The sequence below is a fragment of the Astatotilapia calliptera genome, chromosome 22 (genome assembly GCF_964374335.1).
Source record: "Astatotilapia calliptera chromosome 22, fAstCal68.1, whole genome shotgun sequence".
In the NCBI taxonomy this organism is placed as follows: domain Eukaryota; kingdom Metazoa; phylum Chordata; class Actinopteri; order Cichliformes; family Cichlidae; genus Astatotilapia; species Astatotilapia calliptera.
In genome coordinates this window covers 20,222,735-20,294,406 of record NC_137442.1, presented here as the reverse complement: position 1 = coordinate 20,294,406, position 71,672 = coordinate 20,222,735, and the positions used below count along the sequence as shown (strand labels likewise).

Sequence of the window (71,672 nt, the reverse complement as noted above, 5' to 3'; positions counted from 1 at the left end):
GAGGACCTATGATACGGTGATACTTTTGGTAAACAACCATTTGACTAACATGTGTGTCTCACCTGGGCCCTGTTTCAGAAAGCCGGTTTAGTGCAAACTCTGAGTAAGTATACCCTGAGTTAACGAAAACTCTGGGTTTTCGGATTCACAAAGCGAGTTTAGATTAATTCTGAGTGAGTTACTATGACGACACACTCCGTGAAGCTAACCTGCCCCCTAGCAGGTTTACTTCAACTAACCCTGACGTTCTCCGCCTCTTTGTCGGAAACCTGACTGTAGGAAGTGTCAGACATGGCGTGTCCCTTCCTTGAAGAGCCAGTAGATGTTGAAGCCCAAATTCTCCGCAGAGCTCTCCGGAGAGTGATTAGAGCGCGTTTGGACATTTTATCATTTCCTGATGATTTCCTGTGTGAACGTTACCGTTTTTCAGCACAATCTATAAGTTATTTGGATAACATCCTCAGGCCTAATATTGCTCATGTGACACATCGCGGACATCCTCTCAGTTCTGTACATATTATTTGTATCGCACTTCGGTTTTTTTGCAAACGGGAGCTTTCTGTATAATATCGGTGACGCTGAGCACGTTTCCAAGGCTACCGTCTGTCGGGCAGTCAGGAATGTTACAGTTGCACTGAAACGTCTCCTGCACTCGTCTGTGGTGTTCCCCGGTCATAGACCCACAAGATTCATCAAAGAGGGATTCCACAAAATTGCAGGTAGCAGGATGAACAAAACTTAATTCATGATGTGGTGATACTTGAACTACTACTTAAATTTTACATTTATTCTCACGGTTCCCAGGCGTGATTGGCTGTATAGATGGCACTCACATTCCAATCATTGCTCCTTCAGTAAATGAAGGAGACTATGTGAACAGGAAGTCCGTCCACAGCATTAATGTACAGGTACATAGTTCCCTGTAGCATTTCAAACTAACAAATTATTTCATCATAGTAATGGATGCTAATTTGCGTTCTCTGCACTGTGAAGATCATATATGATGCTGCCAACATTATCACAAATGTGGAAGCCAAGTGGCCAGGCTCTGTGAGTGGTGGTGGTGGAGGACCCCCACCTGTTTTTCGGGCCTCCGCTTTTTTTCTAGTGGCCATAACGGGTCACATTTGAGTATACAGAGTAAGCAAATATTTACTTGTAATGTGCTCAGATAATTTCAATAAGTGCTTACAGAAAGAAAATTAATGTAGCCTCTAACTGCAATTGATTTACATCGGACAAACAGACCAAGCACTATGGCTCATAATACAATTACACCTTACCTGTTTGGACTATGTTTTTATACTTCATTTTTACTTGCTGCCAGGGACGTTTGGGGCTTGTTGGGTTGCACCTGCGCTCACATCACATCACAAAATAAAATGTATAAAATAACAAATAAAATAACATATGATAAAATAACGTGTTAAATGGGTGGAAATCCCTCGATCAATGTTTAAATTAACACTCACGCATTGACTCTGTCGGCTATGTTTTGCCATGCATGCTCCCTTTCTTTTGCAGCTGAGTATGGGGCGCCGTTTGTAAACTGAAACATGCCGAAATTAACAGCAACATTTTTCCACATTTAGCTCTAAATCTTACAAAAACATGTTTTTTCGAGTCATTTTTTACAACATTTAGTAAAATATTTGTAACTTTTCATATTTAAAACAGGATTTTAAATGTTAAATCTAAATGCTAAATGTTAAATCTAAATGTTAAATGTTAAATCTAAATGCTAAATGTTAAATGTAAATATTATATTTAAATGTAAATGTTAAATGTTAAATGTAAATATTATATTTAAATGTAAATGTTAAATGTAAATATTATATATAAATCTAAATGTTAAATGTTAAATCTAAATATTATATATAAATCTAAATGTTAAATGTTAAATCTAAATATTATATATAAATCTAAATGTTAAATGTTAAATCTAAATGTTAAATGTTAAATCTAAATGTTATATATAAATCTAAATGTTAAATGTTAAATCTAAATGTTACGGGAAACTAAATATTTAGCTAATATGCAAATTTATTGTACGGGTCAACGGAAATACCAAAATAAAAGCTTCAAGAAAACCTCCCGCGCTAAAGTGTGCCGGTCGCGGTCAGGTTCTGTGTTTGCGCTCCTCTTACGGTCACTTTTGACTGCCATGAGCTGCTTCGACTATTCCCTACCAGCATGTCCAGCGATTTAGCTGAAAACATTGGAAGAGCCGTTTTGTCGGCCATCCAACGATTCAGCGGTAATGCACCCTCGACCTCACAAACGCCGCAGCACTTGGTAAGTTTATTGTATAGCATTTTGGACGGGTTGATAGCAGTGTTAGCAAAACTAGCAAAGCTAAATTACTTAGCTAGTCCTCAATTATTTCATTTGGTAGGCAGCAGACAGAGATCGAACATCATACAACTCTATTTATTTATTTGGTAGGTAGGTAACAGTCGTTCTTGATGTAAATGTTTCCTTAGGAATCCAGCAATGCACCTGGACCAAGTAGACCTGCCGTCTCCACTGGGATACCATACTGCTCGGTAGGCCTTCTTACACATATCATTTAGCTGACTAATTTCTGTTTTTTCTTTGGTGTAATATGTCACCTTAAATTAAATCCTGTCAAAGTAATGATTCTGATTCTACATACATTTCATCTTCTTAGGGGTCCATCACTAGCAGTGTCACATCACCACCAACAACATTCACAAGTTTTACGTCATATTTTATTACTGTTTTTGCTCTGAAGTGTCTTTTGATTGCTCACTTTCATATTTTAAAACTATTGATAAAATATTACTCTAGCTAATCTGTCACAGTACAATTGCCTCAAATTACCCATCTTTTGTTATAGAATTGTGCTCATTGAGATTTTCTGTGCCGTGTTCTAGGATGGTTACCAAGGAAGGCTTCAGATTTCCAAAGAGGAATTGGAAAATGTTCTTTCCCTGAAAACATCTTTTACTGAAGCTGCATCTATCCTTTCCATCTCCAGGCCCACTCTGTATAAGTTACTGCAAGACTATAATATCTCAGAGTCAAAATTCAATGTAATCAGTGACCATGAGTTAGATCAGATAGTGTCCCAGATAAAAACTGAACATCCAAATGTTGGAGAAGTGATGCTGATGGGTCATCTGCGTTCCAAAAACATAGTGGTTCAAAGATGGCGCGTAAGAAAGTCACTGCGGAGGGTGGACTCTGCTGGTGTTCTATCCAGGAGAAGAACTGCAGTTGCTCGGCGAGTATATTCTGTGCCTCATCCAAATTTCATATGGCACATAGATGGAAATCACAAACTGATTCGTTGGAAGTTTGTTGTTCATGGTGCAATAGATGGATACAGCAGGATGTTGATGTTTCTTCAGTGCTCCAGCAATAATCGAGCTGAGACTGTGAAAGCCCTCTTTACTGCAGCTGTTGGACAATTTGGCAGACCCCTGCATATCAGGACTGATCACGGAGGAGAGAATGCTCAGATTTGGGAGGACATGCGAGCAAGCAGGGGTGAAAGCTCTGTCTTAATGGGAAGTTCTGTGCACAACCAGAGGATTGAGCGTTTCAACCGAGACTTAAACAACAACTGTAGCCGCATTTATGCACCTATATTTTATGAATTGGAATCACTTGGTATCCTAGACTTAGAAAATGCAACAGACCTATTTTGCCTTCATTATGTGTTTCTACCACGAATCAACCGCACTTTGAAGGAATTCAAAGCTGGATATAACAATCACTCTGTTTCCACTGAAGGTAATAGAACTCCCATCCAGCTTTTTGCCTGCGGAACTCATGTGTCTCATCGTCACAACCCAGAACTTTCTACAGCAGAGGTCTCCATACCCTCCTTGTCAAACTCTGAAAGTAGGTTTGTCCCATTAAATGACAGCGATTTACAAGAGCTATATACAAGCATTCACCCTTTTGAAGAAGACAACAATAATGGTAAAACATTGTTTCAACGAACACAGCAGTATATTTTTAACAAACTTGTAAATGTGTGACCTCAACCACAGGATACCAGCGATGTTCTAAAGAGTGATGACACTTAATATTCTTAAATGCTGTACAGCAAATGCAGTTTTTGTACTACTGCAGAAGCCCCTCCCCTCTAGCAGTGATGCCTCCTGCCACATAAGGACTCAGAGTTAATGACTGACAGTGACTCATAGGCTATTCAGAAGGCTACAACCACTTTTAGTTTATGGGTAAAACCAGTTATTCAGATTGAAGTAAAGATCAAATTCACACTGTAATACAGTATAACAGTGAAAATTATCAACACGGAACAGTCAGTCTTTAAATCAATTCACAAGATTATCTACAGTATTGTTTTAATCATTGTAAAGTTGCAATAGTCTTAATAAATGTTGCTGTTAGATGTCTAAGTAATCCTGGCTTGTTCTACAAAGCATGTTTAGTATACTCTGTGCATAAACTGTTTTGAAGTGTCCTTGTTTAAAAAAGAAAAGCTTAATAAAATTGTATTACACCAGTGACTTTATTGATTTGTCGTTGAAAATACAGAGTTAGCATTTTTATAAATCTATTGAAGCTTTGAAAATTATTACATTTCAACATTAAATGCAGTCAGAATTTATTTCAACTATCTTGTATGAAGCAAAGTTACTTGAAACTACAATTAATGAACAGGATTAGAGTTAACAAACCCACCATTTTAATTTCACTTTTTTTGGAACATGTTTAGATGGTGCTGAATAAAGCTCCATTCATGAGTGCTACTAAGAAGCAGTAATGAAAAGCATCATCATCAGCCATTGTTGTTTCATTCACAAAAAGCTGAAGCTCATTTGCACATGTGTGTGCAATCGGGAGATGTTTGCTTTCATCGTGAATGAATGTTATTTTAGGAGCTGGTTGAAAACCTATGGCTGGAACCTTGCTGCTCCCGGTGGCAAAAGCCAAGATGTGACCAGGCCTCAAAGCCTTCACAAATGCCTCTTCATCCTTGGTAAGAGTCCTTTCTCCAAGTGAGTCTCTCAGCTCTTCATCTAAAAACAAAGAAAAACCACCGTTAACCTGGGGACACTAAAATAGTTAAAGCTTGAGCTAACAACTAAATGATGGCTAATGTTTTTATAAAAAATACAGAGGTTCTGTCTTTGCCTTGCTTGTCAGTTGTAAGCTATCATACATCTTTATTCCTGTTTTGTGTGCGCGCATGTGACATAAAAAGACAAAGTTTTACTTTAGTGTCCCGAATTGTTTCATGGCCAGACTACATTATGTGAATTTCTGCTTACTTTCGACACACTGGAGAAATTCCCGAAATTTGACCACCATCAGCTCCTCTCTAACTCTTCTGTTGCTCCCAAGGACAGAATAGCTTGGCCTGAGAACCCCAGCAATTAAACTGGCTGTCAGATCTTTGTCCTCCCCCGATAGGTCAAGCAGAACACGCAAACTGGGGTTCTCTCTCAGGAGTGATAAAATCTAGACAGAAAAGTTTAAATAATGGTTAAATTCCAGTTTTAAATATAAAAAGTAGCTCACTCTAAATGATTATAAAATAATGACCAATTGATACAGAAAAAAAATATAAATCTCACTCCATAGTAGGACAAGCCATCAGTTAGTTGATCAAAACAGCTTTGCCGTTGCAGAACTGCAAGGTATAGAGCTGCATTTTTCACAAACAGATCTTTATTGGCCATGGTGACTGTGAGTGGAAGACCTTCAACTTGATATCGCCATGAGTCGCAGCAGCTGACTGCTTCCTCCAAATCATGTTGAGTTGTTGCATTTACAACCTAAATATTTAAGAAAAACACTTTAAATGTTTGTTTTTTACCAGTGTACACAAATACTGCAGATGGTTCATTTTAATTGGACTCGAAACGTTTTTGTTTTGGTTTATTTGGCTGTATTTCACCAATATTTTTTTTTTTTTTAACAAAAAGGAAACAAATTGAAAATATAATACATGGAATTGCCTCTAATAACCAAAAGTGTATTTATTATATATTATAAAAGAAGACCAGAAGACTTGTGAATATAGGAAATATTACAATATTCTTGTTATAATATTGCAATTCACCTTTTTCAGATTCTCTCTTAACTCAGGGTCACCTATATCATCCGGTGTTAGGTGTACTTGAAGAATGTCTCCTGACACAATGTAGTCTACTACATGTGGAGAGAGAAAGGCAGGTGCTTCTCCACCTTGCACTATTATCGTGGACAACATCCTGCCAATGGTTCGATATACTCCATTTTGCAAGTGTAGGATGTTAAATTTCAGTGTGCATCCATTTGGTGTAGCTGAAAAATAACACACAAAAAAGTATATTCTGTACAGACCCCAAACTGATATCTTGAGATTGACAGACAAAAATGTATTACTTTTTTTTTTTTTTTTACTGTTTCAGACACACAGAACATAACAGATTTATTATCTGTAGTCATTTATTAACTTGTTAATGTTCTGTCAAACAATGTTCAGATCAGGTGGTTGTTGCGTTTGTAACATTATAAAAACGAGTGTCGTCAACAAGCCTTTAGGCCTTGAGTAAGTAAGTTAGTTAGACTGTGAAATCCTATTACCTTCAAAAGCACCACTGTCCTGAAAGATGGCCTTCACCAGTAAACGGAAAAACTCCCGCCTTGGCCCCCCAAGGTCAGCAGCATCTTCCTCTGTATCATGTTCATCGCTTGCAAATGTGACATAAAGCATCTCACAGCTTTCTGCAAACTTGGGTCTCTTGAACTGACGCAAAGCAGTCGACCACACATTGGCTCGACTGATATGGAGTTGTCTTGTTCCTGGTGTAATGACTTTCTCACTATGAGCTCTAAGAAGACCTTCAATTTCTTCTTTGCTGAGCTTCTTAAAAGACCTATATAAAAAAGGGACAATGACAAACAGATCTTGGGGAAAAATGGAAATTTGCTGTACATTTGACTCAAGTGCACAGAGTTACAACATATAATTATGTTGTGATAGTCCATATTAAATTAGTCAGAAATGAGCAATTACCTTTGTAATTGTGTAACTGCAAAAAAATGATGCAAGTAAAGATGCAAATAAAATATTCAATTATCAAAGGTTACTTTCAAATCTTACCTTGAAATATGAACTTCACTCTGTCTATCAGACTCTTCTAGGAGGCTACGCTGAATTGCCTCTTCAAGAGCTTCATCTTCCTCCAGAAAAATAGGGCTAAGTAGATAAGAGATATTAGAAATCATAAAACATGTCAGCCTTGAAGAATTTCTCACACTACATCATTAAAAAAAAAAAAAAAAAATTAAATGTAAATCCTAAAGTTGCAGTCATTCAGCAAAAAAAACCCCAAACATGCAAATTGGAAACTTGCATCAAAACAATATCCTAAACAACATCTAAAATGAAGGATTTCTTTAACCCCTAGACAACAGCTTACACAAATTCTGCCACATTATATGGAAACATCTGCTGTCCCTCTGCCTGTCCCTCATTTTCACTCTCTTGAATGCAGCTCTCTGTTTCCTGATGCTTGGCCTCACTTTCACCTGGTGTTGTAGACAACGCATGATGCACTGAACAAAGGAAAGAAGGTCAGCATGACTTGCTTCATAATGTTAACAGCCTTTATATATCCTTATATTAGTTTAAGTGAAAGTTGGGCACATATTCCTCCTTGGCTGTAATCACCTGTGATAATTCGTAAACATTAAAATGGTAAATGGACTGTATTTGTATAGCACTTTTACTAGTCCCCCCTAAGGACCCCAAAGCGCTTTACACACCCAGTCATCCACCCATTCACACACTGGTGAAGGCAAGCTACAGTTGTAGCCACAGCTGCCCTGGGGCAGACTGACAGAGGCGAGGCTGCCATATCGCGCCATCGGCCCTTCTGGCCAACACCAGTAGGCGGTAGGTGAAGTGTCTTGCCCAAGGACACAACGACCGAGACTGTCCGAGCCGGGGCTCGAACCGGCAACCTTCCGATTACAAGGCAAACTCCCAACTCTTGAGCCACGATCGCCCCAATCGGACAAATTAACGATGCTCTCATCAAACAAACCCCCCAGGAATTATTACGCACTGCAGTAACAAAATCTAACTGGTCATCGAGCTTAGAACCTCACTAGGTTTTCATTCACATCACATACCTCGTCTTCTCCGGCAGACTGGACTTTCAAAGTCACTATCAGACAGCTCTTCTGGTTCCTCCTGAGGGAAAAGAAAGCATGTTCTACATAAAATCAAATACAGTTGCACCAAATCACTGGTAACACAGAGGCACATGGCTGCACTAAAAACTGTTTACACCTGCTGAAACTGCAATATTAATTAATACAATTAATAAAATTATGTTAAGGGAACAGACTCACTTTTTAGACAATAAATATTTCTGCACTGCAATATAAAATGTTTACCTGTGCAGGTTTTTGTATCCCTGCCATTATATAGAGGCAGGTGGTGGAACAAATCGAGCCAACTTCTTGGCCACCCCAAAGAAAACTGCTAGAAACATTTGGTTTCATTAGTCGTTTACATCCTCTAATTGTACTCAAATACTCAAAAGGGAATGTCTGGCCAGTTGACAGTGCAAATGTTCTTCTGAAGATTGCTGCTATTTCTTCTCTAAGTTGTGCTTCAGACCAGTCAGATGTAAAGGAGATCTTCCCAATAAGGCCATCTTGTGCTAGTTTTGCTCGTGAATCTCCTCTCGGTATGAGAAACGTTGATGTTGAAGACAAGGGCAAGCACACAACATCTTTTGTATAGTGTTTGCAGGTCTTGTTTTTTCTCACAAAATGTGAGCGCGTAGCATGAGCTTGAGGAACTGATGGAAGAGGAACCTGAAATGAATTCAAACACAGATACAGATAGACACCTATGCATTACAATACATCCGTAAGGTTTCTGTTATCTGTTCATTAAAAACAAACAAACAAACTGTAGACTCAGACCATCTTACTATTGTCTACCCATTACACAGAAAACTGAACCTTTTGTATCTTGTAGATTAGCATTTGGTGATTGTTGGTCAAGTTGGTGATTCAGTTCCCAGGTGCTCTAATCTAGAGCTCCCAATGAGTTTATCCGACTATGACTGTGTGCGAATGTTGGACAGAAAAAGTGCTTGTATTAATCTGTGCATGTGAATGGGTAAATGAGATCTGTTGTATAAAGTGCTTTGAGCACTCAATTAGAGTAGCAAAGGCCTGCAATTAGGTCAGTGTGTATTTGGACCCTAACAAGTTTTATTTTGTTGCCCGTTTACTGAAACATATTCCAATCAAAATTATATCATGGACATGATGTGCAGACTAAGCTTTAATTTAGGGTATCCATATTAAAATGATGATGTCATTACCAATTAAGCAGATAAAAGGCCTGGAATTGATTTGAGACGTAGTGTTTGCATTTTGAAAATTTTACTGTGAACAGACAACATGCGGTCAAAGAGAACATAACAGAAAAAAGAAAATTAAGAAATTAATACAGCCACTACAGTGACCATCAAAACGATGAAAAATATTGACGTAAAATTTATTTTGCGACACCACAGAACAAATGATAGCGTATAATATGAAATGATAGATGTTTTCATATCGTCATATCGAACAGCCCTAATACAGAGGGTTCACTGCAAGGTGCAAGCCACTCATAAGCCTCAAGAATAGAAAGGCTAGAATGGACTTAACAAAAAAAAAAAAAAAAAAAAAAAAAAACATCTAGTAAAAGCCAGCTAAATTTTGGAAAAACATTCTTTGGACAGATAAAACCAAGATCAACCTCTACCAGAATGATGGCAAGAAAAAAGTATGGAGAAGGGTGGAACGACTCATGATCCAAAGCATACCACATCATCTGTAAAACATGGCAGAGGCAGTGTGATGGTTTGGGCGTGCATGGCTGCCAGTGGCACTGGTAGTGTTTACTGAATATGTGACACGGGACTGAAGCAGCTGAATGTGTTCAGAGACATACTTGTCTGCTTAAGTCCAGCTAAAAGTAGTCACATTGATTGGGCAGCATTTAATAATAAAGATGGAAGATGACCCAAAACATACAGTCCAAGCACCCCATGACTTTAATAAAGTAAAGAAATAGAATATTCTTGAATGGCCAAGTCAGTCACTGGATTTTAACCCAATTGAGCATACATTTCAGTTGTTGAAGACTAAATTTAGGACAGAAAGGCCCACAAACAAACAGCAACTGAAAGCCAATGCAGTAAAGGCCTGGCAGAGCCTTAGTAAGGAGGAATGCCAGCATCTGGTGGTGTCCATGACTTCAAGACTTCAGGCTGTCATTGCCAACAAAGGGTTTTGAATAAAGTAATAGAAATTATCATTTTATTTTCAGTTATTTAATTTGTCTAATTACTTTAGAGCCTCTGAAATGATAGGATTGTGTTTACAAATTAATTTTTCCCTCTCACATTTTTATGCATTCATTTAGTCCAACCCACTGAATTAAAACTTAAAGTCTGCACTTCAACTGCATTGGAGTAGTTTCATTTTTAATTCATTCTGGTAATGTACAGAAGCAACATTAGAAAATGTGTCTGTATCCAACTACTTATGAACCTGACTGTATATCAAAACCAGTCAGCTAAGATAAGATAACATACCTTTATTAGTCCCACAAGGGGAAATTTCATGATAAATGAATTAAATGATATGTGTAAGAAGGCCTACCGAGCAGTATGGTATCCCAGTGGAGACGGCAGGTCTACTTGGTCCAGGTGCATTGCTGGATTCCTAAGGAAACATTTACATCAAGAACGACTGTTACCTACCTACCAAATAAATAAATAGAGTTGTATGATGTTCGATCTCTGTCTGCTGCCTACCAAATGAAATAATTGAGGACTAGCTAAGTAATTTAGCTTTGCTAGTTTTGCTAACACTGCTATCAACCCGTCCAAAATGCTATACAATAAACTTACCAAGTGCTGCGGCGTTTGTGAGGTCGAGGGTGCATTACCGCTGAATCGTTGGATGGCCGACAAAACGGCTCTTCCAATGTTTTCAGCTAAATCGCTGGACATGCTGGTAGGGAATAGTCGAAGCAGCTCATGGCAGTCAAAAGTGACCGTAAGAGGAGCGCAAACACAGAACCTGACCGCGACCGGCACACTTTAGCGCGGGAGGTTTTCTTGAAGCTTTTATTTTGGTATTTCCGTTGACCCGTACAATAAATTTGCATATTAGCTAAATATTTAGTTTCCCGTAACATTTAGATTTAACATTTAACATTTAGATTTATATATAACATTTAGATTTAACATTTAACATTTAGATTTAACATTTAACATTTAGATTTATATATAATATTTAGATTTAACATTTAACATTTAGATTTATATATAATATTTAGATTTAACATTTAACATTTAGATTTATATATAACATTTAGATTTAACATTTAACATTTAGATTTATATATAATATTTACATTTAACATTTAACATTTACATTTAAATATAATATTTACATTTAACATTTAACATTTACATTTAAATATAATATTTACATTTAACATTTAGCATTTAGATTTAACATTTAACATTTAGATTTAACATTTAGCATTTAGATTTAACATTTAAAATCCTGTTTTAAATATGAAAAGTTACAAATATTTTAGTAAATGTTGTAAAAAATGACTCGAAAAAACATGTTTTTGTAAGATTTAGAGCTAAATGTGGAAAAATGTTGCTGTTAATTTCGGCATGTTTCAGTTTACAAACGGCGCCCCATAGCTGAGGCTGTGTTACTTTTTTTCTGCAAAATTTGCATGTTATCGGCATATACTGCCATCAGAATTTCGGCCTCAAGCGCTGTAAAATACATTGACCGCGCCTTCTTTCCCTCCGTCTCCATGGTGACTCGCTTAATCTGTGCTCCACTAATCAGGGCTTTATGTATCCTCGTGCGCGCGCTTAATTTGGGGTTAAAGCAACTCCGCGTTGACTGAACTACTTGTTATCAGCCTTTCTGAAACCGAATATTCCGAGTTGGACAGTTCGGGGTTACTCAACCCTGAGTATCGTTTTTCATTCTGAGTTTTCTAAACCGGCTTCCTGAAATAGGGCCCTGCTCTTGTTCATCTCTGTTCTGTCCTCATTCTCCTCTCTCTCCCTCTCTGCTCCTCTCTCTCCCTCTTTGTGCTGACAATCATCAAATATACAGTTGAAACCAGATAATTACACACTCTTCAGATCAAAACACAAACACTTTTTTAATTGTAACATCAAATCAGACTAAATGTTTATTTTTTTAGATTGATAAATATAAAAAACATATTTGTTAACTTTAAGAGTAAAGAGAGAAACTATCTGTATTTCTTAATTGTAAATGGCACCAAATTGTATTCAAAATTGAGCCACACTTATGGAGCTCCACAGTTCTTTTCCTGGTGTTTTGGTTGACATCTCTTGATTTTCCCATTTCAAAGAAACAGGCTCTGTGTTTTGCCTTATATGCATCCACAGCTGTGCCACCAATTTACTCACATGGACTCTACTGACCTATCACAAGCTTCTTCAGGTCAGAATGGAATCGTCTGGAGTTTTCTTATTAATTAACAATAAACTTAGTGTACATGTACTCCTAAATTTGATGAAAGTGATAAAAAATAGACAGCTCTGTCTCTCTTTATTCTGACATTTAACTAATTCAAAAGATATTTCAATATTTATTTATCCAAAACAAGTTTACTCTAAATTGATGTTGCACAGTAAAAAAATGTTTTTGTGTTTTCCATAAAGTGTATGTAAATATCTGGTTTAAACTGTGAATATACTGCTGTGTATTGAAGTTCCTCTTGTTTTGCATAGAAAAATACTGAACAACATACAAAGCATAATATATAAAATACTACCAGAGTTTTTTTCTTTGAAAGAAGCCCCTTATGTCCATTCTTGTATATCAGTGCATTACTGAAACCGGTTTATTTAGCCGTGGAGGGAAACAACTGAAAATATGAAATAAACACACATGTAAGCTAAGACTCTCTAAAGCAGGGGTGTCAAACTCAAATACACAGTGGGCCAAAATTCAAAACTAGAACAAGGTCGCAGGCTAAAATTAATATTTATTGAAAAATATCTTCCTCCAGATTTAAGAATGAATCTCTTCTTATGGACTCAAACAAGTTTTGCTGAAAAACTGAATGTGGAACAAGCAAAGCTTAATACTAAACAATGTATATATTAGCTGTATAATACCAGTAGGCCAGCTCTAATAGTAATTTGGTATGGCTTCGCGGGCCAAATGTAATTAGGCTGCGGGCCAAATTTGGCCCGCGGGCTAGAGTTTGACACCTATGCTCTAAAGAAACAGCATTGTTGTTGTTCGGCTTTTCATTTCGCCATTTGTTGATTCACTTGAAGAACAAGTAACGTAATATGGGTCAAGTGATCAGTTTGATATCAATCTTTCGTGATACACCGTCATATTTACATTATTTGTACAGTAGGAATGATTTGTTTTGGTACCTGGTCAAACTTCAGTTCTCCTTGCCTAGCTCCGTTTCTCCAACAGCTCACTAGTAGCAGGAGCTGCCCCGCCCCGCTTAGTGTCTGAGCTCGGATCATACCAATATTAGGGGGGATTTACGCACAGTCGTAAATTCCCACAGTGTGCACTATGTGCTTCGAATATTGTGTGTAGTTTTTTTGCTTTATACAGTTGTCAGCCAGGCATCTAACTATGAAAAGATTACACTCCAAAAGACCCCGGGCTTCTGAAAAAACAACCCGGTCTTAAGCCCAGTAAGCCACCCCCCCGCTCCGCCACTTGTGTCAGTAGTATTTGGTGACCTGCACAGCGGACTCCATTCCTCCAATCAAACATGCACAAAGAGAAAAGGTGAGAGAGGCTGTCAGCTCGGGAGTGCAGAAGGAGAGCATGACCTTCAGTAGCTTCAAGTGTTAAAGGATCTTTTAATTCCACATTAACGAGTTCATGACGTTTTGAGATTTAAAAAACAAACAAACATGCATGTTTCTTTTTTAAATGACATAAAACTTAACAGAGAATTGCTTTTTAACGCTATATTTTAAAAGTAAACTGGGCCATAGTTAGCAAAGGGTAGAAGCCGACACAGTTAAGCATCAAAAGGAAAATATGATCATCTACTTAATCTGAAGTGTTAACAGATCCCCTTCTGGAGATTATTTATAGTCCCAAAGTCAAATATGAAATTTTGTCAATCAAGGCAAAAGTTGAAATACACAGAGAACAAAGTGGCTCTTATGATGTTTATTAGCAGGTCTTTATCATAACTCTATGATTTAGGAGAAACCATCTAGTATGGGAAGAAAAAAATCCATATTATAATCCTACAATAATTGTTTTTGTATCACAGTATCTGATGAAACAAAAAACATCAGAAACATAAAAAAACATATTCTTGGAGTGTTTAACTAAAAGGTGCTAAAATGACAAAAAACACAAATAAAGCCCAAAGTAAATAAAGAAAAGATTAGCCAAACTACAGGACAGTTACCAAGTTGTAGCGTCACTTCACTGCCATCAGAAGGAGACTAAGAAGGAGCACCCAGAGCCAGACTGAACAAGAAGAGGAGCAAGATCATGTTGGAGCTTTAAGTCTCAAAGTGTTATAAGGAGCTGATGAAGCTTCTTTGTACAGGATTCCTGCAGAGAGTTCATGCTGCTTTCTTTTATAGCTGCCTGAGAGGGTTCTTAGTAGTAATACGATGGCACCTATCCAAGATGGCGGCCAACTGAACGATGGCACCTATCCAAGATGGCGGCCAACCAAACCGGTTTGAGAACCGGTTTGACCGGTTTCGTGCGTGTGCGCATGCGCGTTCAGTAATTCGATGGCACTAGTCCAAGATGGCGGCCAGCCAAACCGATTTGACCAGTTTCGTGTGTGTGTGCGCATGCGTGTTCAGGTGTTGAAATACCACAGGGTATCAGAGGGGTTATATGAGTTTATGTGTTTTTAACGGGGTTTTAATTTAATCAAACCATAGGGTTTTTAATTAAACTATTTTTTCACTTAGGTGTATCGCAACATTCAGTTATGCATGTGTTCTTAAAAGCAATTCTTTGTTTCTTGTTTCATTCTTGGCGGAGTGGAAGCTGTTTTGGTTCACAGTGCGCCTTAACAAAGAGGGTGTGCTCTAGTCAAAAGTGTTGGTAATAGTGTTTTAATCACACTAATTTTCTAAATCTGACAATGTCTCAGCTTGCAGTGAGGCATGCATTTTATTTTATAAATGGCACAAATGGGAATTTCTTCTGAATGGGTGATGTCAGCATGTTCACAAGCGTTTCATTTAATCAAACCCCTAGTTTTAATTTAACTAGTTTTTACACATCTACTGGGGTTTCTTTCCAGGGTTGATGCGATCATTTTATTTAAAAATCGGGATTTCGGAATGTTGAACTAAGAGTGAGACAAAGCCAGCCAGCTAGTTTTTAACACAGTAAATGTTACAAATAGCATTCAGTCCTTTAGAAAATAAATGCTATAAGCAGCCAGTATCGCTCTTTTCATCAGCCCTTTAGAAAATAAACGCTACAGTGATACTTCTAAAACCAGTCGCCCAGACCCGCTCCAACTTTTCAACAGCTGGCTAATTGTTTGAATTTGTTCAGGATTGTAAAAGCCCACTGCGGGTATCACTTAGTTGTTGAGAGTACCATGCGAACAAGGGCCCAACCTATTGTTTAAAGTGGCCAGTATTGGCTCTTTTTGTAATTCCTCGACAAGGTAAATGGGGCAGTTGGTACCAGTCGGGTGGTGACCCAGCCTATTGTCTGAAGTATCGGCTCCTTTGTAATTCCTTGAGAAGACAAAAGCCCTGTAGGGTCTCATTTAAATTGATTGGAGACATCTTGTTTCATTCTTGGCGGAGTGGAAGCTGTTTTGGTTCACAGTGCGCCTTAACAAAGAGGGTGTGCTCTAGTCAAAAGTGTTGGTAATAGTGTTTTAATCACACTAATTTTCTAAATCTGACAATGTCTCAGCTTGCGGTGAGGCATGCATTTTATTTTATAAACGGCACAAATGGGAATTTCTTCTGAATGGGTGATGTCAGCATGTTCACAAGCGTTTCATTTAATCAAACCCCTAGTTTTAATTTAACTAGTTTTTACACATCTACTGGGGTTTCTTTCCAGGGTTGATGCGATTATTTTATTTAAAAACGGATCAAACGGGCCATTTCTTCTGTAAGGGGTTTCATGGTTTCAGAGTAGTTTTTAACACAACAGATAGTCGCAAATAACATTCAGCCCTTTAGAAAATAAACGCTACAGTGATACTTCTAAAACACGCTGCACACAATGTCACCTTTTCCCCCAAAGCAGCCAGTATCGCTCTTTTCAAACTAATCGTCTTTTAAATACACTCATTTTGTGATTCTGGTGTCACACCATGCACCGATGCAAGCATTTTATTTATTTAAAAACGGATCAAACGGGCCATTTCTTCTGTAAGTGGTTTCATGGTTTCAGAGTAGTTTTTAACACAGTAAATGTTACAAATAGCATTCAGTCCTTTAGAAAATAAATGCTATAAGCAGCCAGTATCGCTCTTTTCATCAGCCCTTTAGAAAATAAACGCTACAGTGATACTTCTAAAACCAGTCGCCCAGACCCGCTCCAACTTTTCAACAGCTGGCTAATTGTTTGAATTTGTTCAGGATTGTAAAAGCCCACCGCTGGGTATCACTTAGTTGTTGATAGTACCATGCGAACAAGGGTCCAGCCTATTGTTTAAAGTGGCCAGTATTGGCTCTTTTTGTAATTCCTCGACAAGGTAAATGGGGGCAGGTGATACCAGTCGGGTGGGGACCCCGCCTATTGTCTGAAGTATCGGCTCCTTTGTAATTCCTTGAGAAGACAAAAGCCCTGTAGGGCCTCATTTAAATTGATTGGAGACATACCTTTCTTTTTGGAAACACCCACCCTATATAAAAAACACGCTCAGAGCCCGATACCCTGAGCCATTTACGCCTCAAGATTCGCTGCAGAGCACACCATTTTCTTTGCGATCATCAACACTAACATCGTTCTTTATAACATGGACATCGTAAACGGTAAGTAAAACAAAACCTATTATTGGATTTTTAAAAAGTGTTATGTTAACATATTATAGGATATTCAAACTATCTTTTTTTCCTAAAACAAAAGCTTAATTTTTAGGAGTTCGGGAGAACGGCCCAGGACCCTTTTCTTTAGAAACGGGCGCTTTTACAGCTGGAACTAGTTCTCTAACAGGCACAAGGTGTGTACAGCATTACTGGATTTTTAAACGTATGTATGTTTTAAACTAGCGATTGTTTTAAATTATGTAATAACGTTTTTGTTTGTTCCAGGGTTAACAAACTGAGCAGGAAAACATTCAGACACCGCTACCACAGAGCCCTACCTTACATCAGGTGTGTATACAACGGGATGTATAGTTGTGTATTTTTTTTTAAAGGGGTTTAAACAATTACAAATGTTCTAAACTGACCGTTTTACACCTACAGAGCCACGCCAGAGAACCGGGTGTGTGGAGAAGCAGGACCATCCCGAATAACGCACACTACAAGGTAAGCATAGGCATATATAAATTAGATAAAAAGAGATAGAGAGGGAGACACGCTTATTCAGTTTGAAATGGGTACATGTATAATATGTTTTAACACATGTCTATCTATCTTCACAGACTGCAGAACAGCACCCCTCCTCATAATGATCAGGACACCATACGATTCCAGACGTTTTTGGAATGTTTAAGCAGTATCGACCTCCCAGAACAACAAAAACCTGGAGCTTTGTGCAACAGTGGAGAGTCAGAACCGATCTTCATCAGCGAACCTGCAACACCCCCGAGTGAGTGGCTACCACGCGATTTCTCTGATGTTTTTGAGTACAGCATGTCAGATTTTGATCTAGTTCATATACCCACCACCCCAGAATGTGTCAGAAATAGCGTTGATTCACACATAGATTTCGAAGAAGACGGCATAACAGACTCTCAAATATCAGCGGCGTATGATGCTTACATAAAGCTTCCAGACGCTCAGCCTGCTGAACAAAGTCATATAGCTTCAATAGCTGATAAATTATGTTTGATTGAAGCTAGACTCAATCAATACCACCAAGAAGCACAGGTACAAAGGCAACAGTTTACCAAACTCATAAACAAAGTGTGTAGTACATTAGACAACATCTGCAGCAAAATTTCAAGTCCCTGACTTTTAAAATCCAGACCATGGACCCTCCAAATAAATTATTTAAACATAATAACGGAACCTCCACTCCTGTTAGATGTTTTGACTTAGAGACTTTTATGCAGTGGGCTGAAGAAACAGATAAAAAATTAGACGATATTATAGCTAGACTTAATAGGGTGCCTGCATCAGCCTCATCCGATACACATCCTTGTCAGACTGTTCCTACGTCTGCTATTGCTGATGGGGCTATTGTTGCTAATAATAGTGATAGTACAGCTGGTGTTGCTCGGGCCGTTGCTGTTACTGATGCTAACCATATAGCTTGTGCTGCTGGTGATTTTGCGTCTGATGCACAATCTAGCCGGGTCACCTCTGCTGCAGCTACTGCAGTTGTTATTGAGCCCGTTGTGCAGTCTGGGTCCGGCAGCCGCTCTCAGTCACACATTAGAGAGATACCTAATTTTAATGCTCGCGAATTGCGTGAACGCCTTGATTTTAGGGGTATAAGTCTCGATCATCCAGAACAAGTGCCGGCGCGAGTGCGCGAGTGCTTAGCCAATGTGATAGACAGAGCTGTGGCGGGATCCCAACAGGGCAGTGTTCTAAACGTGGTCCTGCGTGGCCCCTCGCTGGCTTCAGATGTTCAGGCTGTTTTAAACGCTGATGATCGGTATGATCCGGAGCTGTTTCTCGATCAAATTGCACAAGTTATGCAGAGTAATGATGAATCTATCGGTGATGATGAATTAGAGTTTATTGTCACGGTAGCTCAGAACAGTAGTGGCGGGTCTCGCTTAAGACTGGCGCACATACCTTATGATGAGATTCTCTCAAAGAAAGGCAGACATTTATACACACCAAACAACACAAACAACAATTTGTGCTTCTCCCTATGCATAGCACATTCATTAAACTCATCATCCTCTGAGCATGAAAAACTTGCTACAGCTAAACAGATGCATGCTGAAGTAGGTCTATGCGACACACAGCAAGTATCATTCTCTGATGTCGGTAAATTTGAGAAGCACTTCAACATTAAGATTGTAATCTATTACCACACAGAAGGGCGTAAACGCCTGGAATGTTTTTACACACATGAAGAGCCAAACCCTAACACGTTGATGATGTATCTCCATAATCAACATTACCACCTGATTTTAAACCCGACCGCTTTTTTGGGGGGATCCTATGTGTGTAATTTCTGTTACAGTATATATAATACACCATTACAGCACAGCTGTAAACATAGATGTAACACATGTTACACACTCTGTCAACATCACAGGGGACCCACAGTGAAATGCAGCGACTGTAACCGCATCTGCAAATCACAACACTGTTACCAACAACACAAATTACCTGAATTAAAACACAACATGATCCCCTGTGATAATATGAAACATTGCATGCACTGTGGCACCACATATAGAGAATCCAAGAAATTGCCACACAAATGTGCGCAGCCTAGATGCGAGCACTGCCGCGAACCTAAATTAGCAGGAGACTCCGACCATCAGTGTTTCATACAGCCTGTTGAAAAACAGAAGCCTAACGATAAATACATTTTATATGATTTTGAGACGCGGTACCACAACGGTAAACACGAGGCTAACTTTGTGTGTGCGTCTGATCTGAAGGGCAATAAGTTCACATTTAATACATTAAAGTGTGTGGAGGCGTTTGTGCAGCATTACAGACGCCCAAGGTTTCGTGGGTACACTTTCATAGCACATAATGCATCTGGCTTTGATAACTACATACTCCTCGAGTACTTTGTCAGACAGAGCATAACACCTAGTGTCATAATGAGCGGCAGCCGTGTGATTTTAATGCATGACAGGGACTATGACCAGCGGTGGATTGATTCGTTCAGCTTTTTGCCCATGGGCCTTGCCAAAATACCCTCTGCTTTAGGTTTTCAAGACCTGCAGAAGGGCCATTTCCCACACAGGTTTAATACGAGGGATAATGAGCGTTATGTGGGCCCGTACCCAGACCCCTCCTTCTACGGCTATGAGCACATGTCTGAAAGCGATAAGGTGCGATTCATGGAATGGTACCAGGTTGCCTCACAGAATCCCTTTGATTTTCAGGCTGAACTCAGGCGTTACTGTGTTAACGATGTTGATGTCCTGCGTAAAGCATGCATCATTTATCGTGACACGCTACTGGGTTGTACTCAAGTTGATCCATTCATGTATACCACCCTGGCTGCATTTAGTATGGGTGTGTATAAAACGCTGTTTCTGCCTAGAGACGCGCTCGCTCTCACGTATGAAGGGGCATACGTTGAGCAGAACAAGACGTTTTCTAACGTCTCTATTGAATGGCTTCAATATGTGTCCCACACCACCAACAAAGTGGTAAAACATGCTCTCAGAGGAGGCGAACAGAGGGTTGGACCGTATTTTGTGGACGGTTTTGACCCCACAAGTAATACAGCTTATGAATTTGCAGGATGTTTTCACCACGGTTGTGTTAAATGCTACCCCGAGAGTGAAGTTAATCCTGTCAGCAAAGCATCCTATGGACTGCTGCATCGCATGTTTTGTGACAAAGTTGATGCACTGAGATCACAACACAGTGTGAGCGTAATAGTGATGTGGGAGTGTGAATGGGCTGCCTTGAAGCAGACAGACCCTGCAGTTGTGGCTTTCATGCATACGTACAGAAAGCCAGAACGCCTGAATCCCCGAGACGCCCTTTTTGGCGGTCGCACAAATGCTCTAAAGCTGTACCACAAGACTGCTTGTGATGAAAAAATATTTTACTACGACTTCACCAGTCTCTATCCCACAGTGCAGTCTAAAAAAGACTATCCTGTAGGACACCCTCAAGTCATTTACACCAACTTTGACAAGCTAGAAAATTATTTCGGCTTTGTTAAATGCACAGTGCTCCCACCTAAGGGTCTTTTTCACCCCGTCCTACCCTACAGATGCCATGGAAAACTGATGTTTCCACTCTGCAGCATGTGTGCTGAAGACCAGAACCAGCATACTGCATGCGGGCACAGTGACAGTGAGCGGGTGTTGAAAGGCACATGGGTCTCATTTGAGCTTGAAAAAGCTGTTGAGAAGGGATACAGGGTTCTTGCTGTTGATGAGGTGTGGCATTTCCCCAATAAGACCGACACATTGTTTAAAGACTATGTGAAAGCCTTCCTAAAACTCAAACAGGAGGCCTCGGGGTATCCTGAACATGTGAACACACCTGACGAACAGCAGAAGTACATAGACGAGTATTATGAGAAGGAGGGAATAATGCTAGACCCATCCAAGATTTGTGTAAATAAAGCTGTTCGTAACTGTAACAAGCTGTTGTTAAACTCGTTATGGGGTCGTTTCAGCATGAGGTCAAACATGGCATCATCTGAGCTCATTACAGACCCTTCCAGATTTAGCCAGCTAATGTTTAGCGACCAGTACGACGTGCGTCAGTTTTGTTTCATCTCTGACGACGTCGCAATGGTGCAGTGGCGCCACGCTGATGGTAGAGCTTCCCGTGTGAAGGACGTTAATGTCTTTGTCGGGGCCATGACCACTGCACACGCCAGACTCATGCTGTATGATTTGCTAGACAACTTGCAGCAGCGCGTGCTGTATTGTGACACGGACAGTGTCATTTTCACGGCACGCCCTGGCGAGTGGATGCCTCCTCTAGGACCGTTTCTGGGGGATCTCACAAGTGAATTAGATTGTGGAGAGGATGGTGTGGAGGATTACATAGCGGAATTTGTTTCCGGTGGGCCAAAATGTTATGCGTATCACACATCGCTGGGCAAGACCCAGGTCAAATGTAAAGGCGTCACACTGAATGCATTAAACTCGAAAGTTGTCACCCACGACTCCTTGAAAGGTTTAGTCCGCAAGTTTGTAGCCAATCAGACATCAGACGCACACCTAGTTGCTGTGTCTGATAGCATCAGACGCGATAAAAAGAAGCTTCATTTGAAGAATGAAACCATTGTGAAAAAAGTTAAAGTTGTTTACAATAAGCGCCGTGTGCTCCCAGACTTCACAACCCTTCCTTATGGATTTTAAATTAGAACAGGGGTTTGACGCCCGGTTGCAGCATCCGTTCAGCATGGTGGTCAGCGGTCCCAGTAACTGTGGCAAGACTTTTTTTGTTAAAAACATAATTGAAAACTCTTCCAGGATTATATCATGCAGCATTGATAACATTGTGTATATATACTCATGCTGGCAGACACTATATGACCAGCTTCTTAAGATAAGAAACATAAACTTTGTTAACGGTATACCCGAATCTCTTGCTGATGACACCCTTCTGCCTGCAGAAAAGAACAATTTGTTAATTATAGACGATGTGATGAACGATGCAGCTAACAATTTAGAAGTACAAAATGTGTTCACAAAGTATGTGCATCATAGGAATTTGAGTTGTATATATCTAGTTCAGAATTTGTTTATTCAGGGAAAATCCAGTAGAACCATTTCCTTGAACACTAATTACCTAATATTGTTTAAAAATCCGAGAGATAAATATCAGGTTATGCTTTTAGCCAGGCAAATGTTTCCGGGTAATACTAAATATTTTATAGAAGCGTTTAATGATGCCACATCGACAACATACGGGTATCTTTTAATAGACTATAAAGCTAAGACCCCGGACTATTTAAGACTCAGAACAAATTTACTGTCAGACCGTCCGGTTGTTTACATTCCAAAACAAAAATCAGCAAAGAGGTGAGAGGATGTCATCACGCATGCGGAGGAATCTGTCTCTGTTGGAGATGATATACAGGGCTCCTCCTACTCTACGCAGAGTTATTATTAGTAATTCAAACTTAGATTTTATCAATGCATTGTGTGAGATAGCCTTTAATGTATTGCATGGTAACATTCCACTGACCAATCAGCAGTACAAACAGCTAAAAAAGAAAAAAACAATAATCAGACTGATTGCAGACAAAAAAATAAAATCTTTGAAAAAGAGAAAGACAATCAACCAATCTGGAGGGTTTTTACTGCCGTTATTAGGGGCTGCAATCCCTTTCATAACCAGTCTGATAGCAAACAGGTGAAAATGGAACATGTGCAAAAGATGTTTTTGGTACCCCAACACCAGTTGGACTTAATAAAGCAACAGCAGCAGCAGCAGCAAACAGGCACCATCAGACAACAGTCTCAGAACGAGTTGGACAAGGAGATGTTACAAGTGTTACAAGATTCTGACATAGATGTGTATGAGAAGGCTAAAAAATACAGCGATATTCTCCAAAGATACCTCACCCTTGTGAGACAAGGTGCCCGTGAAAAGAATGTACTGTCTTTATCATTACCTGAACAATTTAACAGGGATGTGCAACCCCAGTCGGCGGACACATTGCCTGTTCATGGTGATGCCGGGGTGCGGGATCTTGTTGCGGAGAATGTTTTAACACACATACCTAAAAGGAGTAGGAGGAATGCAGAACTTATTCTATCAGCGGTGAACCGTTCGCCACACTTGATCTCTTACAATGACAAAGGCGAAATTGTTGTTGATAAACAAACCATCCCTGGTTCACACATTTATGATCTAATTAAAGCCGTCACAACCACACACACACCTTCTGAGGGTTTGAGACCTATCGGTTGGACAGAGTTTTTAAAAGCTTTCTCAGATTTAAACATACCGTTATCAGCCATATCTAACACAGGCATACGTAAGACCGTCGCCTTGTATAAAACCGATCACACACTGTCTGAAGACCGTGGTTTTTTAAAACACACACCAAAAAAGAACACCCCCGGTGGACCGCTGCGACATAGTACACTAAAAAAAATAAAGAATAAAAAAAACAAAATAAAGGGGGGTCCTGTAGAGTGGTTGGATTTTTGAATTCAGGTTTTTTTTCTTATTGCAGAAATTGTTTTTCTGCTAAAAATATTTGCTGTTTGGTGTTTTTCTACTGTTGTGTTTTTTTTTCACTTATTGCTGCTAAATTGTTTTGTTTTATTTTCTTTTATTACTGTTAAATATTTTATGTCTTTTATTACTGGTTAATGTTTGATTTCTTTTATGTTTAAACAAAGTATGTTATGAATCTATATATATATACGAGATTTGATAATAAATACCATTGACTCGATTAAATCATGCTCTCATGTTGTTTTTATTATTATTCTCATTAGTACATATCAGTATCCACATTGCACACACACATAATCACTGCATACAGCAACAGGTTGTATGTTGTTGACAAATCGACACACCATAGCATCATTACAAATTAAATCAGACCCATACATGTTAAGCAGGCGGGCATAAGATACACCATTTTGCATATGATATAAAAAAAATACACAATGTTGACCGCATGTGATGGAGAAGTCGTTCTGCACTTGTTTTCCTGAATATAAAACAGTGGAGCCGTTTTTTAGAAGAAACATCTTTATTGCTGGGGGAAAACTGTCTAACGAGTGACCAAAACTATCAAAAAAATAACCGCGTCTGTCTCTCGAAATATAAACAGCAAGCCAATGTTCCCCTGGCATCGTAGAAGGGTGGGTGTTTACAATACACATAGCAGGGAGTCTTTGAAGCCGTTCAGTGGTTAGTTGATCATAGGCTAACACGCCTAGGAAATGTGTGTTTTTATTGATAATGCCGCCGACCACGGCTGATAGTTCTATAGTGTTCATGACCGTTTTTGTCTCAATAGTAGTCCAAGAGCACCTGTCTCATGTTAGATATTTCAATGACTGAATCAAATACAGAATAACACAAGAGGTTCACTGTACGGGGTAGTGGATTTCTGAAACGGGTTTCCAATCTCACGTTCCCAGTTTTAATTAACGACACATTCCCTGAATGTCCTTCGTCAGCTTCCAGATTGAAACAGAATAAAGTGTAGCCGTTACCAAAGTCGTCACGTGTTATGGCCAACGATCTGTCCTTTAAATGTCTCCCTGTGGTTTGTATTCAGCATGCATCTGTTTAGCTGTAGCAAGTTTTTCATGCTCAGAGGATGATGAGTTTAATGAATGTGCTATGCATAGGGAGAAGCACAAATTGTTGTTTGTGTTGTTTGGTGTGTATAAATGTCTGCCTTTCTTTGAGAGAATCTCATCATAAGGTATGTGCGCCAGTCTTAAGCGAGACCCGCCACTACTGTTCTGAGCTACCGTGACAATAAACTCTAATTCATCATCACCGATAGATTCATCATTACTCTGCATAACTTGTGCAATTTGATCGAGAAACAGCTCCGGATCATACCGATCATCAGCGTTTAAAACAGCCTGAACATCTGAAGCCAGCGAGGGGCCACGCAGGACCACGTTTAGAACACTGCCCTGTTGGGATCCCGCCACAGCTCTGTCTATCACATTGGCTAAGCACTCGCGCACTCGCGCCGGCACTTGTTCTGGATGATCGAGACTTATACCCCTAAAATCAAGGCGTTCACGCAATTCGCGAGCATTAAAATTAGGTATCTCTCTAATGTGTGACTGAGAGCGGCCCAGACTGCACAACGGGCTCAATAACAACTGCAGTAGCTGCAGCAGAGGTGACCCGGCTAGATTGTGCATCAGACGCAAAATCACCAGCAGCACAAGCTATATGGTTAGCATCAGTAACAGCAACGGCCCGAGCAACACCAGCTGTACTATCACTATTATTAGCAACAATAGCCCCATCAGCAATAGCAGACGTAGGAACAGTCTGACAAGGATGTGTATCGGATGAGGCTGATGCAGGCACCCTATTAAGTCTAGCTATAATATCGTCTAATTTTTTATCTGTTTCTTCAGCCCACTGCATAAAAGTCTCTAAGTCAAAACATCTAACAGGAGTGGAGGTTCCGTTATTATGTTTAAATAATTTATTTGGAGGGTCCATGGTCTGGATTTTAAAAGTCAGGGACTTGAAATTTTGCTGCAGATGTTGTCTAATGTACTACACACTTTGTTTATGAGTTTGGTAAACTGTTGCCTTTGTACCTGTGCTTCTTGGTGGTATTGATTGAGTCTAGCTTCAATCAAACATAATTTATCAGCTATTGAAGCTATATGACTTTGTTCAGCAGGCTGAGCGTCTGGAAGCTTTATGTAAGCATCATACGCCGCTGATATTTGAGAGTCTGTTATGCCGTCTTCTTCGAAATCTATGTGTGAATCAACGCTATTTCTGACACATTCTGGGGTGGTGGGTATATGAACTAGATCAAAATCTGACATGCTGTACTCAAAAACATCAGAGAAATCGCGTGGTAGCCACTCACTCGGGGGTGTTGCAGGTTCGCTGATGAAGATCGGTTCTGACTCTCCACTGTTGCACAAAGCTCCAGGTTTTTGTTGTTCTGGGAGGTCGATACTGCTTAAACATTCCAAAAACGTCTGGAATCGTATGGTGTCCTGATCATTATGAGGAGGGGTGCTGTTCTGCAGTCTGTGAAGATAGATAGACATGTGTTAAAACATATTATACATGTACCCATTTCAAACTGAATAAGCGTGTCTCCCTCTCTATCTCTTTTTATCTAATTTATATATGCCTATGCTTACCTTGTAGTGTGCGTTATTCGGGATGGTCCTGCTTCTCCACACACCCGGTTCTCTGGCGTGGCTCTGTAGGTGTAAAACGGTCAGTTTAGAACATTTGTAATTGTTTAAACCCCTTTAAAAAAAAATACACAACTATACATCCCGTTGTATACACACCTGATGTAAGGTAGGGCTCTGTGGTAGCGGTGTCTGAATGTTTTCCTGCTCAGTTTGTTAACCCTGGAACAAACAAAAACGTTATTACATAATTTAAAACAATCGCTAGTTTAAAACATACATACGTTTAAAAATCCAGTAATGCTGTACACACCTTGTGCCTGTTAGAGAACTAGTTCCAGCTGTAAAAGCGCCCGTTTCTAAAGAAAAGGGTCCTGGGCCGTTCTCCCGAACTCCTAAAAATTAAGCTTTTGTTTTAGGAAAAAAAGATAGTTTGAATATCCTATAATATGTTAACATAACACTTTTTAAAAATCCAATAATAGGTTTTGTTTTACTTACCGTTTACGATGTCCATGTTATAAAGAACGATGTTAGTGTTGATGATCGCAAAGAAAATGGTGTGCTCTGCAGCGAATCTTGAGGCGTAAATGGCTCAGGGTATCGGGCTCTGAGCGTGTTTTTTATATAGGGTGGGTGTTTCCAAAAAGAAAGGTATGTCTCCAATCAATTTAAATGAGGCCCTACAGGGCTTTTGTCTTCTCAAGGAATTACAAAGGAGCCGATACTTCAGACAATAGGCGGGGTCCCCACCCGACTGGTATCACCTGCCCCCATTTACCTTGTCGAGGAATTACAAAAAGAGCCAATACTGGCCACTTTAAACAATAGGCTGGACCCTTGTTCGCATGGTACTATCAACAACTAAGTGATACCCAGCGGTGGGCTTTTACAATCCTGAACAAATTCAAACAATTAGCCAGCTGTTGAAAAGTTGGAGCGGGTCTGGGCGACTGGTTTTAGAAGTATCACTGTAGCGTTTATTTTCTAAAGGGCTGATGAAAAGAGCGATACTGGCTGCTTATAGCATTTATTTTCTAAAGGACTGAATGCTATTTGTAACATTTACTGTGTTAAAAACTACTCTGAAACCATGAAACCACTTACAGAAGAAATGGCCCGTTTGATCCGTTTTTAAATAAATAAAATGCTTGCATCGGTGCATGGTGTGACACCAGAATCACAAAATGAGTGTATTTAAAAGACGATTAGTTTGAAAAGAGCGATACTGGCTGCTTTGGGGGAAAAGGTGACATTGTGTGCAGCGTGTTTTAGAAGTATCACTGTAGCGTTTATTTTCTAAAGGGCTGAATGTTATTTGCGACTATCTGTTGTGTTAAAAACTACTCTGAAACCATGAAACCCCTTACAGAAGAAATGGCCCGTTTGATCCGTTTTTAAATAAAATAATCGCATCAACCCTGGAAAGAAACCCCAGTAGATGTGTAAAAACTAGTTAAATTAAAACTAGGGGTTTGATTAAATGAAACGCTTGTGAACATGCTGACATCACCCATTCAGAAGAAATTCCCATTTGTGCCGTTTATAAAATAAAATGCATGCCTCACCGCAAGCTGAGACATTGTCAGATTTAGAAAATTAGTGTGATTAAAACACTATTACCAACACTTTTGACTAGAGCACACCCTCTTTGTTAAGGCGCACTGTGAACCAAAACAGCTTCCACTCCGCCAAGAATGAAACAAGATGTCTCCAATCAATTTAAATGAGACCCTACAGGGCTTTTGTCTTCTCAAGGAATTACAAAGGAGCCGATACTTCAGACAATAGGCTGGGTCACCACCCGACTGGTACCAACTGCCCCATTTACCTTGTCGAGGAATTACAAAAAGAGCCAATACTGGCCACTTTAAACAATAGGTTGGGCCCTTGTTCGCATGGTACTCTCAACAACTAAGTGATACCCGCAGTGGGCTTTTACAATCCTGAACAAATTCAAACAATTAGCCAGCTGTTGAAAAGTTGGAGCGGGTCTGGGCGACTGGTTTTAGAAGTATCACTGTAGCGTTTATTTTCTAAAGGGCTGATGAAAAGAGCGATACTGGCTGCTTATAGCATTTATTTTCTAAAGGACTGAATGCTATTTGTAACATTTACTGTGTTAAAAACTAGCTGGCTGGCTTTGTCTCACTCTTAGTTCAACATTCCGAAATCCCGATTTTTAAATAAAATGATCGCATCAACCCTGGAAAGAAACCCCAGTAGATGTGTAAAAACTAGTTAAATTAAAACTAGGGGTTTGATTAAATGAAACGCTTGTGAACATGCTGACATCACCCATTCAGAAGAAATTCCCATTTGTGCCATTTATAAAATAAAATGCATGCCTCACTGCAAGCTGAGACATTGTCAGATTTAGAAAATTAGTGTGATTAAAACACTATTACCAACACTTTTGACTAGAGCACACCCTCTTTGTTAAGGCGCACTGTGAACCAAAACAGCTTCCACTCCGCCAAGAATGAAACAAGAAACAAAGAATTGCTTTTAAGAACACATGCATAACTGAATGTTGCGATACACCTAAGTGAAAAAATAGTTTAATTAAAAACCCTATGGTTTGATTAAATTAAAACCCCGTTAAAAACACATAAACTCATATAACCCCTCTGATACCCTGTGGTATTTCAACACCTGAACACGCATGCGCACACACACACGAAACTGGTCAAATCGGTTTGGCTGGCCGCCATCTTGGACTAGTGCCATCGAATTACTGAACGCGCATGCGCACACGCACGAAACCGGTCAAACCGGTTCTCAAACCGGTTTGGTTGGCCGCCATCTTGGATAGGTGCCATCGTTCAGTTGGCCGCCATCTTGGATAGGTGCCATCGTATTACTACTGTTCTTTTACTGCTGGTGTGACATCAATGGCCAAACTGACCAGAACTCTCCACTGTAAACAACATTAAACACAAGCCAGAAAAGACCATTGAATTCCAACGAATACCGACACGTGACTGTGACTGTTTTTACTGTCCAATTATATTCTATTGTGTCATAAAATGCATTGATTAAGTAAACAGACAGGTCAGAGCTTTTACAGGAAGAGAAAAGAAGAGACTCCCGAGCTGCTTTAGTAAACAGAGAGACAACAAACTCTCTCCATGCAAGAGGATTTCTTTCTTTTTTGCGTCGATGCTTGGAAGATAACTCTGACAGCAGGGGGTCTGAGATTTCAAAGGCATCTGAAGTCTTTATTTTTCCCTAAGAATCAGTAAGAAATGTAAATTCTATAGAAATACACATACAGCTTATTTACTTGATTTTTATCCTATTGGATGCAAACAGCTATTTTACTTTTCTGTAATTTATTAATATCTGATCCTGACAGGACACATATTGCTACTGTCTGACCTTGTACCAAATTTGGAAGAGCCTACAAGCTGAAGTGTTTTTATTCACTTGTTCTGAGCCCATTAAAAACCACCAAGGCTGCAGCTGAAGGGATAAATCTAACAAATTTTTCACCCCCAAACCTACAGTGACAGGTTTTGGGGTGCTTCAGAAAACTTCATTTTGCAATAAGTAATATGTACAGTATATACAAAAACAACTATTCTAGACCTTATAGATAAACAAACTTTATCACACATTACACAGCCAAACACTCTGCCTGTTTGGAAGCTGGAAGTTGGAGGGGCCATGCTGGTCTTGATGGGTTCCAATTTATAGCCAGCCCCAAACAAATTTTACATCATGGGCCACATACAGCCCACTTTGATCTTAAGTGGGCCAGACCAGTGAAACTCCCCTTTCTGTCACTGTAAAGAAGTTACTTTTTTTTTTTTTTTTTTACTGTTTTTCTACATGAAAAGAAAAGGCTGCTGTGACAAAGAAAGAACCCTGTTAGCACAACTCTTTGGACATAAATTGTAAAAAATAAACATGTATAAAATTAAGTTTTGGGAGCTCATTAAATAAAATAAAAAAATGCATAAATCAAATAAACTAAAAATTATGGTAGCACCGAAGAATCACAGTGTAAGTAATTTCAATGTCATGAACATCATTTTCTGAAGTTTACCTGCTAATCTTTCCATTTAGGAAGCATAAATATTGTGAGTCCATTTCACATGCTTTGGTGCAAATGACACTGACAACTGGCCAAAGATTATCAAAAAGGGAGTGATTTTACAAACTGTTGCTCTCTCCTTGTCCCTTCTCACGGATTTTCTCTAGTTTTGCTTTTTTTTAGTGTCCTTATCACTACTGGTAGCATAAACAAATGCTACAAGCACATTCATGTTGCAAAAGGCACACCAGTTTGTGTACATTCTCTTTGTTTCCATACAGTAGGTGAGTGGTCCTGTTTCAACAGGTGTTATAGTCAACATACTGGGAGGAAAGCAGGTGGTGTTTTATCCATAGTTAACTGATTAAAGTTCCCAGAGATTAACACAAGCACCTCGGGATTCTGCAACAGTGGAGTGGATGACATTACTCACAGTCTCTGAGTCAGATTGGAGGAATGTAAACAATTACAACAATATTCAATTCAATTTCAATTCAATTTTACTTGTATAGTGCCAAATCACAGCCACAGTCACCTCAGGGCACTTTATGTCACTGAGGAAGCCAAGAGAGAGGTACAACAGTGTGTGTGAATTCTCTGGGAAATAATAGGGACACTGATTTACAGCCAGAAAGTCAGTGTTTGCACACCCAAACATGCTGTTGCAAGAAGGTCTGCTGTGAGTCCCAGGCACAGTCTCAAGAGTGTGTAGAAGATACCAGGAGAAAGGCTGTTACCTGAGAAGAGCATCAACACACCATCAACAACCTTTATTTTCCTGATGAAAACAAGATGATAACTTAAATAAAACCTAATGCACGAGGAACAAATCTATGATGAAATGTACTGACACTTTAATAAACAATAAAATAAAAATAAAAAGAACTAATCTCCTTGTGCAGTAAGGTTAGATGTGCACATTTAATCTGCTGCTGTTAAAGCAGAAGGGAGGGAAGATTTAAAGTCAATGTTTGGTATGACTTCAGTCTTCTGGAAAGGTTCTCCAGATTTCCTAAAGAACATTCAAAGCTAATTTTTTTAGGTGTTAACTTTACAGATGGCTGTAGACACTCATTGTTGCACCTCTCTCTTGGCCTCTTCAGTGATATGCTTCTGTGTTGTTTTCTTTTTAGAATGAAGCCAAACAATAAATCTTGATAAGATTGAGTTATTTCTGGTAATGACAAAGATACAAGTGGATTTTACCCATTTGCATACTGATTAAACTTGTAAAGGATCGCTGTGTGGCAGGCAGGAGATTGGACAAAAAAATGGAAGACACACAACACATGGGAAATACAGCTTTATTTGGTGACTCAAGGAAAAGATACAAACCTAAACACAGAGAGGGACACAAGGGAAGACACAGCATGAAGGAGGATGCAACACTGACACAGAGAAACACAGGGCTTAAATACACTGGGGAATAACGAGGGGAATGAGACACGGGAGGAGAGCACAGCTGAGACAAATCAGACATGACGAGACAAGGAAGCAAAGCAGAATACACTTACATGAGACACAAACCTTCAAAGTAAAACAGGAAGTACACAGAGACAGCCTGGAGGGAGAAAGAGAACATGGGGGAGCACATGACGGGATGAGGAAACACAGAACTCATGGAGTGGGAACAAAGCACAATACTCACATCACTATATCCACTTAGACACACAGAGGGAGACGGGGAGGTCATCTACGCAGAGGGAAACCTATTAAATACACAGGAAACTAAACAGAGAAAACAGGAAACCTAAGAACACTGGACACTATGGAATAAACTAAGATACAAAGAGAACCTTAAACATCAAACATAATACAAAAGACACAAGGAACTCAAAATGCTGGGTCGAGAGACCCAGGATTCTGACAAAACTGGGGTAACTGCCATAGCTGGACTGGCCATCGGGCATACCGGGCATTTGCCCCGTGGGCCGATGGTGATTTTTCGTTTTTATGGGCTGATGGGTTTTGTTTTTTTTGTTTTTTTTTTGTTTTTTTTACCGTAACGGTATAAACACTGAAAGGTGGTGGATTGGCCAGATGCTGGGAGATGTGTAAAAATAACTCAATTGTTTGGTGGTGGCTATTGTGGAGCTTCCACAGATTCAGTAACATTAGCAAGTGGTGGAGGCCAGCAGATGCAACACGCTGGCAGGTGGATGATGGAAAGGCGGGAGGAGCAGAGACCCGAGGCGGTGAACTGAACTTCAGGTAAGAAGTTATGACCTGCAGTCTATCTGGGTCAGATATAAACCAAGTTTAGGTGGAGTTTATTTTCGTTATGCTGACTTTTTACAGTCAGTTACAATAACTTGTACTGTGTACTAACTAGCATGACAGAGTTTCTATACAGCTGGGCGGGTGCTTTGATGTTACTGATGTTGAACTTGTTTTATCTTATTTTGTTCATAAGGTTAGTTAGTAGAGTTGCCAACCATCCCGTAAAAAACGGAATCGTCTCGTATTCAGAGAAAATATTGCGCGTTTGGTATTGAGGTGAAAAGGAACCCAGTTTGTCCTGTACTTCAGCTACAATGAAAAAGACACAAAGCTGGAGTTATTCTGTGTCTTTGCTGCACAGCTGCCTCTTCTTCATTCATTCTCCCCCCTCCCTCTCCTGTTTCTGCTTCAATCATGAAACTGATCAATGATCAGCTGATCGGCTTTTCTCTCTTGTTTGTTTATCGCCCACTTTGCGCCAGAACGGGGAAACCGGCGGATGTCGCGCTAAACAACAGCTGCACGTTTAAGCTTAATCAGCTGTTGTTAGAATTTATTTAATATTAATTTCTAGTATCAGCTGATGTTTGCTGGAGCCACAGCTGTAAAGCTACTGGTCATGATGTCTGGATATGTGGTGAGAGGGAAACATGAAGATGAAACCAGGAGATGTCCTTACTGGATCATCAGAGCTGAACAGGTGATGGAGAAACAGGTTTACCTTTTAGGTGACATGAATGAGTTGAAGGGAAGTTATGAACTGTTTCTGAGAGACAAATAACACCAGGATCCTTTTTTTATGTAGCTGACAGCTGGTAACTGTGCAGGGGCGGGTCTAGCAAAGTTTTGCCAGGGGCCAGGTAGGGCATTAACAGGGAGAGGGGGGCACAAGGAAATACTTTTCTTTCTTATTCTCATTTAAAATATCTCGCTTTTAACAAATAATTATCTGAATCTTACGTTTTCATCTGATGTAAAATGTATAGAAATCCATTATTGTACATAGTAATTTTTTTAGGGTCCCATCATAATTTCTTCAGAAGTAGCTAAGTACTGTATATGATGCCAGTATTTTCCCACATTTTCTAGATACTGTACCAGTACTGGGTGTAAAATGCCATCAAAAAGTCAATTAGTTTTATTCTTTCTCACCTGTCTTTCTATCTCCTTTCACTTTTTAAAGGTTGCCATGTTAGAAAAAATATTTTGTCCTGCCATGCTGTTTATTGATGTGGCAAATGAATGGTTTATGAAAATATATCTAAATCTGTCATCAGTAATCAGTAATGATCATGTCTCACCTCTAGTCTTCTCTGTCTTAATTTCAGGTTTTCACCATGTGTAGATAGTTCAGGAGGTTAACTCGACCAAGCAGTCTACTTTCGGGTACTGTTTAGAATACCACAATAGGAGGATGGTGTAGGTTTAAGTTTAAGATACATATATACCAACAAGACAGTGTACATCACTGTGACAACAGCGTTTGTTTTCATTCAAAGGATTTATGGTTTTTCCTATAATACCTGGTGGGCCGGTCTCTAGTCAAAATGCCTGGGCCGATTTTTTGTGCAGTCCAGCCCTGGTAACTGCTGTCGCAGGGCATGTGCTTACATGTTTTGTCACATGCCTCGCAACCCCAGAGACACACAGTGGATTTACTGATTATGAATTTTCATTATAACTTTTCATTCCTTTTAATTTAGAGCAGTGTTAATAACTTATGTACCAACAAAAGTCTTTGCGATGAGTAAATATCCCCTTGCCAGATGCCAATTGTTGATTCCAGATTCATGAAAATCAAGTTTCTAGAAATTTTGTGACTTTTGCAAAAACGCATAAAGACAGACAGCATAAACAGTGAAGGTTTACATGTACAGTTCAGTTTCTAAGGGCAGTTTATCCGTGTTGCACAAACAGAAGGTAAATTGAGAGAACACTGCTGATCATTCCACTTATTTAAGTCACCGATACTGTGAACACAGTGTTCAGTTTTTCCTCCAAGTCCGTTGTTTGGCTCACCAGCATTCCAGTGGGTGAAACTCACTGCACAACCATCAGACCACATCCATCTGCCTTCTTTATGGAGGTCACTCAGTCCAATCCAGGTGTATCGCTGAGCATGGTCAAAGTTCTTAATTAATGATTTAACAAACTCCTCTTCCTCCTGGCTGTAGATAGACACCAGGTTGGCTCGCTGTGACACACAGTAGAGCTCTGCATCAGCCCAGCTCATGTGTGTGGCCACATATTTGTAGCAGCGGCCATTGAAACTGTACCAGAACGGGGGACAGCTTCCACGCAGTAGTTTAACTCTGTGGTCATCTGAAGAAGACACAGCTGTCAGAACTTAATGAAAAACAATCAATAACTGTTTTTGTCAGTATAGCTGAATTTTTTTTTTTTTTTTGATGTACCCACTAAAGAATATGAGAAAAGCACATCTGCATAGTTGACAGTGAAAGTTAAAACGTGGAGATAAGTAAGTTGCTTTTTTATGTTTACAAGCAGGTCTTTATCATAACTCTACAGTATAGTAGGACCCATCTGACATGGAGAAAAAATATATGTTACAATGAAACACCAAGAATTTTGAATTGCTGACTGCTGAAACAGACACAGATGAAAATTTTAGTGTTTGACTAAAATCAAACTAAAGCCAGAAATAAAAAATCAAATTCCAAACACTTGAAGAAATGTTGTTTGTTTTTTGATGTATAATTTATATTTATTGTATCATAAAGGCGTCGTCAGCACAATGACTAATCAAACAGGACAGGTCAGAGCTCTAACAGGTAAAAACTCCTGAACTCCTGAAAGGTAGAAGCTAACACAGTTAAGCATCAAAAGGAAAATATGATTTCCATCCACTTAACCTGAAGTGTTGACAGATGGAGATTATTTATAGTGACAAAGTCAAAGATGAAAGTTGAAATACACAGAGAGCAAAGTGGCTCTTGTGTTTATTAGCAGGTCTTTATCATAACTCTATGATTTAGGAGAAACCATCTGGTATGGGAAGAAAAAAAATCCATATTATAATCCTGCAATAATCATTTTTGTATCACAGTATCTGCTGAAACAAAAAACATCAGAAACATAAAAAAACATATTCTTGGAGTGTTTAACTAAAAGGTGCTAAAATTACAAAAAAAACATAAATAAAGGTCAAAGTAAATAAAGAAAAGATTAGCCAGAGTACAGGACAGTTACCACATTGTAGCGTCACTTCATTGCCATCAGAAGGAGACTCAGAAGGAGCACCCAGAGCCAGACTGAACAAGAAGAGGAGCAAGATCATGTTGGAGCTTTAAGTCTCAAAGTGTGATGAGGAGCTGCTGAAGCTTCTTTGTACAGGATTCCTGCAGAGAGTTAAAGCTGCTTTCTTTTATAGCTGCCTGAGAGGGTGTTTTCACTGATCAATGTGATATCATTGGCCAAATGGAACAAAACTTTCCACTGTAAACATCACTAACACCGGGCAGTAAAGACCATCAGATTCTAAGAAAATTAATAATTGCTAAACAGCCACGTCCTCCTGGCAGACTCAGAGGAATGTGACTGTTTTTGCTGTAATTCTGCATTTATGATGTGATCAAAGGCCTTTTCAGCATAATGATTAAACAAACAGGAAAGCTTGTAGTAACAGAATGATAATAAACAAAGACAGAACAAATTCTCAACATTAAAGAGGACTCAGCACCCAGAGTCGCCCAAACAAGAAGAGGAGCAAGATCATGTTGGAGCTTTAAGTCTCAAAGATGATGAGGAGCTGCTGAAGCTTCTTCCTACAGGATGTTCAGATTCCTGCAGAGAGTTGGAGCTGCTTTCTTTTATAGCTGCCTGAGAGGGTGTTTTCACTGCTGGTGTGACATCACTGGCCAGATTGACCAAAACGCTCAACTGTACACAAAACTAAACATAAGCCAGAAAAAAAATCAAATTCCAAAGACATGAAGAAATATTGTTTGTTTTTTGATGTATAATTTATATTTATTGTACCATAAAGGTGTTATCAGCACAATGACTAATCAAACCAGAGCGTTCTCACTCCCGAGGCGTAACATGTCGACGTTTTGTCACGTCCCGCGTTTTGTCACATCTCCTTTCGCGTCCTGAGGAACGCGAAAGGAGACCTTCGGCGTTCTTATGGTACACGGCGGGTTATGGCTGGAATCCAGTGCAATGACGCTCCCGCGGTAGTAGACGTTCCAGCCCTGTATTCCAGCCCTAAACCTAACCTTATCCCTAGCCCTGACCATAACCTTATTCCTGACCTTAACCAGGACTTTAATGATGTTAAATAGCGTGTTTCTAAGCGATTTGAAGAAAAAACATGTGTAGATTCAGTCCAGACGGTTCTCATATTTCCTGTTTTTTCCGAGGTCGTCATTTAGGAACGTGGTGGGTAGGCGAAAACGTAATATGGTGACGATTTGTTGCCTAGTGTAAAATGTTACGCTTTGGGAGTGAGAACGGGTTGATCAAACAGGACAGGTCAGCCCAGCACAGTTCATTAGTATAAACTAGTTTAGCCTGAACAAAACTGCCTGTTGTAGTATTTTCATGCAACCTCTGAATAACAAAAAATTTCATTTGTTTCTTCAGTTTGTTTTTCAAGGCATTTCAGAAGAACATAGTTCAGCAGCACAGATAAGCGAGCCGTCAGATGTCTTTATTTTCTTGTTGCTCTATTAGTGAACTCAACACCAGACTGCAGTACATGATAATTTAACTGATTCCCAGTAACACACATTCATCTGCCTATCAGATTTAACTGCTCATTAATCGAAGGAACCAGAATACAGTTCAGGATCCTTCCAGCCCACTTTAACTCCTGGTTATGGTTAAAGACTCTCTTTCCACCTCCAGAGTCTCCGATATTGGGTGTAAATCTATTGCTCTAATGCTCTTAAGAAAAAAAAAAGAAAAGATAAGAAAGAATCCATAGATGCACGTATATAAAATAATAATAATTATAACTACAGAAGTTAATTAGTTAAATGAGAGAAAGTCACTGGGAATATTTAACATAACCTTGAAAAGGCCATAGTTGGACATCTGTTGTATTATAAAAGGCATTATCAGCATAATGATTAATCACACTTACAGGTCAGAGGTAGAACAATAACCTACATAGCAAAATTGGTATGGCCCAGATCTGGCCCACACAATGTGCTTACACATGGCCCACATACCGCAAAGAATGATGGCCCTTTGGTGGCCCACACATGGGCCAGTTGCAGACACACTGGTGGTACTTTGCTGGCCCATGTGTGGCTTACCAATGGCAAACCTGGTTTGGACCAGGCCGCATTCACCCAATCAGACACTTTCTCTTAACTGAGTGCTTCCTAACTACATACACATTAACACTCACACTCTCGACATGCAGACTGGAGAAGCCAGGGATCGAATCATTAACCTTCCGATCAATAGGTGAGCTGCTCCACCACCTGAGCTACAGCCACCCACTGGCCACAACGAGGCTGTGGAGGAGCTTCGCACGTGTTTGGCTTCTAACAGCTTGGACGAGTTTACGGACACTGTCACCTCCTATATCCACTTCTGTGAGGACAGCATTGTGCCATCACGCACCAGGGTGAGTTATAACAATGACAAACCCTGGTTTACCCCTAAACTCAAAAAGCTGTGGCTGGAAAAGAGTAAGGCGTTCAGAAGCGGAGACAGGGACTGCTACAGAGAGGCCAAGTACAGGTTCACTAAAGAAGTGGACATTGCCAAACATCAGCACTCTGAGAAGATGCAGCAGCAGATCTCAGAGAATGACTCGGCCTCTGTGTGGAAAGGTTTTAGGAATATCACAAACTACAAGCCTAAAACCCCCCACTCCACTGACGACTTGCTCTTAGCCAACACCCTTAACGACTTTTACTGCCGTTTTGACGAGCCATCAGGCAGCCTTCACACCTCCAACGGCCCCAACAATAGAGGCACTTTGGACACTCATTCCCCCACCTCTCCCCCCTCCATAGAGCCATCACCACCTTCAAACTGTTCACCTACAACACCCCCCTCCTCACCCCACACAAAAGAGGATTTCACACCCACCACCTCCTCCGACCACAACTCTTCATATTCATGAAGCAGATGTGAGGAAGCAGTTTAAGAATCTGAATGCTCGGAAAGCTCCCGGCCCAGACGGTGTGTCTCCTGCCACCCTCAGACACTGTGCAAACGAGCTGGCCCCAGTGTTTTCTGGCATCTTCAACTCCTCACTGCAGGCATGTCATGTGCCTGCCTGCTTCAAGTCCTCTACCATAATCCCTGTCCCCAAGAAACCTAGGATCACAGGACTAAATGACTACAGACCCGTGGCTCTGACATCTGTGGTCATGAAGTCATTTGAGCGCCTAGTTCTTTCCCATCTCAAGACCCTCACGGCCCCCCTCCTGGACCCCCTGCAGTTTGCATACAGAGCCAACAGGTCTGTAGATGACGCCATCAACATGGCCCTACACTTCATCCTGCAGCATCTGGACTCCCCAGGAACCTACGCCAGGATCCTGTTTGTGGACTTCAGCTCTGCCTTCAACACCATCCTTCCAGACCATCTCTGAGGCAAGCTTTCCCAGATGAATGTGCCTGATCCCATCTGCCGGTGGATCACTGACTTCCTGACGGACAGGAAGCAGCACGTGAGGCTGGGGAAGAATGTCTCGGACTCCCGGACCATCAGCACCGGCTCCCCTCAGGGCTGTGTTCTTTCTCCTCTGCTCTTCTCCCTGTACACCAACTGCTGCACCTCCACCCACCAGTCTGTCAAGCTAATCAAGTTTGCAGATGACACCATCGTCATTGGGCTCATCTCTGACGGGGATGAGTCTGCCTACAGGAGGGAGGTTGAACGTCTGGTGTCCTGGTGCAGCCACAACAACCTGGTGCTGAATGCCCAGAAGACAGTGGAGATTATTGTGGACTTCAGGAAGCACACAGCCCCACTCCCCCCCATCATCCTGACTGACACCCCCATCACCTCTGTGGACTCATTCCGCTTCCTGGGTACCACCATCACCCAGGACCTGAAGTGGGAGCCCACCATCACCTCCGTCATCAAGAAAGCCCAGCAGAGGATGTACTTCCTGAGGCAGCTGAAGAAATTCAACCTGCCAACACGGACGATGATGCAATTCTACACTGCAATCATCGAGTCCATCCTCACCTCCTCCATCACCGTGTGGTACGCTGGAGCCACTATCAGGGACAAACAGAGACTGCAGCGTGTTGTGCGCTCTGCTGAGAAGGTGATTGGCTGCAGACTCCCATCTCTGCAGGACCTGTACACCTCCAGGACACTGCGGCGTGCAGCCCGGATCTCAGCTGACCCTTCTCACCCTGGACACAGTCTGTTTGACCTGCTCCCCTCAGGCAGGAGGCTCCGGTCCATTCGCACCAGAACCTCTCGCCACAAGAACAGTTTCTTCCCCTCTGCTGTTGGACACATGAACAATAACCACATGACTGTCCCCGCCACTCACACATGACCCTACGCTGTGTCACTGCATCATTTCATGTCTGGCACTGATCACCACCTGCACTCATGTATATATCCTTCTACGTAGCACTCTTAATTCTTATTCTCATGTATATATCTCATGTATATCTCATGCACATATCTTTCTTTCTACATAGCACTTTAATTCTTATTGTTTGCACTGAAGCACCGCAGCAAATTCCTAATGTTGTAAACCTCAACATCTGGCAATAAACCCATTCTGATTCTGATTCTGATTCTGATTCTGGCAAAGGTAAGTAAACCCTCACTAGATTTTGGGATAAAGTGTAAACTCACAAACCTGTCAAACCTGAATGGCTACCATAGAAGTATAGTATTGCAACATGGCATTTGGATCTTCTAACTAAAATAGAAAAATAGGAACATAAATAGTGCATCATTGCCAGACCTGGCCCATATCTGGTTGACATACACCCTGCCATGACACCAGTCAGTCAGAAGTGCCAGCTTGATGCCAGATCTGGGCCAGACCTGTTTTCTATGACCCTGGGCCACATAAACTAAACCACAATTGAGCCAGATGTGGCATACCATGACATAGACGGTGCCATCTATGCCAGGCCTGGCCCATATCTGGATGACATATGTCTTGTCATGCCAGAAGTCAGTCAGCAGTGCCGGCTTGATACCAGATCCGGGCCATACCTGCTTGCTATGTGGGAAGAGAAAAGGAGAAACTGCTGAGCTGCTCCAGTAAACAAAGACTGAATAAACCCCCCTCCTCCTCTCCATGCAAGAAGATTCCTTCCTTCCTTTCAGAGAACCCACTTCTACACTTCTCAAAATAAACAAATTAAACAAAATAAAATTTATGCTAGCAGTGAAGAATCACATGTATAAGTAATTTCAATGTCACAAACATCAGTTCCTAAAGATTATCTGCTAATCTGTCAATTTAGGAAGCATGAATCTTGTGAATCCATTTCACATGACTTTGGCGCAAATGAAATTGACAACTGGAAAAAGATCATCGAGGAGTGATTTTACAAACTGTTGCTCTCTTCTTGTCCCTTCCCTTGTCCCAGAGGGCATCCTAGAACAGAGCTGGCCCTTCGGATCACCCTGTCTCTGCTGGGGACAGGAAGAGACTGAACAGGGTGATCCGAAGGGCCAGCTCTGTTCTAGGATGCCCTCTGGACCCAGTGGAGGTGGTGAGTGACAGGAGAATGGCGGCTAAGCTGTCATCCCTGTTGGACAACGTCTCCCACCCCATGCAGCAGACTGTGACAGCACTGAGCAGCTCCTTCAGTGGGAGACTGCGGCACCCACGGTGTGGGACGGAGAGATTTCGCAGGTCTTTCCTCCCCACTGCTGTCAGACTCCACAACAAAGACTTTAACTGAACAAACACACACATCCACACATGTGCAATAACACTAAGTGCAATAATCCTTTCTGGCATCGTTGTATTTTTACTCAGTTGTATATAGCATTCGTGTTCTATTTTTGTCTTATTGTATATTTTTGTTCTGTTTTATTCTACTGTATATAGTATATTATTTTATTCTTTTCTGTACAGCTGTGTACTGTATTTGTTCTTGTTGTGTTCTGGTTTTTGCGTCATGGCTTTTGCACTGTCCACTTCCTGCTGTGACAAAACAAATTTCCCACGTGTGGGACTAATAAAGGTTATCTTATCTTATCTTATCTTATCTTATCTTATCTTATCTTATCTTATCTTATCTTATCTTATCTTATCTTATCTTATCTTATCTTATCTTATCTTACTGATTTTCTCTAGTTTTGCTTTTAATTTTGGAGTCTTTATCACTATTGGCAGCTACAGTGGCTAACAGTGGCTAAAAGCCCATTTAGGTTGCAAAAGTAGACCAGTTGCTGTACACATACCATAAGTTTGCATACCGTAGGTAAGTGGTCCTCTTTGTATGTTTCCTGAAGAACAGTCAAACCTCTTCTTTGGATGTTAGCTTTACAGGCTGTGGCTGTAGACACTCACTGCTGTACCTCTCTCCTCACCTCCTCAGTGATATACTTCTCTGTGTGTGTTTTGGGATAAAGCCAAACAACAGATCCTAACTAGATTTTTCCATTTGTTTCCTTTTGTAATACTTAGTGTTTGTCAACTACTACAGATGAAATGTGGTAACTGATGTCTCGTAACCCCAGAGATACACAATGGAGGCACTGATCATGAATTTTCATTTATAGCTTTTCATTCCTTTTTACTTTAGAGCAGTTTTTAACCATTTATCTTTGCTTTCGTCTTTGCTTTCGTAAATTTTGACATTGAAACGATGAGTAAATATTCCCTTTGAGTGCAGCTGCCAGTGGTTGTTTCCACATTTATGAAAATCGACGTCCGTGGAATTTTGTGACTTTTGCAAAAACACACTAAAGACAGACAGCATCAACAGTGCAGGGAAAATGTAAATTGTAGTTTCTGAGTGCAGTTTATCCATACTGCACAAACAGAAGGTAAAATGACAGAACATGGGCAGTCATTCCACTTCTTTGCATCAGTTATTTGGTTGTCCTGCATCCCAGTAGACAAAATCTACTGCACAACCATCAGACCACATCCAGCTGCCTTCTTTATGGAGGTCAGTAAGGTTTTGAGGAAAAAAACTTTTTTTTTATAACACAATCTTTAAAGGGTGTTCAAAGATTTTATTTATTCATCTCGGAGTTGAAGTGATTGACTGTTCATGTAAATGGACTGGTTCTTACAGAACACTTTACACAACTTGTTTATTCACCCAATCACACAAGCACTTTTTCCTAAGTTGTTACTAACTAACATTCACACCGCATTCACAGTCTGATGGATACATCAGAGAGCAACATGGGGTTAGTATCTTGCCCAAGAATATTTGACATGTAGACTGGAGCAGACTAGGATTGAACCACCAACCTTCCAGTTAGTAGGTGACCTGAGCTACAGCTAACAAAACATTTGTCATGTTTCTACAAATATGGAAAATTTATTGTTAAAATCAATTCTGGGAAGATTAGTGAGGAGGTGTATTTTCTGCATTCATCCCTATCTAAAGTATTAAATGTGTGCTGATGAAACATGCAAGCGCATGTCTGTGACACCAGATATGTGCTTGAATGTTTTTTCATGGGCCCTGTAACCCCAGAGTTTCTAAGGGCAGGTTATCTGCGTTGCACAAACAGAAGCTAAATTGACAGAACATGTGTTATCATTCCACTTCTTTAAGTTTGAATAGTTAGTGTGACCACAGTGTTCATGTGTATCTGCGTTGTCTGGTTGTCTTGCATCCCAGTAGGTGAAACTCACAGCGCAACCATCAGACCACATCCATCTGCCTTCTTTATGGATGTCACTGAGTCCAATCCAGGTCAATCCCTCAGCATGGTCAAAGTTCTTAATTAATGATTTAACAAACTCCTCTTCCTCCTGGTTGTGGATAGACACCAGGTTGGCTCGCTGTGACACACAGTAGAGCTCTGCATCAGCCCAGCTCATCTGTGTGGCCACATATTTGTAGCAGCGGCCATTGAAACTGTACCAGAACAGGGGACAGCTTCCTTGCACTAGTTGAACTCTGTGGTCATCTGAAGAAGACACAGCAGTCAGAACAACAATAAATGAAATGAAAAACAAACAATAACTGTTTTTGTCAGTGTGACTGACATTTTTCTTTGATCTAACCTCTGAAGAATATCAGAAAAGCATGTCTGCACAGCTGACATGGTGAAAGTTAAAACATGCAGTGAAGTAAGCTGCTCTTATTATGTTTACAGGCAGGACTTTATCATAATTATACAGTATAGTAGAACCCAGCTGACATGCAGAAAAAAATCTATGTGTTTGACTAAAATGTAATTAAGATAATAAAAACACACACACACACACACACACACACACACACACACACACACACACACACACACACACACACACACTGAAGGAAATTGCCATCCCGGGTTTCCTCCGTGGCGCGAGCGATAAGCAGAGTTTGTCCTTTCCTTCTAAGATTCCTAATTATTTAAAGTAACACTCAGGTATGCCATTCAGCGTGTTAGTACGAGCTCGGGAGCAGCTTGGGAGAACAAGAAAACAGAGACTGCTTTAGGTTGCCCTCCCAATCGACTCAAAGGTTTATTTGATACACAGCAGTTTATATAGATGAAAAAAGGGTTCGTGTGTCAGCTTTCCCAGTTCAAACCGGTACAGACCAAATAAGGAAACGTCTTCCTGCCTTCTGAGCAAAGAAGTATCCTGTGTGTAGTTTATCAGTTCAGCTATAATTTATGATCATCCCAGCAAAATACACTCCTAGACATAAAATACAGAGTTCTTTCATCAGTGAATTCTGAAACAAACCACCTAGCCTTTAACGAGCCTTTTCCAGGAGATAAGGAAAAGGAGGATGGGAGTAAAGAAGTGGTCTCATCTCTGTGGTGTTTTCGACCTTGAGGTACCAGCTTGTGAGTCTCACATTAATTCTTGGGTCACAGAGAAAGAGAAAAACAACTAGTAGATCGGCCTTATTGAGTAACAGTTTTCCTGTATAAAACAATATCCTGTAAATGCTTACCGTGGTATCAAAATATCATAACAGTTCCCCTCTTTTATTATTTTTTAAAAATAATAACTCAAATAGAAAGGAAAAATCACAAATGTAATAACATAATATAAAGACAAATCATAAATGTAACTGGTCCTTTGAGGAAGCTTAATATCAAAAATTCCGAGAGCGTATACATGGTATCACACAACAGACAATAATCATCAAAAACATGCTGCAACGGTTACAAAGGCTACAATTAGTTCCTTCCATCTTCCAAACGTGTCCTGTAGCCACTTATGTAGCCACTGACCGTGACCTGTATTGGCAATTAGTTCTATCTGCAATGCTTCAAGTTTATTCATAGCTTGTGTGAATGAACCGTTAGGAGCGGTATTATTGGGAATGAAAGTACAGCATACATCAACGGTTACTAGACCACAGGTACCGGTCCAATTAACAGGTAAAGCTAATCTAAGAGTATTATTGCACATCCAATAAGCATGTGGGATTGGTCTGGTCAGGCGCGTGACCATGTGTGATTTAACTAACTCCCCCCAGTCAGTGTCATTTAATACACCGTCTGGGGGAACAATGATCGATTCTCTGCTCGAACTTGAACTGTGTGTGTGTTCCTCCAGATATGATAAAACTTCAGCCACAGAGACAGCTAGCCATGTCTCATTACAGCGTGCACCTGGGGAGTCAGAGAAGAATGTATAGTTATCCTTTGTATAATCTATGTGTGTGTCTGGGCCAGTTAACTTTAATCTGCGCAGACATATCATACTAGTATTAAAATGGAGAGGGATCTGTCCTAGGGGTAGTGAGGGCTTTAACCTATTCTTAGGGCGTTTCATTGGGGCGCAGGTCCCTGCGGTGTCATTAGATAACTTCAATAATTCGCCTAATGGAGTCTCAGGGTTAGTTGGTGTGTGTGTGTGTCTAAGTAGGCAGTCGAGAGGGCTCAGAGTCAACTGTAAAGTGTCTTTAAAGAGAGCATTATCTCCACCGATTTTCTCTAGTCCCTCAGTGAGGGGGAAACCGGATATGGGGTATCCTACTATTACCTGTTCTGGATTAGCCTTTGAACAGACATAACAGTTACTGTTTCCTAAATCACGAGCGGCTGTTCTGGCATTTTCATACCAGGCGTTAGCTCCTGTTCTAGAGGGCGCATAAGATGGTTTATTAGTGGCGTCTATGTTGCTATTTACTGATTTTAGGGAACGTGAGGAGTGCATTAAGTAGGTGTCTTGCAAAATGGAGCATGAGGTATAGTCAGCAAAATATGACCTGCAGAAATGTGAACATGGTTGCAGTTTACAATATGAAATAGTAAATAAAAATCCTAAGGTTAATGCAGTAGATATGATTAATAACCTAAATATATAAAAAAGACAGTTCTTCAGTCGTCTCCTGGCCTGGTCCCAGGTTCGAGAGACACAGAATAAGCGTCGTATGATGACAATGGGCATTTCATTTTCTCCATTATCAGGATGAAATGAGTCTGGCTTTATCAGGTTAGACATCATGTGGTACTTTTGGCTTTCTGTTCCTGCTGGATGTTTGAGTACCTTGTTGTTGTTCTTTCAGACGTTGTGTCTTAATCAGTGATTGTGTGTGTGTGTAAATTGGATCCTGGCGCTGGCTCGCCGGAGATGTCGTCTACCCGTGTGTTTATTTGCTCTAGTTCCGGGCGCTGGCTCGCCGGAGATGTCGTCTGCTTGATCCGACGCCTGAGATGGTCCGATTGGGCTGGTCTTAACCCTGCTGGCATGAATCCACTGAGGTTGTCCGTCTGTGAGGATGCTGGTTCTTCGTCACTGCCAGTAAAGCCTGGGGGCTGGAAAACGCGGCCTCCCAGAGTGTCCTTGGTTTTAGTGGCTTCTCCAACATGCGTCTCCTTGTCTCCACTGGTGGAACTGTGGAGGGGAAAAGCTGAGAGAGACAAACTTTCTGATAGTTATTATTCAGTTTTTCTACCAGGTTGTGAACATCAGTGGACAATGCAATATACATCACCTTCTACTAGCGGTGCCCCTCTGGAAGCTGACCATGGTCTTGGAAATAGTCTTATTTCAAATGGAAATAATTTGGTTACTTCAGATTGAGTCATTCTAATCTCACACAGGACTTGAGTAAGTAATTTGACCCAGGTCATTAAAGTTTTAGCACATTTTTTTTAATTACTTCTCATGTGAATGAAGGTCCTCTATCACTGTTAATTTGGTGAGGTATTCCGAATCTGGGTATTATTTCATTGCTCAACTTTTTGACAGACTACTTCTGCAGTTTCTTTTGAGGTTGGATAAGCTTCTACTCATTTACTAAATTGATCCACTATTACCAGTAAGTACTTGATGCTTCCTTGTGCTGGCATATGTGTAAAATCAATTTGTAATGTATGAAATGGAAAATCTGGTTGTGGTAAATGCTGATGTTTTGCTTTTGAGCTACCTACATTAGTTCGTGCACATGTTAGACAGGTTGCTAATATGCTTTTTACTGCATGCAATGTTTTCTCAATTACAAATCTTGATTTTATTGCCCCTATTACCCCTCTTTGTCCGACATGACTCACACAGTGAAAATGTCGGGCAAGGACTGGCAGCAGGGAATATGGGAGGGCAATCAAACCCTTAAGATTTAGTATAGGCCATCTCTGTCATCTAAGGTACAGTCATTATTCTATGCAGAGGCTTGCTCTTGTATAAATTTTAAATCAACATTTGTTTCTAAATAGTCTGGGAGTGTAACAAGTGGCAGCTGTAGGGGCACAGATAATACTTCCTGCGGAGGTGGGAGCTGTGATGCAGCTGCAGCCTTGGCTGTCACGTCTGCTAAGGCATTACCTGTTGCTTCGTCTGTGTCAGCTGTACTGTGTCCTTTCGTTTTTACAACTGCAACGGCCGATGGCAGCTGTATAGCCTGAAAAAGTCTTTGAACAAAATCAGAATTTAGCAATTTATTTTCCATCAGCAGATCTAAATCCTCTCTGTCTCCACAATGTGCCAAAGTCATGCACAACGCCAAATGCATAGCGGCTGTCTGCGCAAATTGTCACATGCTTATCCAAATGTAGCTCACAGGCGCGTATTAAAGCCATGAGCTCTGCTTTTTGTGCTGAGTGAAATGGTAATGAGTGAGCCTCTAGTATGATGTCAGGCACTGTTACCACTGAATAGCCACAAAGAAATGAGTTGTCACTCGGCCTTGAACAGGACCCGTCCACATAAACCGTGGCTGAGTCTGGGATAGGTGTTTGCTCTAAATCTGGACGTTGTGCTGTGGATTCCTGTATACGTGTCATGCAGTCATGATCGTCAAGCCTGTCTGAGCCATCCTGTCGGTCAGAAGAACACAGAATAGTATCAATAAATGTCATGGCGAATCAGGTGTGCTGCTCGCTTTTATAGTGAGATTTGCATATGTTGTGTAGTTATGTTTGCTACAATGGTCGTGACCTGGTGATTGGTGTGTAGAACAGTGTCATGTGAGAGTGTGAGCTTCTCGCAGTCCCTTATCATGATAGAGCAAGCTGCTACTGCCCTCAGGCAGGCCGGCATTCCCTGAACAATTCAGGCAGCACCTTTGAGTGGCGGAGGTCAGCACTCCCTGTAATGCATTGAAAGAGGCAGTCATTTCTGTGGACCACAGTATTCGAGGAGGCTTGTCTTTTTTACAACAGTCACGCAGAATGTGGTCATGAAAAGAACAGTCTGGTATCCACTGTCTGCAATAGTTCACCATGCCTAAGAAGGACGACATTTCCTCCTGTGTAGTGGGACGAGGGACAGAGGTCACAGCTTTGACCCTGTCTGCAGTCATGGAACGTTTTCCGTGAGACAGTGTGAATCCCAAATATTGAACAGAAGTCTGACAATACTGCATTTTCTTTGCTGATGCTTTGTGGCCAGTCTTTTGGAGGTGCTGGATAAGCATGTGTGTAGCAGTTTGACATAGTTTTTCACTTTCAGCACAGAGGAGGAGGTCATCCACATGTGGATCAGAGTACAGCCCTCAGGAGGAGTAAAGCTGTCCAGGGTAGCACGGATCACCATTGAGAAAGCAGCAGGGCTGTCTATCATGCCTTGAGGCAAACGAGTCCAAGTGTACTGCTTATTTCTATGTGTGAATGCAAATAACGGCTGTGTGTCACAGGTACTGAGAAAAAGGAGCGGAGCATAAATCCACCACGGTAAAATGTGTATGCAATGCATGTCAATATGCTGTGAACATCTGAAACGAGAGGTGGCAGAGGAATGTTGACTGCATTAATTTGCCTCAAGTCTTGTATGAAACGCCATACGCCAGGTTTGTTAGGCTTTGGCACAGGATTGACAGGAGTGTGGGCTTTATTACTCCTGTAGTCAATAAATCTCCTATGATGACATCTAGGGCTGCGGCTTTTTCGGCAGAAATGGGATGTTGCCTGACATATACTGCGTCTTGTGTTTTAATATGTGTACGTGATAAAGTGTACAGTCAATAAATCCTATATCATTCTCACTTTTAGACCACAATGTCATATTCTGGTATTCAGCTGGCAACGTAAGTGCAGAAATAGTACAGTGGATAGGGTAGGTTAGATCTATGTGACGACATATTTCGTAACCTATGTCTGAGTTATGTAACAAAATCACTGTTTGACCTTCACTTGTGTGAGCAGTTATCATGTTGTTGAACAGTGTGAGAGAAACAAAAGTGTGGCTCCCAGTCATGGGATTACCTGTTAGTGGCGTCTGTACACGTTTTTTTTTTTTTTTTTTTTGGCACAGTGTGTGACATAGAGTACCGGACAAAAAGGATGTTGAGTTCATTCTCTGCTGAGGGTCCAGCTGACACAGAGGATGTTCCTTCTCCATCATGTCGGTACATAGGGCAGAGAAAACATAAGCTGTTATCAGTGTCAGCAAACATTTCACCCTTTTTGTTAAATTAAATACACAAATTCATTTTTGCTTTGGGTGTCTGCGGCTGCTGGAAAACTGAGCTAAATTTGCACCTCTAGCTTGTCCAACAGTGCATAAAGCGTTTTATGAATACTAGGATAGATTCATCAGGCTTCTGTTTACACATAGTTACTGCATTTAAGTCAATTGTGTCTCTGGACATTTTTAGCAGGAATTTCTTTAGATTTTTAAAGAAATCGGCGACTTTGTCATTATTTACCCTCCTTTTGTCCATAGCGGTAACATTTGATGCATCACGACGCGGCATTCTATCATATATTTTCTACAGGACTTTTTAAGCAGACTACTTTTCTTATCACAAATGATATTCAACATTTCTACTGACCTGTTTTCTGGCGATAATCGTTCGGGATAAGGCTCCGAAAAGAAATTAGAATGCATTGAACTTCTTAAGTTGTAAACAAAGTCAGTCACATAAGCACTCCCGCATGTTCTGGATACGTGATCATGGACGTCTTCACCGATTCGCGGATGTAGGTTACACGTAACCGGAAATGGGAGTTGTACTGAGCCGTTATTTGAGACTTTATTTTGTATTTTATTAATTTTTGGTTTTACAGGTACTTTAGATTTTTTATCGGACCTGTCTGTGGTCTTTGAATTATTCTGACCCATGTTCAGTGATTTCCAGAGGGGTTTACACGCTAGGAGGATTTAGGTTAGTATTTTCGCTGCGGCACAGCTGAGGTCACTTTAAATTTATTGCTAGCAATTTTTTGTTTGTGTGAGCAACTCTCACTTAGCGAGCAACTTCTCGCTTAACGAGCAACTTCTCGTAAAACAACAGGCAACTTCCTGTGTTCTTTCTGCTTTTAATTTACTGCTTTTAACCCTTGTATGGTAATCGGGTCTGTGAGACCCGTTTTCAGTTTTCTTTCGTTTTTTTTTTTTTTAACAAAATTAAATTTAATTATTTACTAGCTTTCTGTGAGTGAGCAACTTCTCACTTTTTAACGTACGTTTCAAGATAACAGGCAACTCCCTGTGTCACTCTTTGATGAGCAACTTCTCACTTAACGAGAAGTATTTAAGACAACAGGCAACTTTCTGTGTCACTTTTTCTGAGTGAGCAACTTCTCACTTTTTAACGTACGTTTAATTAAACAATTAATTATTATTATTATTATTATTTTTTAAACAAAATTAAAATATTCAAGACAACAGGCAACTTCCTGTGTCCACCAACACCACACAAGGGTTAATTTACTTTATTCGGGGACTGAGGAAGTCAGTCAGTGTATCTCTCTGGATCACTAAGTGAAACTTCGTCAGCATATCCCGTTTTTTTATGGATTCGGGGACTGAGGAAGTCAGTCAGTGTATCTCTCTGGATCACTAAGTGAAACTTCGTCAGCATATCCCGTTTTTTTATGGATCGATCACTGAGAGAGGTATAATATGGTCTCTATATAAATATGAAAGACACATATTTACCTTCTGTCAGGATCCCACTTCTGACACCAAAATTGAAGGAAATTGCCATCCCGGGTTTCCTCCGTGGCGCGAGCGATAAGCAGAGTTTGTCCTTTCCTTCTAAGATTCCTAATTATTTAAAGTAACACTCAGGTATGCCATTCAGCGTGTTAGTACGAGCTCGGGAGCAGCTTGGGAGAACAAGAAAACAGAGACTGCTTTAGGTTGCCCTCCCAATCGACTCAAAGGTTTATTTGATACACAGCAGTTTATATAGATGAAAAAAGGGTTCGTGTGTCAGCTTTCCCAGTTCAAACCGGTACAGACCAAATAAGGAAACGTCTTCCTGCCTTCTGAGCAAAGAAGTATCCTGTGTGTAGTTTATCAGTTCAGCTATAATTTATGATCATCCCAGCAAAATACACTCCTAGACATAAAATACAGAGTTCTTTCATCAGTGAATTCTGAAACAAACCACCTAGCCTTTAACGAGCCTTTTCCAGGAGATAAGGAAAAGGAGGATGGGAGTAAAGAAGTGGTCTCATCTCTGTGGTGTTTTCGACCTTGAGGTACCAGCTTGTGAGTCTCACATTAATTCTTGGGTCACAGAGAAAGAGAAAAACAACTAGTAGATCGGCCTTATTGAGTAACAGTTTTCCTGTATAAAACAATATCCTGTAAATGCTTACCGTGGTATCAAAATATCATAACACACACACACACACACACACACACACACACAAAGCTGAAATAAAGGAGGGGAGGGAAGAGTCAGAATATGGGACGGTTACCAAATTGTAGCTCCAATTCACTTCCATCAGAATGAGTCTCAGAAGGAGCACCCAGAGCCAGACTGAACAAGAAGAGGAGCAAGATCATGTTGGAGCTTTAAGTCTCAACCTTTGATGAAGAGCTGCTGAAGCTTCTTTGTACGGGATTCCTGCACAGAGTGGGAGCTGCTTTCTTTTATTGCTGTCTGAGAGGGTGTTTTCAAACTAAACACAAACCAGAAAAAAAAAGATCAAATTCCAAAAACAGGAACAAATGTTGTTTGTTTTTTTGCTGTGTGATTTGTATGTATTGCACCATAAAGGCGTTATCAGCAGAATGACTAATCAAACAGGACAGGTCAGTGCTCTAACAGGTAAAAACTCCTGAGTTGCTCCATTACACAAAGACAGAATGAACTCCACACAATCAAGAGGATCCTCTCTTAGTACTGGACCCAGAGATATGTGACTCTCCTATGGCAGTAAATGACAAAATAGATCAACTATTAGCACCTTTGGTTTAGTAGATTTACTTCACTTCACCCTTGTGTCTATTACAGTTGTAAAGCATCCAAAATAAAACCCCTGCAGTAACCAGACTAATCTAAAAGCAGATCATTACCACTGCTGTGTCAGCTACACTGTCCTGCAGATATTTGGCACTCATGTGAGAGGTTTGTGTGATCGTCTTAAAGCTTTGTTCATCTGAGCTTCCACCATATCTCTTTACTGAAGTTTCCTGATAACATTTCTAACATTGGAAACTGACAACTGTAAGTGCACATCTATCTTTTTACAGCCTTCAAGTGGTTTGTAGAAACTACTGTATAGAGAGTTATTTAGTTACTCTAAGTAGGCCTTCCATAATTGATCCAATTTTATGCAGGTTTCCTGTTATGAAAAAAGAGAGTGGAGAGCTCACGTTTTAACATCTAATCTAAATGTTTCATTTTGCCAAGAAGGACTTTTATGATACAATAAATTACAGTACAGCAAAGTGCAGGTACTTGTGTCAGTATTTGGTGACCTGCACAGCGGACTCCATTCCTACAATCAAACATGAACAAAGAGAAAAGGTGAGAGAGGCTGGCAGCTCGGGAGTGCAGAAGGAGAGCATGACCTACAGTAGATTCAAGTGTTAAAGGATCTTTTAATTCCATTTTAACGAGTTCATGAAGTTTTTAGATTTAAAAACAAAAAAACAAACATGCTTTTACAAACACCACAGTCACTGGCGTTAATAGAGAATTACATTTTTTTTTTACTATCCATCCATCTTTTTCCTCTTATGTGGGGCCAGGCATGGGGAAGCCTAAGAAGAGAACCCCAGACCTCCCTCTCCCCAGCCACCTCCAGCTTATCCGGGGGAACAGCATGGCGTTCCCAGGCCAGCCAAGAGATATAATCTCTCCTGCGTGTCCTGGGTCTGCCCGGAGCTTCCTCCTGGTTGCGCATGCCTGGAACACCTCACCCAGGAGGCATCCTTGTCAGATGCCCAAACCACCTCAACTGGCGGCTCTACTCTGAGCCCCTCTCGGATGGCTTAACTTCTCACTCTATCTCTAAGGGAGAGGCCAGCCACCCTTCAGACAAAGCTTTTTTCCACCACTTGTTTCCACAATCTTGTTCTTTCGGTCACTACTCACAGCTCGTGAACATAGGTGAGGGGAGGGACATTGATCGACCGGTAAATTGAAAGCTTCGGTTTTACACTCAGCTCTCTCTTTACCACGAGGAACCGGTATAGCATTCACATCACTGCAGCCTCAGCACCAATCCGCCTGTCGATCTCGCACTCCCTGCTCCCATCACTCGTGAACAAGAAGCTGAGATACTAAAACTCTTCCACTTGGGGCAGGAACTCGTCCGGAGTGGGCACTGTGGTGGCAGATTTCTTTTCTCATGTATTAATCACATATTTAATCATATCACATTAGTTATAGTAGTATCACTTTCTCACTTTACTATAGTAAGAACACTCCTGTCACTAGTTTACATGCATGTGGAATGTTAACACAGTGAGGCCATTGTAATGGGAGACGTTAAACAGATAGTGAGGCTCCTTCTGCTTATCAGGGATGTAAATCCTTAGGTGACGGCCAAGCAGAAAACAAGGTCATAATTCTCTCTGTGGTAGGTATAGCCCCCCGTGAGAGGGGCCAACATGTAAGAGTTTGTGGAATGATCTTTGTCTGTGTGTCTGTATATAAGATGTAGGGGCGGTGGCCACAATTCAGAGATGGTCCTAGTGTTTCACTGGGATGCTCTTTCCACATTGCAATGTGTTCATTAAACCCACTTCAAATCAAGCTCACTGGGTCTGTTGCAGGTTATTGTTAAATTTTCCACAACAATTTGGCGTTGTCGGGCAGGATTCCTCCGGTGAGTTTTGCTGAATCATGGACACGCGGTGACTGGCCATCCTGAGGTAAAATTGCCTCAGTCCCACCGTTGTTTTCAAAAAGGGGGAACCGCGGGGTGTGCTTCAGCGACTCACACATGCAGGAATTTTTAAAAGAACCAAGAGAGGCACTGCAAAGGATCTGCAACAGTGAGCTGTTTTGATTTGTACATTTTAGCCTGAAGAACAAGCTTCGAGGACGAACAATCTCTCCCTAAAGACAAATTGCAGTTCGAGAGCAACGGCGTCGACTTCAAGAGTCAACAAGGTGAACAGACAGCACCACTGCCCTAAACCTTAAACCTTGAAGGGTTCAGCAGCATGTACAAATGCAATCGTCGATGGAAGCATGTGCTCCCAATCACAAGCTGAGAGGTTCACCAGCGGCATCACAGTGTATGAATGGACTTGAGAAGACTGTCTGAGTTTCATATTTGCCATACTGGGAGTTGAAATGGCAAAGGAAGAGACTGAAAAGAGTGAAAGACATAAGGCAAAGCTGAAGAAGAACAGCCCACTGGGCCCCTGACACGCCACAACCGGGAGATGTGGGAGAGAGACAGAAGCTGTGAGAGCTGCCAGGGGTATGGGATGGTTACCAAGTTTTAGCTTCACTTCACTTCCATCAGAAGGAGTCTCAGAAGGAGCACCCAGAGCCAGACTGAACAAGAAGAGGAGCAAGATCATGTTGGAGCTTTAAGTCTCAACCTTTGATGAAGAGCTGCTGAAGCTTCTTTGTACGGGATTCCTGCACAGAGTTGGAGCTGCTTTCTGCTATTGCTGTCTGAGAGGGTGTTTTCAAACTAAACACAAACCAGAAAAAAAGATCAAATTCCAAAAACAGGAACAAATGTTGTTTGTTTTTTTGCTGTGTGATTTGTATGTATTGCACCATAAAGGCGTTATCAGCAGAATGACTAATCAAACAGGACAGGTCAGAGCTCTAACAGGTAAAAACTCCTGAGTTGCTCCATTACACAAAGACAGAATGAACTCCACACAATCAAGAGGATCCTCTCTTGAGCTATGTGACTGCTGTGGCAGGTCTGATTGGAGTAAATGACAAAATAGATCAACTATTAGCACCTTTGGTTTAGTAGATTTACTTCACTTCACCCTTGTGTCTATTACAGTTGTAAAGCATCCAAAATAAAACCCCTGCAGTAACCAGACTAATCTAAAAGCAGATCATTACCACTGCTGTGTCAGCTACACTGTCCTGCAGATATTTGGCACTCGTGAGAGGTTTGTGTGATCGTCTTAAAGCTTTGTTCATCTGAGCTTCCACCATATCTCTTTACTGAAGTTTCCTGGTAACATTTCTAACATTGGAAACTGACAACTGTAAGTGCACATCTATCTTTTTACAGCCTTCAAGTGGTTTGTAGAAACTACTGTATAGAGAGTTATTTAGTTACTCTAAGTAGGCCTTCCATAATTGATCCAATTTTATGCAGGTTTCCTGTTATGAAAAAAGGGAGTGGAGAGCTCACGTTTTAACATCTAATCTAAATGTTTCATTTTGCCAAGAAGGACTTTTATGATACAATAAATTACAGTACAGCAAAGTTCAGGTACTTGTGTCAGTATTTGGTGACCTGCACAGCGGACTCCATTCCTACAATCAAACATGAACAAAGAGAAAAGGTGAGAGAGGCTGGCAGCTCGGGAGTGCAGAAGGAGAGCATGACCTACAGTAGATTCAAGTGTTAAAGGATCTTTTAATTCCATTTTAACGAGTTCATGAAGTTTTTAGATTTAAAAACAAAAAAACAAACATGCTTTTACAAACACCACAGTCACTGGTGTTAATAGAGAATTACATTTTTTTTTTACTATCCATCCATCTTTTTCCTCTTATGTGGGGCCAGGCATGGGGAAGCCTAAGAAGAGAACCCCAGACCTCCCTCTCCCCAGTGTAGAATATTTAGCTGATTTAGAGTTTAGAAATGTGTTATCATAGAATGTAGAACTGTTGTAGAGACACTGACACTGCCCTCAATATAATAAAGGCTGACTCTGTCGTGAACTTAGGAGTAGATTGTACCCCTCCCCCACTTGAGCTGTGAAAGTAAAACAGAGAAGAGTTAATGCTGAGTGGAAATTCCCCAGAGGATGGGGGTGGGGGTGTCTCAATATTGTAACTGGATACCTGTGGTCTGGAAGTGAGAGGGGTTTTTATGACCTCTAGGGAGTTACCTACACCCACAGTGTTTTAACTGTCACGCACACACATCCACACGCACACTCACTCATGTGCACACAGTCACACAAGAGCACTCATATAGGCACGCGGGAACGCGCACATGTAGGCATTCATGTGCTCGTGCACATAGACACAGACACAGAGGTTGCAGCACACCGTTAGGGGGTTTTATGATGGGGTCCTTCTATAAAACTGTGTTTCACAGACAAAGGAGTGAAGATTTTGGAGAGGGACACCGGCCTCGTCTTCCCTTCTAGAAGTGCATGCATAAATGAGGATAAATGAAGAAGAGTAAAGATAAATGAAGAAGAGTAAAGATAAATGAAGATGAGTAAATGAAGATGAATAAAGATGAATAAAGATTTTGTGAAAATGACTACTGAGTCCGGTGCCATCTCTGGATGCTCGAGGAATAAAAAGAACCGGGGTAAAACTGATTTCACAACACCAGCCACCTCCAGCTTATCCGGGGGAACACCAAGGCGTTCCCAGGCCAGCCAAGAGATATAATCTCTCCAGCGTGTCCTGGGTCTGCCCCGGAGCTTCCTCCTGGTTGCGCATGCCTGGAACACCTCACCCAGGAGGCACCCAGGAGGCATCCTTGTCAGATGACCGAATCACCTCAACTGGCGGCTCTACTCTGAGCCCCTCTCGGATGGCTTAACTTCTCACTCTATCTCTAAGGGAGAGGCCAGCCACCCTTCAGACGAAGCTTTTTTCCGCCGCTTGTTTCCACAATCTTGTTCTTTCGGTCACTACCTTAAACCTTGAAGGGTTCAGCAGCATGTACAAATGCAATCGTCGATGGAAGCATGTGCTCCCAATCACAAGCCGAGAGGTTCACCAGCGACATCACAGTGTATGAATTGACTTGAGAAGACTGTCTGAATTTCATATTTGCCATACTGGGAGTTGAAATGGCAAAGGAAGAGACTGAAAAGAGTGAAAGACATAAGGAAAAGCTGACGAAGAACAGCCCACTGGGCCCCTGACACGCCACAACCGTGAACTGCTACAGATGTGGGAGAGAGACAGAAGCTGTGAGAAGTGGGAAGAGAGCATGGAGGAAAAATGAAATCTGTTGTTGTTAATGTGAAAATTGGGTTGGAAAACTGTGGCCGTCTGTCTTGTGGAGGTTGAGAAAGAGTCGCAACAAAGGTAAAAATGAAACGCACACAAACACACATAAACAGAGAAATGTGAAGGAAGTGCAGCTTTAAGGACATGCCCTGCTGAATATGCAGCTCCGCTGCACACACATCCATTGAACCTGCCTACTAACACACACACACATGCAATGAAGATCAGCTTGTTATCTCCCATCAGTGTTAAAACAGTGTAAATTTAACAGACACTTGTTATCAAATGTTGAGTGTCTCAAGATTGCAGGACAACAGTTTAACTTTTGTGAAAGGGAAAAAAAGAGAGATTTGGTATGACCAACCAGTGATCAGACAACAAATTTGGTTGTTAACAGTGAATTGTGAGATGCTTTCTGCTTGATTGGTGCAGCATAAGTAATTTACTGTATGAAGGAAATTCTCTTTTGTGATAATATTTTGAACATGCATTTCTGTTGTCCTGTCAGCTTAGTGGGTTATCAGCTGATATGCAAATTAGTTGATTGTTACTAGATCAGGGAAAGATGACTGGATTATAAAACAAGTGAATAAGATGTAGCAGAGGGTTGAAATGAGTTTCCTGTTTCTGATGTATGGGTGAAGCTTGCACCCAGATAAACACCTGTGATTACATAAAAACAAACTTGTTTTGTGAAATACATGATGACATGTTACACGTTTACTTTTGGAGAAAAAAACAAACAAAGGGTGAAAAGCTAAATGAAATGATTGGGTCTGTGAAAATGAAAAATGAGTGTAAAAAGCACAGGCCTGGGGAAGAAATTCACATTCCAGTGATGAAACACTGCCATGAAGTTTTCTCGGTGTATTTAGCAGGTGGATCTATGTTGGTTGGCCCCAGACTTTCCAGAATTGTGTGATATTCTGGAGCACTTGTGGGCAACCAGTAAATATGATGTGGGGAACATGAACAGAAGCAGTGACTGCAGCACTGCATGGCAGGCTCTAATCCCTGCAGCATGTTGTGTCACCAGAAAGCAAAACTTTTCCTGTGATTTCTGGCAGATTTGGGTTTTTTTGTTTTAGTACCAGGCTGATTCTGCCAGTTAGGTTAGGGTTGTTTTCTTTTTGTAAGAGAAACACAGGTTTATTTTTTCATATATATTTAGACATGTCCTGAACAACGCCTAATATGTTTTGTTTTTTTGCAACAGTGCACTTAGGAAAAAACCTGCCCCTCTGGGGGTGATATTTTGTGTGTTGATGATTTAAAAGCAGGCCTGCAAGATTGGGAGTAAAAGTGCTATAAAATACTTTACTGAGAGCAAATACAAGGTGAGCTTCTCCAGATTACAATGGCTTAGGAGAAGTACATCTACCATAATAGATGGTAAGTCCTGTGTTTAAAAGGATTGTAGCGATTCAATCCATTTCAAAAGCAATAAGAATTGTTTTTATTTTTGGAATGACGTAATATTGCTGTCATACTTAAATTAGTGCGCGGTTTTCCACTGTCAGCAATGATTGGTACAAATGCATGTCATTGGTATTAATGCATATGAATGGACTGTGACTGGACTGATGATGTGGAGCAAGTGTGATTAAAGTCACTTCTAATGCCTAATCCACCCCAAACAGTGAAAAAAATGTGGATGTATGTGTTTTTGTTTGCTTGTTTTGCAGGAGCAGGAGGACGGCAGAGACTGGAAGTCCACATGAGTGTGGGCGGGCCTTGCCGACTTGACCCTTTAGCTGCCACTTTTCTGTGTTACTGATTTTGTGTGGAGGAAACTGTGTTTTACTGGCTGCTTGTTGGTTATAGTAACACAGTACAGTGGGAAAATGTGTATTCAATGTACATTGAATACACATTTTAACACATACTGTGTTAAAATCAGTATCACTCCTTTCACAGAAAAGGAGGGCTGACCACATGATTTACAGCAGCACCTCTGGAATCTGTTGATCCAGACCTGACCTCCGGACGCTCCGCTGCTAATGTGTTTTTTTTTCTGAGGGTCTTTGTGGAGGATTCAGCATCACACAGGCAGACATGAGTGAAATGAAGCAAGTTGTGTAGTGATTACAGAACATCTTAGTGTTGGGCTCATTATCATATCACTGTTGAGCTCATAGTGTGAAAACAAGTGAGTGACATTACTTAAGAAAAGTCACTGGTTACAGTAGTTTTGATTAAACAGATGGGATGATCCATGATTTGGGGAAATTATGGCAACAGTAGTGTTTTTAATGATTTGTAATAAACTGCACATGGCACACTTGTGTCTGTGGTGTTGGATGCCTTATTACTCCTATGACCCTACAGTTGTTTGCAAGTCTGAAGTTTGTATTTACTCACTGATTTTGGTTTCTAGGTAATTGTGGTGTGGATGCAGGCTCCAGGCGGAGCCAAGAGTTGGACCCACTTAACATGACATTAATACTAATTTTATTCTCTAACACAGGGTTTACAGGGCTAGAGGACAACAGCACTCTACCCTTTTCCGATTGAGGACCATGGCCTAAGATTTGGAGATGCTGATTCTCATTTCCACTGGTTCACACTTGGCTGCAAACCATTCCAGTGCGAGTTGGAGGCCATCACCTGATGAATCCAACAAAAGCACATCATCCATGAAAAGCAGAGATGAGAGTCTGAGACCCAAGTGAAAGTGTCGGCCACTTGGCTGTGCCCAGAAATTCTGTCCATAAAAATTATCAACAGAATCGATGCCAGGGCTGCCCTAACCCTAATCCTTATTTTTAAGTTACACTTTATTATAAATTCAACATGATGTCACAAAGTTTGCCGATATCTTAAGACCAGTTTTATTAGTATACTCTGGATTGCAATCAGAAATAAATCTTCTTTTATTAATTTTATTAAAGGACAAAACACACCAATGCCATTTACTGAGAAAGTTTCACAGACAGGTAGAGATGGCAGTTGCTTCCTATATGTAGAGTGAGGGTCTTTATTTTGTCACTAGCTGTGAAGATAGTTTAAATGTAATGGAAATGATGGCGTTAGCTGAACAACAAGCACTAAAATGATAAAGCACTGAAAAAATGTAATGTTGTCCTAAATAGAGATGGCACGATACCACTTTTTTATGTCCGATACCGATATCATAAATTTGGATATCTGCTGATACCGATATGAATCCGATATAGTGTTTTTTAATCAACAAAACTGTTTTTTAAATATCTTGCTGCATTTTGTATAAGTTCATACTCAAGTTTAAAACAACAACTACACTAAAGCTATTCTGTTATACCTGTATGCAAAAAAAAATATTTCATAGTTCAGCAATACTGATCAATCTAATAAACTCAAACCTACACCATCCTCCCTATTCTGGTATTTTAAAGAGTACTTAGCATAAATATTAAGCAACCTAACTAATAGGGTTCCAACTCCCAGCAACAACAAAAATAAATAAATAAAAAATAGGGAACCACCCCTCACGCTCCACCTCATGATGCTTAATCAACGTAATCAACCTTAATTTGATGCAGTGTGGAAAAAAATGCAGAGAAATCAATTATTTTTCAAGAAATATTAAATAGATTCAACATCTTTCTTCAACAAAATTGCAGACTGTACAGATGGTACCTTCCCAAAGGAAAAAGTACTATAGCTTACTAGGGTATATATATTAGACTTAATAGTTACTATATACAGTAATGGACTTCTATACATTTTACATCAGATTAAAACTTTGGGTGTAAGATTCAGATAAATATTGAATAATTAAAAGCGAGACATTTTAAATGAGAATAAGAAAGAAAAGTATGTCTTTGTGCCCCCTTTTCCCTGTTAATGCCCTATCGGCCCCCCTGGCTAAACTTTGCTAGATCCGCCCCTGCACAGTTACCAGCGTCAGCTACGTAGAAAAAGATCCTCGAGTAGAAAGTAATATTAAATAAATTCTAACAACAGATTATCAAGCTTAAACGTGCTGCTGTTGTTCAGCCGCTGGTTTCCTCTTTCTGGTGCAACGTGGGCCAAAAGCAAACAAGAGACACGGACTCGCGACAGAAAAGCCGATCAGCTGATCATTAAGCAGTTTCATGATTGAAGTAGCAGCAGGAGAGCGAGAGGCAGTCGCTCGTTAAGCTTAACGCAGGAATGCTTTACAAACATTCAGAGATGGACTTACACACTTGCTTTACTTCTCTCGGGGATAACTTTAGCGGAGATGAAATGCCGGGTTGCTAGCGAAGCTCCAAATGCTATCCAGACCACCGACAGGTCCCGCATGCCACAGCCGCTCTATCACGTGATGCATACTGCTCCGACGTGCTAACGTTCTGAGGCGAGTTACGGTGTGTTGCAAGTTTTGTGAGATGCTTTCGTGATATTTAATGGATCGGATTACATTTTTTATTTTTCTCCGATATCCGATCCAGTAATTTAGGTCAGTATCGGACCGATACCGATATGTAATATCGGATCGGTCCATCTCTAGTCCTAAAGTACAAAGAAGATTTTTTTTTTTCATAACAGTGTCATGTAAATACCTTCTGTCAATTTCTTGCAAAAGTGTTTAAATCATAGCAGGGCACAGACAGTGATATTTGGGCCGAGGTGTGGAAGTGGATGGCTTTCTGTGGGGAGTTGGAGCTGTTCGAATGGATTGAAAGAATCTGCTGTGATGCTCTGGACTCTCTTACCTGTGTGTAAAAGTTCCTTTTGGTCTTAAAATTACTGCAGTGATTTACAAGAAATTTCCAGTATTTATATTTTTGTTTTTTGTTTGTTTGTTTAATCCACAACAACAAGTGGTTCACAGCAGATAATTTACTGCATTTTAAAATTTTGCAATCCATATGTTATTAGTAAAATTCCTGGTAAGAAATCTACGTAACAAATTTCACAAATCGTTTGTTTATTATTTATTGTTTATTTATTTACTCATTGTCAGTCTTAAGAAAGCCGGGGAGGGCATTCAGATGGTCCCTGCCAGCTCATGCAGTTTCCCATAAATTTGACCTGGTTGTTAATAATCTCTTGCTTCCACACTTTAAAAACTTCATAGTCTGTGGGGACTGGGAGAGCTGTTTGCATTGTTGCTCAATAAGACCAGGCTGAATGTTAATAACATGTTAATTCCCTCCTACCTCTCAGCACATGGAGTTTTTGCACCTATAACTAACTACCTAGTGCAGCTAATGCTAAATTTTCTATTAATGGTAAAATCTTTATTCTTGTACTGCTAATAACATGTCCTTTGTCAGACTGGCAATCTGTCCAGGGTGTACCCTGCATCTCGTCCTATGGTAGCTCAGACAGGCCAGTTTACTTAATTTGATAAAATAGCAGCCACATTAAAGACCGATAATGTTCAAGCATGTAGCCAGTCATTAGTTTGGAAGTGTGAAAGTAGTAGTAGTGAATGGTAAAAAGACTGATTCTTATATAGTGCTTTTCTACTGTCCGGAGTACTCAAAGCACTCTATACAACATGCACATAGTGCTTTCTAACTACATTCACACACATTCACATGGATGCATCAGAGAGCAACTCGGGGTTAGTGTCTTACCTAAGGATACTTGACATACTGGCGGAGGTGGGAACGAACCACCAACCTTCTGATCACTGGATGACCTGCTCTACCGCCTGAGCTACAGCCAGTGGAATCATAAACTCAGATATAGCTACCTAACATTAACTGGTTGGCCAAACAAGCTGACTAACTATAAGTACTAAAGCAACAGATTTCATGATGTACACATGCTAATACAAGTCACTCTCTGGTGTCTGCAAACAGCTGAACAGATGTGCTTGTAGTGATTATTTATTGTCTTCTATTGTTCAGCTGTTCCTGGAGATAATTTGTCTCAGTTTACGAGTCACATTGACACAGTCAGCAGAAGAACAGGTCAGTGCTGCGCTGCTGTTCGCAAATGTTAAACTAGAAGTGTACTTGAACTTCATGAGTCAGACTCACTCCTTTGACTCACTTTCAGAGTCAGAGTGTTAGCTGAGAACTGTAGATCCCTAAATTGACACCCAGTGTCTTGTTTTTGTTTATAAACTTCAGAGTGGTTGTCGTAGTTGTCATAATATGAAATTGAATAAAGCTTTTGCTTTTGCACAGCTACAAAGATAATAAACAGGTCAGCAAAGAACTTCATGTCCCTTGAAGTTCTACCTAACTTAACAGTCATGTGTCACGTGAATCTTAGAATAGATTTTTTTAGTAATGTGTTTTTATTTCAGTTTACTACAAATAAATAACAAATATAGCCTTTTGCTTACATGTTAGCAGTCTGTTAAGAGTTAGAAGAACAGTCTACAAAAAAACACACACACACACTGTGTGTTTTGTTAAAAAAATCCAGAACTTTAACGATGGCTCGTAAAGCAAAATATGCTTGTGTTGATTTCCTCCATTACAGCGTTTAAGAGCAGGTTGATCGTTGTCACACTCACTTAATCTGCTGCTGCCCTCAACTGGCTACAAAACATGGTTACATCTTAATTGTTAAATCCCTGAAAAATTCACTGAGGTGTGTGTTTTCATGTCTCGGTCATGTACAAGTTAATATTTAAAAGGACTAATACAGGGCCTTTGTATGACAATTGATATGATATTTGCAAACAGTTAGTTTTGCTAACTTGTGACCTGTAGCTGCATTTTAGCTCAAATGTAAATCACTGTTTACCTAAATGTTAAATAATAAATTAAAAATTCTACTTCAAAAGCATAAGGAGTAAATATTTGAAATGCCAGCCATCCAGGACCTCTACAGACACCATTTTATGAGGAAGGCACAATTACTGTACACACTGTACATGTATTTATTCTACTCTTTCTTATTGATATATGTTTCCTTATTTTTATAGTTTACTTTATAAATGCTGCCTTATGTGCAAGTTTGAGAGGGCTCTGAGCCTAAAAATTTCATTGCCAGTAATAATGTGCCATTGTTACCTGTATATGACAAAATAAAACTTTAAGACTTTTTCAATTACTCTTTGCACTTATTTGACAAGCAAGATACTAAAATTTATAAAAGAATATTCCCCCCAAAAAGTTTCAGTTTTATTTTTACACCTAAACACAAACAGATTTAAACATATATTATCAAATTGTTTAATATTTTAAAAGTCAAACATTCAAGTTTACATCTGGTTACATAAATCTCAGATGTCTAGAATCATTATTTAGTTGAATGCAGCGATTGTGTGCCCCCTATTGGAGAGACTTCAGTGGAAAGAAAAAATGTCAAAAAGGTGTTAGGTGTATCTTATGGACGGAGGAAAGAGGACACAGACTTGGTGGTGTAAATAAGAAGTAACAGAAACAGTTCACAGAAACATAAAAATGTACACTGGGATCTAATGTGGAGGACCATGGATGTGAGCATGTCACAAGAAAACAGATTATTGAATATGCAGGTATCTTTGTTTCTAGCACTATGTTGGTTCCATAAATAAAAGGAAAATATCAGAACACATGGCATCATTTCATTTCTTCTCAGTATTGTTATCCTTAACAACATCTGAATTATCCCTGGTCATGGCTGTGGTTAGACAAGCACCAGAGTGCCGAGCAGACACTGAAGTTGTATCAGAACCAGAACCTTCACCAAGCTGTATCTCACTTACTGTCTCTCACATAAACAAAGCAGCTAGAGCCAGACTAAACAGAAGATGAACAAGATCATGCTTTCTGTCACTGACAGGACTGATCTGCACTGCCCAGGTGGGATCAGGATCTTAAAGATGAACACACAGCCTTTCAATCACCCATGAGTATCACATAAATTGTAACATGTGAAGTTAGATTTTTTTTTTTTAAATTTCAACATATAAATTATTCCAAGATAATATGTCACTACTATTTAACAGATTTATGACTAGTACAGAGTATCTAACGTGTTATTTGTCATGCACACATGCTTAAAACAACTCATCATAATGCATCTTAAAGTATTGATAAGTCACCTGTTAATCAATCATCTGACATCAGCAGCATCACACTGACTTTTTTTCTGCTGCCCTCAAGTGGCCACAAAGTAAATAACAGGTACTTACATTCCAGCTGTGAAAATTCAAACCACAAACATCTTTTCCTCTCAGGAGTGCTCTTCTACATGGCTGAACCCTAAAAAACGTACGCAGCACACTTGTAGTAGTATTCTGCTGTCACAGCAAAAATAAATCACATTACAAAGTTGCTGCTGTATTTGAAGCTTTGGAGTAGAAAGTACTTTGAGAGCTCAACTGAGTAGAAAGGTGTTAAAAAAGTACCAGTCCAGTCCATTAAAGTCTCATTGAGCTGATTGTGCAGACAAAGATGTGTGTTTGGATTCTGACCACTCTGTCATGCACTGGTTACTTTGATCATATTTTGACAGCAGGGTGTGTTAGAGACACTGGCTCTTATATCCTCTTTGCACTGATTTGCTGTTCTGTTTTACTCTGGCCCCTTAAAACACCAGGAAGTCCTAGAGCTCCTTATTTGAAAGAATTCTTCTTGCATTTAAATAAGAAAGAAACCAAGATAATAATCATGAAATAAAAGAGATGGTAACTGGCTATTGCTGTGCAACACTTTCATTTTATTGATTTAAAGTTATCCAGAAAAACAAACAAACAAACAAATGCATTATGAAAACACCTGTTTAATATAGTATTACAGAGTCTTTAAATTTCATTACTCCAGCCTTGCACTTCTGTACTTTTAATATGTTTAATTAACAAACATATTCATTAGGATATATCAATATTAACATTGCTAAATTTTATTGTGGAGGGACGCTACATGCCAACATAACATCAGGTTAACTGTCTAATGTTGAATTAGTGTCTTAGTTTCTAAGCACAAGCATTGCGTTTTACACAAACAGAGGGATAACCACGAGAGCATGGTTCGTCATTCCACTTCTTAACAGGACCAAAGTTGTTTTGCACACAGTGTTCGTTTTTTCCCAGGTTGTTTGGCTCGCCTGCAAGCCAGTTAGAATAATGCACCACAGAGCCATCAGACCACATCCATCTGCCCTCCATGTGGACGTCACTGAGTCCAATCCAGGTGGGTGCCTGAGTAGGGTCAGAGTTCCCGATCAGGGATCTGACAAAACTCTCTTCATCACTGGTGTGGATGGACACCAGGTTGGCTCCCTGTGACAAACAGTGGAACTCTGCATTAGCCCAGCTCATTGGTGTAGCTACATACTTATAGCAACAGTTGTTGAAGTACCACCAGAATGGGGGACAGTTACTTGAATCGCTGGTTTTCTGAAGAAGACAGGAACAAGATCATGAATTTTATCAGTGATAGAAACTAAACTGATCTGTACTGCCGAGATCCTAAATTTGAGACCAGATGGCAGGTTTCCTTCTTTTCTATGCCTCTGAAAGTGTTTCTGAACAGTGAACATGATGGAATCAGTCAAATGCGTTTGTCAAAAACTTTCACTTTTACCCCTTTTTCCACTAGCACAATTCAAACTGACCAGCCCTTCTGACAAAAACTAAATAGTTAGTTACAACTCTGAATAATTCAGATTTGTGTTTACATGTCTGTGTCACTAAAAATGACTATTGTATTGCTTTTATATGACAGTTCATTTATATATATAGGCCTTACTAAATTAAGGGCTCACAGAGCTTAGTGCTAAACTACACTGCTGAAGCTTCTTCCTACAGGATGTTCAGGTCTCTGCAGAGATTTGGGCTGCTTTCTTTTATAGCTGCCTGAGAGGTTGTTTTCACTGATCACTGAGATATCATTGGTCATTGTCTAGATAAAGGTCAGAGAACATCATAGGAGGCCAAATAAATTTGCTTGATGCTCAATAAAAGTCAGACAATTATATTTTTATTATATTATAAAAAATATAATTTCTTATCAGAAAAACATCGAACATGTATACCAGTAAGGGGAAATAAAAGTATCTGAGCTTTTCCAGTACATGAGGCAAAAAACTCTCTACACTGTTTTCGTTTTTATAACAGCACAGAAATAAACTGATTATAGCAGGCCAGCTTAGTGTCAATTAAAAAAAAAAACTGAAAAGAAACGTAGCAGAGATGACTGTTGATGGTTGACTTGGAGGTCACCAAGTGCAAACTCTGAGATAGCAAACCCCCATCAAGGCATCTCACTCTATGGGCAGGATTTACTTTAAGGTAGTAATATTGTATTTCAAATATATTCATTTTGTTTAATTTGTTGTTTTTAAACATGCTATAAGAGGTTTGTGCTGCAGTAAGAATCTGTCAAAATTCAATTTTAGTGAAAGAGAAAAACACTTTCTATGGAACAACTGATAAATAAAATATCAAACATGAATTGTGACTTTTGTGTTTCACCATTTAAATAGACTTAGGCAATAAAGGCCTATGAGACGCTCAATAGAGCATCCGAATGGTTTCCCTTCATTTCAGAATTTAACAGCAAATAAAACTTGTGACCATCATCTCCCCGACCTGCTGCTTTTCTGCCTTCAGCAACAAATATTTAAGCCTTCTGGCTTGTACATGTTAAAGTGTAATAATATGTTTTTATCTGTTTGTATAAACACATCGTAGTTAATCAGAAAGGTGCATTATGTGTGTTTGGATAAAAATAAACGGCAACTGGCAATTAAAAGGAGGAAGTATTTCTTTAGTGATGACAATTAGTAAACTAATTTCATGGTTAACAATAAAAAAGACAACATGGCCTCTGTATGAGTGTCTATATCAAAAACTGTGGAGTTAAACACAAGTTTTGAAGTTCAATTCCACAGTTCCTGAACCTGAAAATTTTGAGAAACTTCAAGGCCTATTTGTTCTCAGATCATTAATCGCAGTGTACATATCGACTGCTAAACAGATCACATCACATGTACACTTGAGATTTTGAGACACACTGTCAGCTTCACGATCCATAAATATAAATTCCTTTCAAATATTAGTAGAAACTTTCGACTCCTCTGTAGTCCTATGCTATTTCTAATAAAACAGGCATGTTTTATAGATAGACATACAAAAGCTGGCCACTGTGTGTTTTTGTAAGTGAACATAAAATAGTCTACATAATGTTTATTAAGCACTTTTCCAGGTCAGTGCTAAAAAGTAATTCACAAGGGCAGCAAACCCAACCGTTAATCATGTCATAAAATCATCAAGTTTAAAGGAAGACAGATAAAATGTTGTCAAAGGCAATAAAAACAGATAAAAACAAATGAGTGTACAAAAAAGTGATGAGGACATTCAAAGGGAAACTGAGGAAAGGTTCTCCCATAAAATTACATCTTGAAAGTAGTTACTGAGTATGGTGATTGTGTTTCTTTGGGCAGATCCCAAATGGAGAAATGCCAATAAAGCTCTTGTAAAACAGACTGGGAGCCAGTGCAAAGAGACTAAAACAACTACATTTAGAAAAACTTAGAAACACTCATTTTATCTTGTTCTTTTGTTTAATTGTTCTTCGTTTTGTCATTTTTCTATAATAATAATGGATTGCATTTATAAAGCGCTTTACAACTCCACTATTCATTCACTCTCAAATTCACACACTGGAGACAAGCTACAGTTGTAGCCACAGCTGCCCTGTGCAAGAAGCAAGGCTGCCATATTTAGCCATCAGCCCTGGCCATCACCAGTAGGTGAAGTGTCTTGCCCAAGGACACAACGACCGAGAGTGTCCAAGCCAGGGCTCAAACCGGCAACCTTCCGAGTTACAAGACAAACTCCCAACTCTTGAGCCACAATCGCCCTCAATGTGTTTGTCATGTGTTTTATCCTATTGTAAAGTGTCCTTCGGTGTCCTGAAAGGCACTTTATAAATAACATTTATCATTATTATTATTATCATTATTATTAAAAAAAAAAAAACAGCTTGTACTATGTAAGAGCCAAAGTGAATATGTATGTTTTTTTGTATTTGTTATGGTGACACAGGTGTTCAGATTTTCCTGCACCTCAGGTGGTTGCATGGGGGTGTGGTCGCATGTTATTTACCTGACACTGGCGTATATGACAGGGAGGTTGGGTGAATGGGTTTCTTTTGCAAAATTTTCAAACAAACAAAAAACAACTCAACTGGCAGCGGCTTTATGTGTGGATGGAAGTCACAACATAATGTGTTTTTTACAATTACGTTCTGTCAAATTACAGATTGACTTAAAAGGGCTCCTTTGATGTTACCTTTAATTGTTTTATTGTATTCTGTAAAATGCTTTGAATTGCCTTTGTGTGGGAAATGCTATATAAAAATGAGTTATTGTGTGCAATGACTGAAGTTTCACGAGTGTGACCTTTGTGTCTGCATCTGAATATCAGTTCAAGAACAACTGTAGTTTTTATTATAGCCAGAAATTATGACACTTGTCCTGATTACATAGAATTGTCTCAGGTCGTGCTTACAAAACCTTTTACAAACACCTCTCTACGATCTCCTGTGAGACTTCAAGAAGCTTCAACAAAAAAGATTTTGTTACTGCAAACTCAGATAGCGAATATATCCAGTGGTGTATGTTGAAGGGTGTGTGTAAGACATGCATGTAGCCTCTGTAATGGAACTTGCACCATATACATTAAAATCCAGCACTTCTAAAAAGTACATCACAATTTTTGTAATGTTTTAAAGGGACTGATCAACTCGAAACAATGAAGAGAAACTAGAAGGGAGGATTTTGTTTTATAAACCACTGAGCCTCCAGAAAAAGCAAATAAAACTGGGATAAAACTAACCCAGCATTTCATAGAAAGAACATTATACCCACAGTCCAACATGGTGTTGGTAGTCTGGGCCTGCTTTGCTGAACAACCTGCCATAATTGATGGAACCACCTTAACCTGTGGGCCTGCAGGACGTTATGCCTTTGGTCTTTGCAGATTGTATGCTTTAAGCACATTGAATACATGTATAATATAATTCTTTAATAATAATTGTATTAAATATTATAATAATTTACACCTAAAATGCTAAAGGAATAGAATTAGATTATTTTTTTGTAATATCCTATAATGATTCACGAAAAGAAAACAGAGTGTAAAATTTTTCTTCGTTAATATTTTCAAATAAGATAATGTAGGTCTCTTCCTGTTGCCCCACACATTGTTTTATTTATTATGTCAGTTCCTATTGTATAAGCAATTAAGACATTAAATAAGATAAGAAAAGAAAAGAAAACTTTATTGATCATAAATTTGTGCTTTGCCAGCGCTCAGGTACAGATAACAGAAGAATACAAAGAGTATACCAGAATATAAGGTCAAGAAATACAAAATAAATAAGACAATATAATGTATTCAACAGTAGCTGAGATTCTATGTACACACATAACCCCAGAGTGAGTTATGGATATAGGTTTGTGGAAATATGCAAGTAATAAATAAAACTATTCTACTACTACTATTACTATATGAGAAATAGCTATCTATAAGTATCAACAAGTATATACATGTACATGCACACACAGATGTACAAACACACATACACTATACTTACTAAAAATACATATATACAGTATACACATATACATGCACATATAAGGTGCATTATGCATGAAGTGGTCACCGTGGATGTCCACAATGTCCAAGTGACTCATGACATCATGATTGAGTTATTGAGGAATAAATAAATAAATAAACAAATTATTTACTCTGCCTTATTTGACTCTCTTTCATTGACTCAGCTTGTTTCTTAAGTGCATTTGAAGAAACAGGGAAAGTTCAAGTTCATCTCAAGAAGCCAAACCAAACACTGAAAGAAGATTATATTTGAGTTCTTTACACTGAAAAAAAGGGATTGGCCAGCTCTTGGATTTACATAAGCATCTTGCGTGTATTTAACACAATTGCCTCATGCTTTAAAGTTAAGTGTAACTATATAGTGTAGAAAC

At 40.0% G+C, this 71,672-nt stretch overlaps 4 protein-coding genes, 2 long non-coding RNA genes and 1 pseudogene across 10 annotated transcripts; 2 read left to right on the top strand and 5 right to left on the bottom strand.

Annotated features, from left to right (window-relative positions):
- The first annotated feature begins 1,857 nt into the window (after positions 1-1,857).
- Positions 1,858-4,505, top strand: LOC113035248 (uncharacterized). The gene is made up of 3 exons (XM_026190669.2): positions 1,858-2,295; positions 2,484-2,546; positions 2,898-4,505. The coding sequence occupies exons 1-3, from the start codon at positions 2,194-2,196 to the stop codon at positions 4,008-4,010; spliced, it is 1,278 nt and encodes a 425-aa protein (XP_026046454.1). The 5' UTR covers positions 1,858-2,193; the 3' UTR covers positions 4,011-4,505.
- On the bottom strand, positions 4,489-11,195 carry LOC113035247 (uncharacterized). The gene is made up of 11 exons (XM_026190668.2): positions 10,917-11,195; positions 10,666-10,728; positions 8,392-8,817; positions 8,125-8,185; positions 7,410-7,545; positions 7,091-7,186; positions 6,571-6,863; positions 6,065-6,288; positions 5,577-5,777; positions 5,271-5,460; positions 4,489-5,018 (listed from the first exon to the last, which is right to left on the bottom strand). The coding sequence occupies exons 1-11, from the start codon at positions 11,016-11,018 to the stop codon at positions 4,711-4,713; spliced, it is 2,100 nt and encodes a 699-aa protein (XP_026046453.2). The 5' UTR covers positions 11,019-11,195; the 3' UTR covers positions 4,489-4,710.
- A 23,212-nt stretch (positions 11,196-34,407) lies between these two features.
- Positions 34,408-42,503, bottom strand: LOC113014169 (lactose-binding lectin l-2-like). 5 transcript variants are annotated; one of them, XM_080296117.1, is made up of 3 exons: positions 42,325-42,503; positions 36,153-36,317; positions 34,408-35,264 (listed from the first exon to the last, which is right to left on the bottom strand). In XM_080296117.1, the coding sequence occupies exons 2-3, from the start codon at positions 36,238-36,240 to the stop codon at positions 34,828-34,830; spliced, it is 525 nt and encodes a 174-aa protein (XP_080152243.1). In that variant the 5' UTR covers positions 36,241-36,317; positions 42,325-42,503; the 3' UTR covers positions 34,408-34,827. The 5 variants fall into 5 exon arrangements, with proteins under 5 accessions (XP_080152243.1, XP_080152242.1, XP_026011312.2 ...); XM_080296116.1 differs by having other exon boundaries at positions 42,340-42,503; XM_026155527.2 differs by having other exon boundaries at positions 36,153-36,301; positions 42,340-42,503.
- Positions 42,504-43,083: 580 nt separating this feature from the next.
- Positions 43,084-52,319, bottom strand: LOC113014168 (galactose-specific lectin nattectin-like). The gene is made up of 2 exons (XM_080296118.1): positions 52,153-52,319; positions 43,084-44,016 (listed from the first exon to the last, which is right to left on the bottom strand). Exons 1-2 carry the CDS (start codon positions 52,238-52,240, stop codon positions 43,583-43,585), a joined length of 522 nt encoding a protein of 173 aa, XP_080152244.1. The 5' UTR covers positions 52,241-52,319; the 3' UTR covers positions 43,084-43,582.
- LOC145423514 (uncharacterized) lies at positions 46,742-50,409 on the bottom strand. The gene is made up of 2 exons (XR_013904569.1): positions 50,274-50,409; positions 46,742-47,047 (listed from the first exon to the last, which is right to left on the bottom strand). It is a non-coding gene; the product is annotated as an uncharacterized LOC145423514 (long non-coding RNA).
- Positions 52,320-52,436: 117 nt separating the features above from the next.
- Positions 52,437-63,920, top strand: LOC145423513 (uncharacterized). Its single transcript, XR_013904568.1, has 2 exons — positions 52,437-57,896; positions 60,286-63,920. It is a non-coding gene; the product is annotated as an uncharacterized LOC145423513 (long non-coding RNA).
- A 2,660-nt stretch (positions 63,921-66,580) lies between these two features.
- On the bottom strand, positions 66,581-68,846 carry LOC113015250 (ladderlectin pseudogene; annotated as a pseudogene).
- Positions 68,847-71,672: the final 2,826 nt, after the last annotated feature.

Excerpts from the sequence above, each read along its gene's own strand:
- LOC113035248 (XM_026190669.2), top strand. The coding sequence starts at position 2,194 with ATGTCCAGCGATTTAGCTGAAAACATTGGAAGAGCCGTTTTGTCGGCC. Across the intron at positions 2,296-2,483 it reads CACAAACGCCGCAGCACTTG|GAATCCAGCAATGCACCTGG; the intron begins GTAAGTTTATTG and ends ATGTTTCCTTAG. Across the intron at positions 2,547-2,897 it reads CTGGGATACCATACTGCTCG|GATGGTTACCAAGGAAGGCT; the intron begins GTAGGCCTTCTT and ends GCCGTGTTCTAG.
- LOC113014168 (XM_080296118.1), bottom strand. The coding sequence starts at position 52,240 with ATGATCTTGCTCCTCTTCTTGTTCAGTCTGGCTCTGGGTGCTCCTTCT. Across the intron at positions 44,017-52,152 it reads TGAATTGGAGCTACAATTTG|ATGACCACAGAGTTCAACTA; the intron begins GTAACCGTCCCA and ends TGTCTTCTTCAG.
- LOC113014169 (XM_080296117.1), bottom strand. The coding sequence starts at position 36,240 with ATGATCTTGCTCCTCTTCTTGTTCAGTCTGGCTCTGGGTGCTCCTTCT. Across the intron at positions 35,265-36,152 it reads TGAAGTGACGCTACAATGTG|ATGACCACAGAGTTAAACTA; the intron begins GTAACTGTCCTG and ends TGTCTTCTTCAG.
- LOC113035247 (XM_026190668.2), bottom strand. The coding sequence starts at position 11,018 with ATGTCCAGCGATTTAGCTGAAAACATTGGAAGAGCCGTTTTGTCGGCC. Across the intron at positions 6,289-6,570 it reads GGACAGTGGTGCTTTTGAAG|CTACACCAAATGGATGCACA; the intron begins GTAATAGGATTT and ends GTTATTTTTCAG. Across the intron at positions 5,461-5,576 it reads ATGGCTTGTCCTACTATGGA|ATTTTATCACTCCTGAGAGA; the intron begins GTGAGATTTATA and ends TTTTCTGTCTAG.